This window comes from Cyprinodon tularosa, unplaced genomic scaffold, assembly GCF_016077235.1.
Source record: "Cyprinodon tularosa strain WSP-4 unplaced genomic scaffold, ASM1607723v1 ctg114, whole genome shotgun sequence".
Lineage (NCBI taxonomy): Eukaryota > Metazoa > Chordata > Actinopteri > Cyprinodontiformes > Cyprinodontidae > Cyprinodon > Cyprinodon tularosa.
This window is the reverse complement of record NW_024037937.1, coordinates 62,996-128,488: the sequence shown is the minus strand read 5'-3', so window position 1 is coordinate 128,488 and position 65,493 is coordinate 62,996. Positions and strand designations below refer to the sequence as shown.

The 65,493-nt window shown below is 38.0% G+C and overlaps 2 protein-coding genes across 4 annotated transcripts; one reads left to right on the top strand and one right to left on the bottom strand.

The window, feature by feature from the left end:
- The first annotated feature begins 22,444 nt into the window (after window positions 1-22,444).
- On the top strand, window positions 22,445-33,710 carry cnga3a (cyclic nucleotide gated channel subunit alpha 3a). 2 transcript variants are annotated; one of them, XM_038303861.1, is made up of 9 exons: window positions 22,445-22,781; window positions 24,273-24,397; window positions 24,509-24,598; window positions 28,065-28,190; window positions 30,641-30,694; window positions 31,279-31,473; window positions 31,569-31,670; window positions 31,758-31,864; window positions 31,954-33,710. In XM_038303861.1, the coding sequence occupies exons 2-9, from the start codon at window positions 24,297-24,299 to the stop codon at window positions 33,348-33,350; spliced, it is 2,172 nt and encodes a 723-aa protein (XP_038159789.1). In that variant the 5' UTR covers window positions 22,445-22,781; window positions 24,273-24,296; the 3' UTR covers window positions 33,351-33,710. The 2 variants fall into 2 exon arrangements, with proteins under 2 accessions (XP_038159789.1, XP_038159778.1); XM_038303850.1 differs by having other exon boundaries at window positions 28,020-28,190.
- A 2,527-nt stretch (window positions 33,711-36,237) lies between these two features.
- On the bottom strand, window positions 36,238-57,404 carry LOC119795699 (ubiquitin-protein ligase E3A-like). 2 transcript variants are annotated; one of them, XM_038303836.1, is made up of 11 exons: window positions 57,138-57,404; window positions 53,458-53,504; window positions 48,605-48,861; window positions 47,333-48,528; window positions 47,111-47,255; window positions 46,064-46,269; window positions 44,994-45,158; window positions 43,701-43,856; window positions 39,815-39,888; window positions 37,259-37,402; window positions 36,238-37,177 (listed from the first exon to the last, which is right to left on the bottom strand). In XM_038303836.1, coding segments are annotated over exons 2-11 (2,466 nt in total). In that variant the 5' UTR covers window positions 53,460-53,504; window positions 57,138-57,404; the 3' UTR covers window positions 36,238-37,056. The 2 variants fall into 2 exon arrangements, with proteins under 2 accessions (XP_038159764.1, XP_038159755.1); XM_038303827.1 differs by lacking the exon at window positions 57,138-57,404 and adding an exon at window positions 56,953-57,092 and having other exon boundaries at window positions 37,057-37,177.
- Window positions 57,405-65,493: the final 8,089 nt, after the last annotated feature.

Genomic DNA, 65,493 nt, shown 5'->3' with positions numbered 1-65,493 from the left:
GTAGGAAAGTATAGTTTGTCTTTATTTTGAAAATGTGGATGTTTTGCTCGTGAATTTTCCTGTTGGAACAGTGTAGATTGACCCATGAGTTTTTTTGTTTTTTGTTTTTACAGTGTCCTGTCTGGCAATGAGGCAATAAGAATAATTGTCTTGATGCCAAAAAAAGGGCATGACAGATTTTGCTTTCACAAGTGGAGCAGTACGGCTATCACTATATTGTTCTGCTTGATTTATGCATATAAATAGCTTTATTATAATTCATGAAGAGAATATTACAGGTTATACTGGCATTGCAATGTCAACAGAAAATGGAAGGAAAAACAGGAAAAAGGAAAAAAGATGAAAGAAAGAGGAGATAAAAGGAAGACAATGATAAAACATCGTCTTTCTTCTTCATCACCTACAAGGAGAGATGTAAAAAGAACAACACAACCAACGGATATAGTATAAGAGATACAATGGCCCTGAGGTTCTGGCCCCTATCCACTTTTGGCCACCCCACAGTGTACATTGGTTACTGCCTGGCCACCCTTATAAAAATGTTCTGGCTACACCTCTGGCTTTCTTGCCATCCAAATGTTATGAGTTTCAATTCAAGATATGAAACTCTGTACATACTTAACTCAACTTTATTTATACGGCACAACCAACAGATTGGAATAAAGTGCATTGCAACAATCTAAATGAGTTGCACTGACAGCACGGATTAAATGACAGGTACTATGGGCAGTTGTCTCAGTTGGACCTGACCACTAATTTAATTGATTGATTGATTAACTTTATTGAACTCACAGTGGAGAAATGTACTTGTTATATCAGCTGAAATTGTCAAAAGAGAAAAATAAGGTGCCAAATTAAGAAAAAGGTGCATAGGATATATACAGTTTATACAGTGCGTCCAAATATGACAGCTTTTTTTTTTTTTAGCAGGATTGTTATACAGGCTTATTGCACAGAGTGTTTACATGAGTATTTATATAGATGGATATTTATATTTATTTATATAGTTATTGCACTGGGTGTCAGATATAGAGAAACATGCTGTTGCACAGGGTATTAAATAGTAATGCACATTATACATTGCAAAAGTTATTGCTGTTGTAGTGTCGCATTGTAGAGTCTGGTAGCGGCAGGGATGAATGACCTGCGGTAGCACTCCTTTTCACAAACAGGGTGCAAAAGTCTTTCACTCAGATCAGCTCCTCTACAGTCTGGTGCAGAGGGTGGAAGTTGTTGTCCATGATGGATATAAGCTTGGACAGCACCCTCCTCTCAGCCACTTTCTCTGAGTATCAATGATACTCAGATGCAATGATACAATGACATTCAATCTGAGTATCAATTTTAAGATCAGTTTCCAATATTATTTTTATTATCAAGATTTTCACACTGGTGGCCTTTATTTGAAAGTTAACGGAAAGGAAATGGGTCTAAAGCGTCTAAAATGTATGCCATGATTTAAATGACATTATTTTTGGGCATGGCTGAGCAATCTGAATTTCATATTCCTAGTCAAAACAAGTGTGACTTCATACCTCTGCAGTATTATATGTTGTACATAATTTGCATTGTTCATTTGAAACACTGATTAATACCTGGTGTTATTTCCTGTAAGCTGAATACCTTTGTGTGTCACTGACACATAAGGAAGTGTGGGGCAGTGTGACATCTGATGAGAATGAAAATAGAGTGGAAATGTCTCTTGTTGTACCTATGAAGTTCTTAATAACCAACCGGCATCATATTTAAACATGGTTATCTTTCCAACCTATCAGGTTACAGGATTCTAAAAGAAGATAAATTAGATTTTTCTTTATTGTCAGGGGAATGGTGCAGGTTTTAAATGCGAGGTTATTATAATTTTTTTTCTAATAATCGTGAAAGAAGTCTTCACTGTATTCAGTGATGTCCTAAAAAGGACCTTGGGACTTTTTAATATGTTTGATGATGCCTATTATCAGTGAGCAGGCAAGCTAATGTTGAATTTAAGGCTTATTCGAGCTGCAGTTTTTCAAATTGAAACCCTTGAACAAATGAAAGCAATAATATAGACTTACTCTACATTGAGTTGGCCCATCACAAATTTTTAAACAACCAATTTTTAAATAGCTCTGTGCTTCAAAACTACATAAAGTAGTTCACTACAGCAAGTTGTGAAATACTTAACAGCTTTAAGTTTTGTAATTCTGACTACATTTTCCTTTTTCATCTCAGCTCAACATCCAAACATGCACATACATATTCACACCTAGGTAACCAAATTTAGAGACTTCACCAAATACCCTGCTAGCCATGTAGGGAGGAAGCAGTAGTACTCTAATTTTACCTGTTTTTGTGCTAATTAACACATAAGGAAACGATCGATACTGACTCAAAATGGATCAGCCAATCATCTTGCATTATTAAGGATTAAGGCAGGACATATAGCTGTGACAAAGGCAAGAACTTCCAAGCCGAACCAAAATAGACTTGGCAGTGCAGGAGGGCGTACTGTCAGAATCCAAGATTTCATCTATGAAAGAGAAACAGCAAGAGTGTAAAGGGCCTAGCTGAGAGAACCCGTAGAGAACCAACACATGCGGTTGGTTTTGCTCATCGTTTGGCCTCCAAATATGCAGTGATGGCGTTTTGCACTGTCGCTGCAGCCAGCTGAAACATCTAGGGTTAGAGGACAATATACTTAAAGGTATAGTGGAGGAAATAATTTTTCCGGGTGGATCGTCAAAATAAGTGGTCCTCCCAATTGTCAATCATTCTGGTGATATGTTTACATAAGGAAATCCTACATGCTCAGCCCCATTTTCACTTATGATGCAAACAGCAACTTTTAAACAGAGCGTGCATAAGGATGAATGGGCTCATGCATGCTCTTGCTAGCGTTTAATAGGCACATGGTTGTGCATATGCATTTTTTTATATGGAGAGGGTGGTTCTTTTCTAAAATTTGTGAAAAGCCTCCACTATACCTTTAATAAAGCTTAGATTCTTTGGTATTTGAAGCAAGGTCCTGCATATCTTCCTGTTGTAGAGAGTGTGATCTCTTCTGCCATCATCTGCTGGGCTAAAAGCATCAAAGCAAATGATGTAAAGAAACTCAACAAGCTGATATAGAACTCTCTATAAAGCTTAAATCAATTGCTTTAAACAAGTAACTGAATTAAGTTTGCCCAGCTCAACATATTTAAATAGGCAACTTTTAAACAAAATAAATTAAGTTGGATCAACTTGATTCAATTATTTCTTGCCAATTGAAGCAATTTAGGTTGGAGCGGTGTACTCTTTTTAGAGTGAAAAGATTCTTGAAATGCATCTAGAGCCTCTGGAGGTGATTTTACAAAGAAGAATTCTTCATTAAATGAAGAACGTCATGGAGAACATTGAGCATCCTCTTCATCAGATTATTAAACAACAACAGAGTGTCTTCAGCCGGAGGCTTCTCCTGTCTTCTGGAGCAAGACAGACCTCTACAGAGGATCCTTTTCTACAGCTGTCATTTACAACTTGTTGGAAAAAAAAGCAGTTGAGCTATCAAAACTTTTAATTTCCCTTTGGATTTAAAGTTTATATTTTAAATTTACAATTAAATCCATTTAATTATTTAGTTTAGTTTTATTTTCATATTGCCTAACTTGCAACAAGGACACTAGAATGTTCCTCGATTGCAGGTTGATGTGCTATTGTCATTTTCTAAGTACAGAAACGAGCCCTGAGAATCAGGAAACATATCTGAATACGGACCTGTTAGCTTCACCTTTAACTTTTGACAGTAGTTTTCTGTTCCATCATGGAAATGTTTCAGACGTGGAGACACGTGAGGTCACAGAAGTTCACTGAACTCTTCGACATGTTGACATTTCCAAAATGCTAACAATATCATCTGTCCTGTCCTGCGGACACAATTTAAAACCATGTTTTTAAGATATAATGTTTCATCATTTGTTTTTTTAGTGTTTAAGTTTTTTTTTTTTGTCCACCCACAGACATTTCTGGCTGGTTTGGCGTGTCAAGATATAAAACTGAAAAGAGATTACTTCAGTTTAAAGTTATCATTTTATTCTTTTTTGTCTTTTTCTGTTAATTGTTTTTTCTTTACTGAAACAGCGAAGGACAAAAATAATAATATGATTACTTTAAACTGAAGTTATCTGTTAATTTCACTGAGAAACATAACCTGGCTAAATAGAAAATCTGCTTTTGAAATAAAGACATTTATAAAGAGAAATAAAGCAAACCAACCTGTCTTGCTGCCCCTTTGGCAAACATTTATTGTTGTTCTAGTTAAATAAGCAATTCACAATTCATTTTGGAAAGAAAACAATTCTATTTCACTGGCAATACCAGACTATGATTACTAATGTCAGAATAGTTAAATGAAAATAATCTCATTAAAGGTCTGAGCTACAACTTTTTCATCAACACAAAAGATTGCAGAATAAAAGTACAGTGTCGAAAACAATGAAAAATATAAATAATTACTTACAGCTTTTTCTGAATGCTTAAAGCCTCACTGTGATTTTTATTGCACAATTTCTAAAACTATAACACTGATAGCAAAACCACTCATGGAGCTTGCAAAACTAAAAGCACAAACACTGCTTTGAACTCAGATTGCAATTTTTTAACAAACACTTATCAAAACTGTAGGAACAATCCACTGCACAGCGCTGCACGGCACAACTGCCTGGCACATTGTCACTGCAATCAGCAGAAGCACTATGAATAAGCAACAGGTGAGCTGTCTGTGTGGAGCATAATGAAGGGAGCAAGAAAAGTAAGAATTAGAGGAAGCCGCGGATGTGGAGGTGAAGAACTGGGGGAAAGAGGAATCCAGATAAGTCATTATATGGGGCAATGTTAGTTTCCATAGCGCTACTTTGGTCCACAGCTGGTTTACAGATCCACAGCTCTTCACTGCGCTTAACCTTCCCCTATACTCTGTATTCTTGAATCCCATTGAAGATTTCTTCTCTGCCTGGAGCTGGAGGGTCTATGACTGTCATCCCCATTAATGCACAGCCGTTTTATAGGCAATGGAGGAGGCATGTGGGGGTATTGACCAGGCATCCTGTCAGGCCTGGATACCATATTCCATTAGATATTTCCCCCGGTGCCTTGGTCAAAAGGACAGTGCTTGATGAGGATGAAGTCTTGTGGAGCCGGAGAAAAAGTTGACTGATTTTTTTTTTCACTGTGATTTTGTGTTTTGAATTGGAGAAAAACCCACTTTTGATTTGTCTAAATAAATACCAATACCTGAAGTTTTGATCCCTGTACTTGTTGGACTGACTGACAAGACTGATTTCATACTGGGATCTGTTTTGCTTTCTGAGGACCCAACAGGATATTTAAACAAGCTTTTATCAACTAAAAAGTAAGTTTTTATTAAATGTATGAGTTCACCTTCAGCTGTGACACACATCCAGACCAAGCAGCGGAACAGCCTGGTATAAATAAATAAATCTGTTACTTTACTGCATTTGGTGTTTTCTTAGATCAGCATACCCTGTCAAACTGGCATACCATAGTCAATATGCATGCACAAGAAGTCAGATCTGAATACGCGTAAGCAAGTCCTGATTATCCCTTTAGTTTATCCCCATTTATCCCTTTAATTTTGTATAAAAAATACACTTTGAACTACCTTGATGGGCGTGTATAACTTTAGTCATGTACAAAAAGCTATTTCAGATCAGATTGTACATGACTGAAGGGATACACGCCCACTGAGGGAATTTAAAGTGTATTCGCCAGTGTTTTCATAGGTTTGCCTAAAAAGTCCTTCAGACAGCTGCAGCTGATCCAAAACACAGCTGCCCGTGTTCTCACTAGAGCTAAGAAAGTAGAACACATCAGCCCAAACAGAACACTGGCACAACACGAACACAACTTTAAAATCCTGTTGTTAGTAAATCACTGAATCGATTAGCAAATCAATACATAACAGATCTGTTGTCAGTGGATCAACCTCTCAGACCCCTCAGGTCTTCTAGTTCCACACGGGAAAATGATCTAGAAATAAGTAAAAATGTTTTAAATTAAGTGTTTTTAACTTTGATTTGAGTAAGTAAATGAGATAGTTTTTCAATGGAATGAGTATTTTTACTTTTAAAATAAGATAATTAGATAATATGCACTTAAAATAAGAAAACGCAATTGTGTTTTCTTATTCTAAGTGTAATTGTCTTGTTTAGTTGGCAAAATCTCTATTTTACATCCTCAATCCAAGAACTAATGCACTTTATTTTAAGAAAAAGTGACTTGTCTAGATTTCGATTTTTTCCAGCAGCCTACTCTGTTCACCCAGAACTAGAACCAAACATGGAGAAGCAGCATTTAGCTCCTATGCTCCACTTATCTGAAACAAACTTCCTGAAAACTGTACAAATACTGAAAGACCCATTTAGAGCTGACTTCGACTGTTAAAGTTAAACTGTTAAAAGAGGTATTATTACAAGGTTGTGGTCCAGTTGTTTTATTTGTTTTATAGATGTTGTTTCTTTATCTTTATTTAGTTTTATTCTGCTTTACTTTTTCCTTTTTTTCTTTTCTTTTTATTTTATTGTCTAATTCATGTAAAGCACAAATTGAATTATCCATGTTCTGAATTGTGCTATTGGAGATTTGTAAAAAAAAAAAAAAAAAAAAAAAAAAAATGTTCCTGCTATAACACAAACCTCAGAACATAAATGCTGATACAGGAACTTTATCGTTTTTTTTTCAGCTTATTAACTTTTTTAATTAGTTTTTCAATTTTTCAATGGGTAACATATCATCCACATTGGGCAACATTTGATTACTGGTGGTATTCTATGAATCAGTTACATTCAGCTTTAAGACAGAGGTGGACCTTGCAGACCCTGCAGACCACATCGGATCTCATGCCTTTGCCTTGTGTGTTACAAAGTGCTGCTTTGGTATTATAAATATTAACAACGGTAAACCAAAAATGCAACATGAATATCGTCCAAGTAACCATAAATAGTAACTTGGATGATGAAGGGTTATGGGCAAAATTACACATGCCCAGATCATCTTAATTAACTTCACAAAATAAGGGCAAATAAACTTATAGTAGGACATTTTTTGCTTTTTTTAGATAAGATTAATGCAGTATTGAAAACAGCTTTTCTTTTTTATTGACATTATCTTTGTATGATATTTAATTAATTTGAACAACATATTTTCCTTTAAACATGGTGTAATTGTTGTTGACCTTTCTGTCTCTGCAGCCCATAGTTGTGGCTTTGAGGATAAAACACTTGAGACTTTTTCACATAAACCTGCAAAGAATCTCAGAGCATGTTACTGGATACAGGAATGTGCACATTCTGGTTCAGCTGAGAATGTTCACATTTTAATTTATCATCCTCTGGCTTCTTCTCTGGAACATGTTGTTCTAAATTTACAAAAAGAATGTGCTACTTTTAATTTGCTTTTAAATACTTGGTGTATAGCAAACACTTGACGTGTCTGAGTAAATGTTTGACAGCACAACATCAAACAGGTTCGGTAATCTTTTGAACAGCTTAATTACCACTAAAGCTGATTTCAATTTTAGCTAGATAAGGAATGTTGTCAGAGCAGAGCTCAGAAAAGCTGACACAAGCATTATGCTGTGTTTAGATTGTAAATCCCTTCATAGACAAAATAATTTACAATCACACAGGATAAGAATGGAAAACATCTAACGATAAAAATATAATCTTAATGTTACCATCAATAACATTTACTCTAGTAGATATTACAAATCCCTGTAGTGATACTAGCCCTGAGGTCAAAGGCTAAATGTTACAGGAAATCTGACAGCTCCTCAACAATTGATGTGTGTAGTTCTGTGAGCTTCCTGCAGGGGGCAGACACTCTTACCTTTTATGATAAACACCAACAGTCCTGCTGCCTTCATGTAATTGCTTTAATAATTGCTTCCTTCTACTCAGTATGCAATTATTTCATATAACATGTAGGTCATTTCCCACTTCTTCCTTGCTCAATGGATGATGATGTCACTGCACAGATAGTGGAGTTGATGCAAAAATCTTACACTAAAACTTCTTTATATCTTTCAAAGAAAACCAACATTCTTCTGGCCATTGTGACATCCTGACACCCCCTAGCACATGGCTAACCAATTAAAGGGGACCCAATTAAGAAAATCAACAACCAATAAAGATCAGACAAAGATTAATCCTTATTTATCTTGATATACTGTATATATATTGTTTATTCTTAATGCACCTTTTTCCTCCTTGTTTGCACCTTCTTTAATTACTATGCCAATATGTGACCAGTGAATTTCTCCGCTGTGAGATCAATAAAGCTCATCTGATCTAATCTAATCTAATCAGGGGACATTTTTAATTCTAATTATATATATATATATTTTTTAAATCTTCTGTATCTTTCAGTAGAGAAGAACAATCGTACAGTTTGGCATATGGACAATTTCCTGATTCACATATTTTATAAAAAAAAACATCTGAACTGACCGTTTGTAAAAAAATTTCTTTCTTTTTTCTGTCTTAATGAGAGCAGTGGGCGTTAGGCTTTAAACCTGGGTTTGAATAGAGACAAAGCCATTCTGAAGCACATATCAAGATGCTCATTTTGACCCTGGATCCATATTTATTTTTGATTATGTTAATGGTGGAAAATCCTGCATCACAGCAGCAGGTTGTTCCAAACATAATCAAAATGTGCAGGGTCATCTTTGAGCACCATTTCACTTTTCTTTCACCAGTTCACTGCAGTTCAGACACAGCCCATTGGCTTATTTGTATCATGTATAGCCTGATCCAAGACGCTTTGGAGGGCTTTACCATATTAACAGGAGAAGCGGCGCAATTGAAGTTAGACACCGCCGCCTGACAACATGCGGTAATTTATAAATGTTTGAAATCAGGTTGAGTTCAGATTAGCCAGCAGGTAGAGGTGGGCGATAGCGGGAATTTATTATTTGCTACAATACCAAGTAAATACAGGGTCAGTATCGCCGATATCGATTTGAAACCGATACTTTGTACATTTAAACTTGATGGATCATGGATCTGTTGACTTTTCTGTGTTTTTGTTATTTTTATTTTATTGTTACAATTAATTTATAATATTATTAATAATGTTATGTTCATTGTTTTTTTTATTCCTAATCAACCTCTTACATCTTTCAATCTTTAATTAATCTTTTTTGTATTGTGTGCACTTGCATGTTGCTTTAATTCTATAAATGTCCCAGTCATGGGATAAATAAAGGATTAGTTAATGTTAGCCCACTTAGATAACATGTTTAAAGACTGGTTAATATGCTGTTAGTGCGTGTGGGAGAGAATGAAAAGTATTCATCTTGTTAAACAAATATTGTTCAAAATCAGAATCAGAAATGCTTTAATAATCCCAGAGGGAAATTACCTTTGTTACACCAGTTACAGTTTTATATATATATATATATACACAACCAAACAAGATAATAAAGATAAAAATAAATACCAGTGTTTGCATCGACAGTACTGATCCAAGGATCGATCCGCCCACCTCTACTAGCAGGTGGACCCAGACCCCGGTCCGCTAATCCCCGACCTCTGCTCTTGCCGTTAATTTATAAAGATTTAAACTAAGGAACATGTTTGGAACAACTTTGGAACAAGCAACAACCAACTAAACCAGAGTGTGGCAGCATTGATGCTCTCAGTTGGAATGTCCTGACTTATTGGGCAATGTAATTGTTATGCTATAATTACATCTAATTTGGGGAGCAAAGAAGTGTCTGCTGCTTCATTTTTGAAACTTGTACACATTTATGTCAGATGCACGTCCAAAGCATCCTTGATACTCCTGAAACGCGTCCAGCAAAGTGTGTCCAGATGCGTCTGCTGTTCCTGTGTTCAATGGTAGAAAGCGGCTTCGCTATATATGCTGTGATAAGCTGGTAAAAGTAGTGTTCAAATATTTCTAAACGAGAAAGTACATATAAAAACATCTGTGCAGTCAGTTAATCAAGATTACGATCCGGCCTTAATGAGAGGGGCTCAGATGCATCAAGATGCAGCTCTCCTGCAGCTCTAGACGTGCTGCAGGACCTTTTGATGCACCTTGATGCGCATCAGCCATTGACTTTGCATGTAAACCAGCTGCTTCTACTGCTTGAATCGCGTGTGGTGTGAACATAGCATTAGTGTAGTAACTAAGCTTTTTTTCTCAGTGATATTCTAACATTAAAGACAACAAATACAAAATATATTTTCAGAACTAGCTTTTGTGTTCTATGAGGGAAAAGCAAAGGTATTTTTGTTGTAAGTTATTTAAGAGTATCATGGGTATACTTAACAGCTAAACCTATTTAATATATGTAGTGATGTATGACCATATTAATGTTATGCAGAGCCAAAACTGATTATAAGTAACCACGCATGTGCAAGACAATCTTACCTGCACATTTACCATTGTGTAAGTCTGTGTTTACATTTTTATCACTGCTGCATTTTAAAATAGAAATATCTTGAGAGCTATCTGGAAAAAAATATATTTTTGTATACACTCTGTGTGTAAAAAATAATAATAAAGTCTGTCTAAGTATAAAAGACTCTCCCAAATGAGATAATTCTCTGCTGCCACCTTCTGGTTTAGAGGAGAACTACTCGTTCCAGAGGTGGTGAATTGCATCCACATGGGAACAACAAATGACCTGGTAAGGGTGGCTGATGATTGGCTAGGAGTGGCCATGGCCCCTCTGGCCTCCTTCTAGATCCGCCCCTTTACATCACAAATTTGGGATGTAGGACATCCAATACAAGGCTTCCATGAAGCTGTTTAAAAATGTTGTGTAGTGGTTTTATACACGCACATTTCTAAAGATACCTTAAACACGTGCAGATTTGTATTTACACAAAAACATCTGATATTATCTCTATGTTTTGGGGTTTTTTTTTCATTTATGTGCTTGTTTGAGCCTAAATTAGAAGATTTTGGCTTAAACTAGTATTTCATTTCATTTATGTTATGTAATTGTAAAGCTTGGAGTAAAAATGCTAAAAAAAAAAAAAAAAATAATCATGCAACATCTTTAGAAGAAAGCAGACCAAAGCCTCAGAATGGAGGTCTTCAACAGGGGGTCCGCCACCCCTAGGGGGTCCACAGAGGTACTGCATGGGGGTCACCAAAGTTTTGGTTAATTCCCGCAGTCCCTAAAAACAGCAAATATCAAACACTTCTGAAAAAGAACAGTTTAGACAAACTTCTACTCCAGAACTACAGGCCCATATCAAACCTCCTCTTTATCGGTAAGTTTCAACAATTAAACACTTTCTTAGATATGACCAGCCGCTTTGACGTGTTCCAGTCAGGTTTGCGTGCTCACCACAGTACAGAGACCGCCCTTATTAAGGTGTTTAATGACATCCGTATAAATACAGACTGCGGAAGAACCACAGTGCTGGTACTATTGGACCTCAGTGCAGCATTTGATACTGTAGATCACTCCATCCTGTTAGAGCACCTGGAAACCTGGGTCGGCCTCTCTGGTACAACTCTCAACTGGTTTAAATCCTACTTAAAGGACAGGGACTTTTTTGTGTCAGTAGGCAACTTTACATCAGAGATGACAAAAATCACATGTGGGGTTCCCCAAGGGTCCATCCTAGGTCCCTCCTATTCAATATCTACATGCTCCCTCTTGCTCTGTTAATAAAAAACAACAACATCAGCTACCATAACTATGCAGACGACACACAGCTTTACATCACCATGTCACCAGGTTACTATAAACCAATTCAAGCACTGAGGAAATGCTTAGAAGAAATCAATGCCTGGATGTGCCATAATTTTCTTCAACTGAATAAAAACAAAACTGAAGTAATAATCTTTGGACCAATAGAGGAGAGATCTAAAGTTAGCACACAGCTTCAGTCGCTTCAGCTAGTAACCACTGATCAGGCCTGAAGTCTAGGTGTAGTGCTGGGTTCAGACTTGAACCTCCAAAAGCATTTAAAGACAATTACAAGGTCGGCTTTCTATCACCTGAAGAACATTTCCAGGATTAAAGGACTAATGTCTCAGCGTGATCTGGAAAATCTCCATGCGTTTATTTTTAGTCGAATTGATTACTGCAACAGTGTTTTCACAGGTCTGCCTAAAAAGTGGATCAGACAGCTGCAGCTGATCCAGAACGTTGCTGCCCGTGTCCTCACTAAGACTAAGAAAGTAGAGCACATCACCCCAGTTCTAAAGTCCTTACACTGGCTCCCTGTATCTCAGAGAATAGACTTTAAAATACTTCTGTTAGTCTATAAATCCCTGAATGGCTTAGCACCTAAATACATCACAGACTTGCTATCAGTGTATCAACCCTCCAGACCACTCAGGTCTTCTGGCTCCAGCCTGCTCTGCATATCTAGAACCAGAACTAGACATGGAGAAGCAGCATTTAGTTCCTATGCTCCGCTTATCTGGAACAAACTTCCAGAAAACTGTAAAAGTGCGGAAAGCCTGAGTTCCTTTAAATCAAGACTAAAAACACATTTGTTTAGGATTGCCTTCGACTGTTCTAGTTAAACAGTTCAACTAAAAGATATTTTCTTTAATCCAACTGTTTTTAATATTCTTTTTTTGTTTCTGCATTTTTTATTTTATTTTATTTATTTTTTATTTTTTTAATTTTTCCTACTTGCTTTAATTCTGTTTTATCTTCCTGTATTTTAATCATGTAAAGCACTTTGCATTGTCTTTGTACTGAATTGTGCTATACAAATAAATTTGCCTTGCCTTGTCAAGACTGTTTTTTATATTCCCCCCTGCAATTTTTTCCACTAATTGAAATGTCTTTAAATACACATTAACATGAATTCAACTGACTGTAGTAAACAGATAAATGGATGCAGAAGATGTCTTTCAGTCATCAATGCACGCATTCAGCAACACACAGGAGCTCTTTCAAGCTGGGCACCGTTTCATTCACAACACCTGTCCCATCAACCAGGAATCAGAATCAGTAATACTTTATTAATCCCAGGGACAAAATGACAGTTTGGGGATCCTTTGCCTGGAAAATGTTGAAGACCCCTGCCTCAGAATATAAAACAGAAAATAACAGTTTGTGAATAAAACTCCAGGAATTGCTGGTGACATATTTCTGTATCTGAATAGAGCAGTCAAACTTGAGGTTGCTGTAGTAACCATGTCTGTTTGGTGGGGGATAAATCCTCTCCTCTGTTAGGACATAGCAATAGCTCCTTGTAATCATCTCCAGCATCTGATAACCAACGTCCTCATCAACATAAGAGGATTCTCAGCTGCGCTGAGGACTCTTTAGAAGGCAGTTCCATCTGAGAGCGTATTGTTATCATCACAGGCTTGTTCAGCCTTTTAGAAATGTCTCTTCTTGACTAGTGGATCGTATGTAATCTCTGTTTGAAATATCTGACCTCTACGTGAGAAATATATAAAATCCTAACTCCACTTCCCTGATTTAAGTTGAACAAAACCCCTAAACAAACAAGCAAAAAGTTTTTCCAGGGTTGCAGGAGCATTAAAGGATCAGCAATAAAAACACAACATTGGTGTTTTTATAATTCAGTTAAATTAAAAAAGATCTTCCTTCAAGAAAAAGAAGCCTTTTAATTTGAAGTATCTGTTGTAAATTTGTATATGTTACATAAAGTTTTCTGGAGCATTTTACCACTGTAATTGTTTTTAGGACTAAAAAGGTTTGAGAGATTCTTAAGTATTTGTATGCAGCTTACTATATTGTATCAAGTTGGCATCATTATGTAAGTTTAAATGAGTTCTAAATGTTACTGCCTATGCTTCTTTTGGCACTTATTCAGATCTCCATTGCATGATACTGCCACCACCATGTTTTACCATGGGGTGGTGATTTCATGCAGTTCTTTGTAGTTCTCTTAGTTAGATTTTTTTTTTTTTTTTTTTACAAATGCTAAAATCTTTATTTCAGTCTTGTGTGGCCCTTTGTAGGTTTCTATTAACATCTGCTTGCCCTGTTTATGGACTGCTTATGGTCGTCCCATCCACAAAAAAGGTTTACTGCAGCAGATCGAGGTGGATGGGGCTGAAAACAAGAGCAAGCCTTGAAGGAAAACATGCAGGAATCTGGAAAAGATGTAAAGCTGGGGTAGATGCACGTCTCCAGATTCACAGTCAGTCATTGCTTTGTGTTCCACTTTCAAATTAAATCCCGTTTAAACACTTTGAGCACCACAGCTGTGATTTGATCAAATGTGGAAAAGGTCTATGGATTTTTTACATGGCGCTAGAATTTAGTTTTCAATGTGGTTTTAAATAGTTTTTTTTTCCTGTGCTATGGAGCCAGTCTTGTAGGCATGTTAAAGTTTAGGTCCTTCTAGGTTGTTTCTAAGTGGTTTTAATCATTGAGGAGCATTACAAACAGTGAGCGTTAAATAAAGCTGAAAATGGTGTGATTTCCATCCGGACTGTTGATTAGTTTCTTCCTTTTGGGATTTTTCCTCCATCTTCTGCTGCTTGTCCTTTTGGGCCACTGGGGATTTGGTGCTTATCTGCAGCGGTGTTTAGACGAAAAACAGGATGCAACCTGGTCAGGTCTCCTGTCATACAATCTGTGATTTTACAACACTCATATAAGGCTGTATAATTGTGGTCATTTATTTGTCCCTCATGTCGCCATGTTGTCTCAGTGAAAAACTGGGAAGCTGCTCCATGTGAGGCCAAGAGGCTCTCCAGCCAGATAAACGAATAAATGAATCTAAACAATGGAATGAAAAACAAATAAGCAGATTATTGATATTATCAGATTCATTTCAAAATGCATGCAAAATGTCCTCAGCTGCAGCTGCAGGCTCTAAGTGTTGTTTACTTGGAGCCTGAATGAAGCATAATTTGGGCCTGATGCCTCACAGAGAGCTTTGCCTTAGTGCCTCTTGGTCCTCTACAGCTGCTGCAGAACAGCAGCTCCTTTCCGTGTTGGTTCTTAAATTAATAAAGTAAAATAAAGTTGTAACAATGAAAAAAGATGAAGCAAGATGCAGACTTTTTTTCTTTTTTTAAAGTCCAAAAACCTTGAAACTGGGCAATAACCAAATTCCTCAAATGCGGTGTGCACAAAATGTTATTAAATAATTTAAGAAGCAATGATGATTTTGATAATCATTTGTGTATTTTGGGATCTGCTATTGGTCTATGTAAGGGTTTGGTTGATTGGTTAAAATCGACCCCCTTTTGCTTTGTTTTGCCAAAGAAAGGTAAAAAATGTCATAAAAGTTCCAGTTTTAGGAGGTTGTAATGAGGTTTACTCCAATGAGTTTTACTTTACAAAGGATTCAAATATTGTTTATTATTATTTCAAAATTTTACTTTGAAATATTGAAACTAGAAATGTGGGATGGTTTTACTTGGGGACTCATGCAACTTCACTTATACTTTAGTTTTTTTGCATGTCAGACAAGTTATGTTGCTGTTTTATTTTGTCTTTTAACTTGATTTCAAAATAAAATAATAAAAAATTACATATATATCTTCTATATAGTTGTTATGGTGTGTTGAAAAATTCTTGAGTGGTTAAAATGTAAATGATAAACTGCAGAAAGGGAGAGAACAGAAAAAAAAGCAGGTACATCACTGTGAAACAGGTAAGACTTGACAAATTTAGTGAAATATAGTGAGTCCGGGCACCAACGTTCCACCAAACCACAACGGCGGCTGAATCAAAGATGTTTATCTTCTAAACAAGTTTAACAAACTCTAAGACACTAAATCCAAAATCAAAACAGAGACATGGTGGTCCTCCACCATCTGACCTATCAGCTTCCTGTAAATACTCAGCTCGCACACAACGATAAAGAGGATCAGCCTACAGAGAGCAATAGATTCTGCAAACATCCTGACACGTGTGCTCAGAGCTTGTACTGATTAACTTGCAGAGCATCTTGCAGAGAATCGCTGCACAGTAAGATTATCAGACCTAAAGGCTGATGTAGAGACAGCAAACATGAGGAAAAAAGGAGGAGATGACCATCAACATTCGGAGACGACCTTAGCAAACAACCCTCAGCATCAGTAGAGTGCAGATTCATGATGTCCACACCAGGAGCGCCACCAATAAATCTTTATAAAGAAATTAAAATAAACATGGTTTTCCTGAGAATTTACACACAGACTCTGAAAACATGCATAATTTTCTCTGACCCAAACACACAATTCAAAAAACATAATCTTCATAATCCCAAATTCTCCTGAAAAATCAGCTTTACTTTCCAGTGCTATCCACTGTACTTTACTTAGTACAGTGGATAGCACTGCTGCCTTGCAGCAAGAAGGTTTGATTTCCGGCCCAGGGTTTTTTGCATGTTCTCCCTGAGCATGCATGGGTTCTCTCCAGGTACTCCGGCTTCCTCCCACAGTCTAAATACATGACTATTAGGTTAATTGGCTTCTCTGAATTCTCCTTAGGTGTGAGTGTGTGTGTCAATAGTTGTTTGTCCTGTGTGTCCCTGTGTTGCCCTGCCCTCATGACCCCGGTTGGCATAAGCGTGAAAGAAAATGGATGGATAGATTGATTAGATTTGATTTGAACACATGCGTAATACTTCAATAAGGACAAACAGCATCAACGTACTATAACTTGAGGTGGAAATTGCTTTTTATATGTTGGATGTGTGGTTTTCATGTGGTATATGTGAGAAAAGGGTGCAAATATCTATATTTTTTTAATACTATTTGATCTCCAAACTGCTTGGAATATAACCTGACTTCATTAAAGGCCTCTGTTACTACCTATCTGACTTTAATTAATCTACTTTGCTGTATTTTCATCAACTATATGCCATTTATTGTAAAGTCAAACTCAACAAACATTAAAATGATGTTTAATTTGAAAAAAATTATGATTTTGGCCTTGAGAGCCAACTTGTATTGCTAATCCACACATGGTTATATGGAAACATGTAAGCTAATGTATAATCGTAGCCTGGGAAAGCTAAACTTTAAGATTTTTGAGTCTTTGACATCTCAGGAATGCCAGGATGCTTTCATGAAATCCCTCTAAATCAGGTCTAGTGGTCAATTCACTCCTCTACCTAAACGAAATAATGTATAATCAAAGACACTTCTTTTGAAGTAAGAGTTATCTAAAAATCTATGCTGCAGTCCATATTTCTTTCATTTTGAGATAGTTGTAGATGCAAAATAGTTAAAGCTCTTGAATCTAAATAAAGGACACACAAAGTCTTTTCATGGTGTTTCTCAACATCCCAGGTCAGTTATACATAGCTGAAACCACCAGTCAAACCTAAAATGGGTATCTCAGCGTACTTTATTCAATATTAACACAAAAGGGAAAATGATCTATTGCTTTAAGCGAGGGGGCATAAGCTGGCTGAAATAGGAACTCAGGACTAATCTGGGATTAGCTTCACAGCGCCGTATATTGCCAAGGGATTTCTCTTTAACCTTATGCTTTGGCCGATGAGCAACAGGTGGTTGGGTTGCACGATGGTGCTGAGGTGCTATAATGTGACTGGGGCTGTTTTTTCCTTTCTGATTTACCATGAATATTATTACAATAAATGTGAAATACCTGATTAAGTCGGTTTATATAGCCATTTATTTAAATGGTTTATAATTTCAGCCACGTTTTAGGCTAGCGCCAACTGGAATCTCTTCATAGAAAAAAACTGGAAGTACATATTTCTTAAACCTGAACCTTCAGAGGCACATGAAGGCAGTTACCAGGTCTGCTTTTTCTCACCTGAAGGACATCTCCAGCATTAAAGGACTAATGTCTGAACAGGATCTAGAAAAACTCATGCATTTATCTTCAGTAGAATTGATTACTGCAACAATGTCTTCACAGGTTTGCCTTAAAAGTCCATCAAACTGCTGCAGCTGATCCAAAACGCTGCTGCCAGCGTTCTCACCAGAAATAAGAAAGTAGAACACATCAGCCCGGTTCTGAAGTCCTTCCAATGGCTCCCTATAGTTCAGAGAATAGACTGGACAAAGAGAGCTGGCTCTGTGATTGGCCAAAAGGTGGACTCTCTGGGGTGGTAGAGACACTGATAGACATTATGGACAATGCCAGCCAACGTCTGCACACTGTCCTCACCACTCATAGGAGCCTGATGAGCCGGAAATTACTCCTCCCCAAATGCAGGACCAACAACAACAACAGAATTCCTTTGTTCATCAAGTCATCAAGGTGTACAACTCCTCACTTGGGGGAAGGAGGAGGTCAACGGTCAAGAGGAGGACAAGGGTTGGCAACTCCTTCCTTGGACATCTTGTGCAAAATATTACCTATTGTCACTCATGGCAATATTCTTCTCTCTCACTGTGCAATAACACATGCCAACTACTGTGTAGTTTGTGTCATTTTTACTTATTTATATGGTAAGTACATTCCTGAAGTGCAAGTGCAATAATCCAGGTCAACTACTGTGTAGTCTTTCCTTAGCTCTCTACTGTGCAGATGATTTTATATCTAAAGGAAACAGATTCTAGGACATTACAACTTTTAATTGCTTTTTTGTACTATATATACTCTTTATATTGTATGTTGTACTTCTGTCTTTAATGGCATCATGCTTTAACTCTTTGTACTCTTTGTAAGCACTGGAACCAAAATTTGGGAGTAATCCCAAGGGTTAACTAAAGTTGAGTCGAAGTCTTTAAAATCCTTCTGTTGGTCTATAAATCACTGAATGGATCTAAACCAACATAACAGATTTGTTGTCAGTGTATCAACCTCCTCGACCCCTCAGGTCTTCTAGTTCCAGCCTGTTCAATTAAATTAAATTCAGTTTATTTATATAGCGCTAATTTACAACACACGTCATCTCAAGGCACTTTACAGTTCACCAGATCATACAGTCAAATTGATTCAAAGTTTTTATCTAAGGAAAACCAGTTGATTGCATTGACTCCAGTGCAATCCCTCACACTAAGCATGCTACTAGTGACAGTGGAGAGGAAAAACTCCCTTTTAATAGGAAGAAACCTCCAGCAGAACAAGGCTCAGTGTGAGCTCCACTGATCTGAAACAAATTCCCTGAAGACTGTAAAAATTGGTGAAACCCTGAAATCTTTAAAATCAAAGACACAAAGCAATTTATTCAGAACTACCTTTAACTGTTAAAGTGAACTGTTAAGTGAGGTATCACTTGTTTAGGTTTCTGGTTAAGTGTTTTGTTTGCTTTACTACTTTGCTCAAGTTAGTAAAGCTCAAGGACACAATGACTGAGACAGAAAAAGATGCGATTTGAACAGGCGCGGCCCAGAAGTACACTCAATTTACACAAATAGTGACTGTCTGAAGCTCTCCAAAACATATGAAGGTCTGTACTTTAGCATGAGTCATACAGAGTACATGTGAAGGACTAATATATATGTTTTAAACACTGGGTGGTGGGCTGTGCCTACATGACTTAAGGACCAGATCAGTCAAGGGGTCTCTATGCTAAAAAAAATTATTGGAAAGATCTGGCCTCCTCTTCCTGTCTCCTTCACTGCAAGCTGTGAAGGATGGGGACTGCTGACTTCTGCTTTGCTTATGATACCTTACTGATAAGCAGTTTTCAGATCAAGCTGCTGTCTAGGTTGTTGAGTTGAAAAAATAACTTTATATAATATAACTAATGACTGAATTACCTTTTTCAGCATACCACCATCTTTTGCAAAGGCCTGGTAACAAGCCATTCATTTGATTCAGCTGTGTCAGAGCAGGGATGCATCTAAATCCTGCAGGAGCTGTAGCTCTTAAAGAGTTAAGCATGTACGGGCAAGATGAAAACATAGTAGAAAGGTTTTGCAAGCTGATAATTGAAATAATTTAAGTATAATGCTTGGATAAGTATTTATACCCTGTAAATGTTCTCAGACTTCAGTATATTCTGTGAGGAAGTCACAAGTTTGCAAGTTTGAGTCCTGGCCCTGCTGACCTTTTCCGAATGTCTTTCTCCTCTCTGCTAACCCACTTTTCTGTCTGCATACTAAAAAAGGTAGTGAAATAAAGGCAACTAGAACCTAAAAAAACTCTAAAAAAAGAATTGCCTATTCAAAGTTGAGATTTCAAATGCAAAAAACAAATATTTAAAGCTTTTAAACATTGTTTCAAGGCCCTAGTTTTAAAAAGAAATATCAATTACAAGAGAAATACAACAAATATCTTGGCCTCACACTGTCATTCACTTGGACAGGGTCTATTTATCATAAGAAAGATGCATGATGGATAGACTTGTCATTAAAAAAGACACATGTTCTGGTGCTATCAAATTTAGACTGTTGACCACAGTAGTCTAGTTTAAAAAAAAAAAAGAAGAAGGGGCATGATGGACTTTATTTTTTTTGGAAGCATACATAGCCTAATTCATATAATATATTAACCTAAAGCAATATGCATGGTATAGTTGTTTCATGTCATGTACGCTGGTCATTGCCCTTGACCGACGCACCTCACAGTAGAACTGCAGTCAGTCCCTGGACTGGCATGGCTATCACTGCACCTACATAGTTAGGGACTAATTTCCCACTGTGATCAGCTTCATAGTCATGGTAGGACTTCTTTGATTTCATTTATTTTGCTCAGGATACTCATAAGACCACAAACCACCAAATGTTGAAAGGGCAATATTATTGCCTTTACTGTTAATATATAATATACATTTTACACATTCAGTAATAATATGTCACAGGGGATGGTGTGGGTTTATGATCACTTAAGAAGGGGGTAATTTTTAAGATTTTTTTTAAAGAAAGGGGATACCATCCCCGGTCATCAATTAAATGCTGCAGTTTGGGAGTCAAAGAGGTTACAGACCATACGACCATCGAGCTGCTAATTATGCGACAAACACCAAAGTCATGCTACCAGTACAGGATGGATTACTCAATGTGTTATTGATGTTCCTGAAAAATATCTTAACAGCAAAGCTGCCAGAAAACCTTTAACATAAACTTATATGTAGCACTGATAATCACAATTATATCCTAACAATTATGCCACAAAAGGAGCATTTGTTTATAGCAAAAGCTTAGGTCAAAAAGTGTTAGGAGACATGCCCTTATAGAGATATGCATACATGGAACATTCTCCCAAAATTAATAACTGATGTTATTATAAGTGAATTAATAAGTGATTGAAATCAGTACTGACAAGTTTTATATAATACTAAATGTACTAAAAAGCATTCCCATGGCTGGAGGTGTTGTGTACATTTGATAGCTATAATTTAGATATAATTTCATATCTTATTGTTAAGCTTTTTTGTATGTTTGTTGAATATATTCAAAGAAACCTGCTGTTGGGAGCTGGAGAAATCCCATCTTTCTCCAGCAGAGTCCGCCGTGGATCCTCTGAGGGAGCCCCCTGCACAGCTGCAGCTCGTCAAGATCATCAGAGGATCCACTACTTAAGCTGTCTTTAGACCTTGCCTCAACGCCGCAGTGTTGTTCCAGTTGGTCAGCGCTAAAGCCTAGATCCTCTGAGTATCTCCATGACTTTGAATCCAGTCTGGATTCTAACTATTATCTCTGTCTTCCAGGAAAACCTGTGCCTCCTCTGAGAAAGCTGTGGAAGAGCTAACCTGCCGAGCCGACCCTCTGAGCCAAACCCTGAAGATCCCTCTGAGAAACCTCAAGCAGCTCAGGACTGAGCTGGGACTTCCAAGCCAAGGGTGTTCTAACAAGACGTGAGACGCTGAAGCAGCTAACGGACTCTGCTGATGAACCCTTCTCCAGAACCAGCAGTGACTCTCCCAAAGTTAACCTCAAGAACCCTCAAGGTACAATCAGTGAACTTCTGGAAGTAAAACCCTGCCAACAAACCGCTAACTGTGCTGTCTCTCACGCAGACTCTGGTGAACCAGTATCCAGGCCCCGAACCAGAATCAGTACATTCTGTGTGTTTGTGCTTTAATAAACTGAACTTTTCATCCTTGTGTCCGTCATTGGTGTTCTGCATAACTGGGTCGCCTTCAGTGAACCCATCATGACACCTGCAGGGGCTACATGGTGGAGCAGTTTGCAGCAAGACGGTTCTGGGTTCGATTTCCGGCCCGGGGTCTTTCTGCATGGAGTTTGCATGTTCTCCCTGTGCATATGTGGGTTCTCTCCAGGTACTCTGGCTTCCTTCCATAGACCAAAAAACATGACTGTTAGGTTAATTGGCTTCTTTAATTGTCCTTAGGTGTGAGTGTGTGTGCATGGTTGTGTGTCTTCGTGTTGTGTCTCGCCCCCTGTGACAGACTGGCGACCTGCGCAGGGTGAATCCCGCCTCTCGCCCATAGACTGCCGCAGATAGGCACCGTCCGCACTGCAACCCTGATGGAATGATAGAAAGAAAATGGATGGACAGAGAAAACTGTAAAGAAATAACAATTATATTCTTCTTATAGTTATATTTTTAGGCTACCTTTTCAATCTAGACACTATGTCAACCATGACATTTAGAAACAGACCTGATATATTTTTCTAACCTGTTTCAGAGATGGACTTGATCATAGCAGGTGCAGCGTCTGTCAGGACTCCACCCCCTTTATCTGTTCCTTTGAGTTGTGAGCTCAGTCAACACGGACCTCATGCAGCAGAGCTCCTGGATCTAATTATAGACAGCCTTCAGTTATTTTTGTGCTGACTTTGCACCTGGGACTACTCTACTGGAATATCTTGCTGGATCAACTGAAAACAATTAACAAAACTGACTCTCAAAGGTTCCAGTTTTATTTGTGAAAATGGAAATAAATCAAAGAAATCAGAGGATTACTGCTGAGGTCGACTTGAGAATATCAGAGTGAGAAAGCTTCAAACAAGTGAGTTATAGGTTTATAGTGTGTATGTATTTTTTTACCCTAAAATTAAATATTAATAGCTAAAATATGTGCCTTGTTTACTTAGAACTTATTTCATTCTTAACAGTGCTATTCACAAAAAAAAAACTGTTGCACCATCGTCCATCCCTTTAACAATAGTGCCTTTATAAACCTAAACTAAATTTTTTATATAAATATCAAAAATACATTTTTTGAAGAGCTTTTCTGCATGATACCTTTAAATCATTTAGAAATACACATTTGAATAAGTGTCTGATTATAATTATGTCTGTTTTGTACAGTATAATTTACTAGTTTTATCTATTAAAGTTGTTCTATTTGTTGTCACCCTAAAAGCTATTTTTGTACATTGTCTTTGCAGTAGGAACCAAAAAGTATAAACTTCATGATACTTTCACTGGAAATAGACATCATATTTGTTTATTTTATAACAGAAATACATTAATTCTGCATTTTCTTTCAGGCAAATGATACAGAGATTATGTCCTGTAGAATAGGGTAATAATATGACCTGCCTCAGTTTTAAAGGTGCCCTCGTGTTTTTAAAAGAAAGGGGAAAAAAAGAGTGCATCCTTCTGTGCAGCAAAGCCTTCTATGTTTTATTATTCAGTCTTCAAATTTTGCAAAAAAGTGAAAAATCTGTCAAAATATGTAAATTTAAACTTTTTAACAGGAAATCACACTAGAGCTGAGGCTGCTAACCTTGACAAAAACCCTTTGAAACACTAACTTTGATTTTCCTCTATTTACATCATGCTTGTTCAAACAAACTGATGCTGACTAACATTTTTTAAATGTGCAAGGTTGCTGCTTAGCTTCAAGGTAATGATGCAGCTCATATTCACAGCACAGCCACAGCTGAATTCACCCCTCGTCACCCTTCAAACACTTAGCATCTTGGCAATGCTCTCAGTGTGATTGAATTTGGTGGGGGTAGCTTAACTCCTTGGTATTAGCTCTAATCTACATGACTGCACGTGTTACAACCACTGGTCTTACCCAGAGATCAGTGAATCATTATCGGGACATGGAGAAGAAAATGCATCTTTACAAAAAAGAATATAATAATAATGAAATCTTTATAATTATAGTACATTTGAATATATGTATCTTCTGTTTGATACGTAGAGAGAAAAAGATCAAGGCTTTTCTGATGCTGATCAGACTGTTTCTGCAGACTGTCGCAGCTCTCAGCCACTTACTGTTGTACTTGTGCTCTAAGCTGCGCTCTAATAGACTTAACCAGCTGTATACACAGCTAAACACAGCAACTGCATTCTACCTGTAAGCCATAGCTTATTTTAAAAGCCAGCTGGGGGGATTCTCTAAAAGACGGCGCTGATCCTGTTTGGCGTTCAGGCACATAAGCAGGGTGTATTTTTAGGTGGAAGTCGGGGCCCAGTCAACACATTAACACCTTTTATTAATCATAACGATGTTTCAGTCTGATCCTGTGTTTTTGTTCTGCAGGCCCGCACAGGCGGATACAACAAGATGGCAAAAGTGTGGAGTGAAACGTCTTTTTCAGGGAGAAAACGGCTGTCAACAAACACATCCGACGATGAGCTTGCTGCCATGGAAAATGGGGACAGCAGGTCTGAAACCTGGTTAAAAAGCAGAATTAGGGAATAGATCATTCAGGAATCATTCAGATATTGAAGAACATCATCAGAGTCATTTCTCTCTCCTTACATGCTGTCATTTAGGACTCACTCTGCTTGTGAAGACAGCCCTGAGAGAACCTTGTCTTCTACATCACATAGAGGAACACACAGACGTTCCAGGGTAGTGACCAGGTGAATTTCTACATGCTCTCACATCTTAGACGCTAATTATCTTTAAGTATGCTGTACATCTAGAGAGATACAAAAAAAAGTCTTACTTGAGTTTTTAGCTACAGATTTAGGGGCTCATTACATCAAATCTACTGACTCAGCTCCTTTGATTCAGATTAATGATGGACTCATGAGAAATTAAATACATTTTTGAATGACAGAAATGTAAGCCAAGAGTTTCAGGTCGGTTCTGGGCTGTAGTTATTTCAGATATACCCCAGAATTTAACACAGAGTGAAAAATTTGATGCGTAAGAAATAACTAAAGTAAGCATCTATACTATAGTAGCGAAAAAAATTGACAATAAATTATGCATTTTTACATCATCATCTAGGAATAATTTCCCAAATATATAAAAAAAAAATGGTTTCCGCTATGTAATAACCGTGTAACTGATTTTGATACACATATAGTGGGAAAAAGTTATTCAGCCATGCAATTTGGTTAAATAAAGGATGTAGATGGTAATTCACTAAAGTTGACATTTTATTAACCTTCTTTGCAAAGAGAGAACAAAACATTCATAGGAGCCCTAATAGCTCAACGTTCTGCCCTGTTCTGGTTAGGCTGTGAAGGTTGTCAGTGCAAAGTTAAAGGTTTAGTGGAAGATGTTCTTTTTACGGGTGGATCATCTAAATAAGTGGTCCTACTAATTGTCAATCATTTTGGTGATATGTTTAAGTAAGGCCTTCCTACTTGCACGCCCCTAGGTAGCTATATTTTCTGCTGTTGTGCACTTTCAGGCGTTTTTTTTTTTTTTTTTTTTTTTTTTGTAAGCTACAGTTTCAGCCAGTCATTGAAGCTTATATTTCTCACTGCGGTTCTTAGAAAATGCCAGAGGGTAATTTGAGAAAAAGTGTCTTAGAGGTGTATTAGAAGAAAAGAAAGGCCTCAGAAGAAGCAGATATATCCCAGAATGCCTTCCGTGCAAAGCATGATGGGATTTCCTGTCACAGCGACAACTAATAACAAAGATGGCATGGGCATCGCACGGAGGAGGAGGAGTTACGTTACCAATGGGCAGCAGTAGTGATCATCGGTCAGTTAACTGAGTTCGCTATAAAGTCCACTATATATTCCCCGCTCTATATAGTGATTGTAAGAGAAAAAGTGTCTATGAAGTGTATGAGAAGAAGAGAAAGGCCTCGAAAAAGAGAAAAAAGGAAATTCTTTCACGCCATGTCGTACACTGAAAGCACAGGTCGGGCTTCCCACTGATGAGTCGGTTGCAAAGTTTTTACTCGACAGGTAAAGTTTGGCATAGTATTTGGAGAAATCCATTTAACATCACTGCTAGTAGAGCTAGGAGAAATTGGCTTGTTCACGCTCTCGCACGCGTTTAATAGATGTTCCCTCTCGGTAGTGGGTACAGGGTTGTGTATGTGCTTTTTGTTAAGTGAAGAGGGCGGGTCTTTAGCAAAACTTCTACAAAATACCATAAATTAAAACAATTAGACAGTTTGAGAAAACATTAAAATGTCTGAGAAACAGTAATTATGTAATTATGAGTTGTTATGAGACAATGATTATTTCTATCCCAAACACTCCCTAATAGCATAAACATCTCCTCCCTTAGACACATCATAGCCTTGCAGCTCAGAGGCCTGAATGAATGCTTTTATTCCTTTTTTTTTTTTTTTTATCATTTTATGCTCCTAGAAGTAAAATCAGTTCTCATAAGTCAATATATGTAAAAGGGAATTAACAGGAGATTTTTTAAAACATATTTTTGATTTAGTAAGATTTCATGTAATGCTTTTATTTATTTCAGTTATTTTCAATGTTTCTTATTGCCCTACAGGTTATATTTTCCACAGTATTTTTGAAATTGGAACAAAAAGTATAATAATGATCTTACAGGTCTTACTGCATAATTTATTTGATCATTTTTTTGCATTCAAATAGAAAACTGTAAATGCGTTTATAGTAGGTATGCATATGATCAAATCATTAATCTATTGATTTAAGAAAGAATCTAATATTATGCTTTTAATGATCTAATCAGACAGAGATTGATGGTGTTTCAAAGCATAAAAAAAAAAAAAAAAAAAAGGCTTACAAAATAACATATTCGGACAAAAGACAGACTTTTCCAAATCAGGTTCTTCAACATGGAATTATTGAAAACTTAATAAAACTAATCCTTATAGAGGTCACAGTACCTAATGTTTGCTGTATTTTGACCAGATCTCAGAATGGCTGAAGTTAATCGTTAGGGAAACAGAAATTTTAGTATAAGAGTAGTGATACTCTTATAAGAATATTACTTAAGTAAAAATAAAAAGTAGAGTAAGCTACTCCTAAAAGTACTTCTTATTCTATAAGTTACCCTAGTAAAAAAAACAGAGTATGTAGTTACTACTAAATTTTTTGGCCCCGATACCTGATGCCTGGCTGTGCAGAATTGGCCGATACCATCTGTTTGAAATTGTGTGCATATATAGAGAACTGCATACTACTTGGATGTAAAATAATTGCCATCATGGCTTTGTCAAGCTGCTGCCTACCTTTGTGAAGCAGGAAAAAGACTAATACAAAGTGAATCCAGTAGAACTTTTTATTGCCTACCTGGAATGGGTGACAATAGTTGACTAAACATTTGGCTCTCAAAATGGTATCGGTGCACTATTTGTTGGTACTCACCCACACCGATACCAGCATTTTGGTGCTGGATCGGGGCCCCGCCCCATACTGGTACTGGTATCGGTGCAACACTAGTTTAACCCACCTCTGTGTCTCAGTTATTTATTTGGTCGGGTTTTCTTAAATGGAGGTTTCCATGTGCACCAAAAACTGAGTCAAACGCCTTTAGCAGTGATTTTTACCATTATTTTTTGTACTACTAAATCAAGTCTATGGTTGCAACATTCCAATTTTTCTCTTCAAGTGAGTGAATTTATAATGAAAAACAGCACTGCTGTGCATTTCAATGTGGAAGTGCAGCTAACAAGTCAAAGGTGAAAATACATCCATGTAAAGGACTGTAAATGTGGTTGAGCTGTTTTTAAAGTCCACAGCACATGCTAATTTAATTTATCTATTTATTGGGGCTCAGAAATTGCAAATACTATCATGACTAAAAAAAGCAATAAAAAAAGAACTCAGTGGATATTCAACATATGCATGGATGGAGTTCATGTAAATACTATGAATATGAATAAACTCAAGTCATTTGGAGATATTCTGTATGCAATACATGCTTTCAACTTGGTCAAACTATTTATTATATAAAGATTGAGGATATTTACTTCAGTCATATTTTCATAAATTTTAGTTAATTGCATAACATTTTGCACTAACTCTAAGGCAGCTTGATAACTAATCCATTCCTGGAGTAGATTGATGTCACTTTGAAGTGTTTCACCTCCTGCTGACCTTTTAGGCTGTCTTACCTCTTCCTTATGCTGCGGAACTGGGTTTCTCCCAGGATGAACCCTGTGGAGGAGAGGAAAGACTCTTTCCTGGAGCGCATCAGAGGCCCGACACTTAGACACACAGCCAGTGGAGACATCCCCCAGTATGTTGGTCATAATGAAACACAAAGAAATAAAAAGTAAGTATGGTGCTGTTTTATTAGTCACCATCAGTGACTGTGAGGTGTAGGGTCTTTTGTTCAGTTTTAAAGGAAAAGTCAGGTCAGCAAGGAATGATCAATGGAATATCGTTACCTAAAACTGATACGTTCACGGTGATTTCATGAATTTAGTGTTAATAAGTAAAAAAAATAAAAATAATAGTTTTCGTCGCGATCACTGAGTCTGGGAGCGGCCATTTTTATCCAAATCTAGTAACACCTCACTCCTGACATCTTCCGGCAGTGACGTCACGGTGCCGTAAGCCTAGCACCATTCTCCCCGTTTTACCACCAAAATCAATGGTGACTACTAGACACATCTGCAATCAACAACAATTATTTAATATTTTCAGAGGACTTCACCATTGAAATTTGCAAGACCTATGGTTAAACTGGCAATTCCCACTTGCATGGCAGTTGTGCAATTCATAATCCACCACGGGTTCCTTTTTGGATTGCAAACTTGATGAGGGAGGATTTGCTATCGAACTTCTTGCCAGAGAAAAAACCCACCATATGTAGCCAACATTTCGCAGAAGAATGTTTTCAAGATGACTTGGATAATAGCTTGTTGTGACAAACACCAGATACAGCACTGGGACTTGCTCAACAGCCGATATCGCACTGTGACATCATAAACCGGTAGGTGGCAGTAGTGATCTTTGCCAAACGTGGATGCCTCCAGTAAAGCACGTTGAAATAATAAATTACTCATAATTTATAAACACTTATCATTTATTGAACAGTATGTAATAAATTCATATATAAAACACTTTCAGAAGTTTGAATTCTGAATATGATCTGACTTTTCCTTTAGTAAAGTAAAAAACACCAGACCCATTGTATCAATTAAATCTTTTGATGTGAGAAAACTCCAAACCTTATAAGTCCACTATTGCTAAGAACAAAATGTTAGCAAAAGCTCCCAGCTACACTAGTTTTGATATTTTTGAGGAAAATATGTTTTGCTCCTTTTCTTTTTCTTCTTAATGCAGTCTAAAAACTTCAAATCTGTACTTAAGTACACTTTTTAGGTATCTATACTTTACTTCATTACTATTTTGTTACCTACTGACTTCTAGTCATTACATTTTCACACAAGTATCTGTACTTTCTATTCCTTACATTTTTAAAACAAACGTTGCTCGTTACTCTTGGCTTCGGTTTAATGTTTATAAATATGTATTTTACGTCATGTGCTCCATCCAATGCAGATCATTGGCTCCATCCATATCTAGTGAAAACTAGTGTAATTGGACGAGTCATATAACGCAAACACTCATTGGTTAGCTAAAGGAAATCATCAGAAGCAAGCAGGTGTTCTTCAAACTGCAAACGTGAATTGTCTATGCCATGCTACAATGTCGGATTCAGGAAAAGATGAAAAAATGTTTAAAAGATCGGACACAGGCGAGAGCGTATCAGGAGATGGAGACGGAGACCAACAAGACCTCCCTCATCCTTGGCCCTATCTCAGAGAATTTTTCCAAATAGTCAAAAAATTGAGCTTTCAATTCATATAGTGGCATCTGGCTGTTTTATTTAAAGTTTACTTTATACTTTTATACTTTAAGTAGTTTTCACTTTTACTTGAGTAAAGAGGTCAAGTTGATACTTCAACTTTTACCAGAGTGTTTTTAAAATGCAGTATCTATACTTCTACTTAAGTAACTTAAGCTGTGGCCCCAGTATGGCTCGCCCCCATCAGTGTGTGAATGTATATTCCACCGAGCAAAAAACTGCATGAAAACACATTATAAGGATGACATGATTTTTTCCCAAACATTTGGCTGAAAAGTGAAAAGCTGTAATTTTCAGATTGTTAAAAAGACGTTGAAAACTAGTTTTAAACATCTTTCAACGTCTGTCATTGGATTAAAGTGGAACAAAATCAGCCCAATTTTTAACGATGATTTTTGGACTAAATCAAGACTATGACGGACCGACCAGATTTAGCCTAAAAACTAACGTCTAAATGACATCTGGTGTTTGGGGGAAGCATATAGGTGAATGCAGTGTAAAGAGCTTGAGAGTCCTCTAATTCGAGATGGCCTTTTCCAGCAGTACCCTCTTGTCTGTCTGGACAGGGTCAGAATAGAATTTAAACGAATAACTTTTTTAATCAAGCAGAAAGTGGGTTTAGAAGAAGAAATATGTTCTATGTATATACTAGTACACACAGTCATTCGAGGTATACTATATGTTTTTTCTGGAAATCTTAACTGTGCTCTGTAAAATAAAGGCAAAATAGAGTGCTATTTAAATAAGAAGAAAACTTATTGTTAATTTTTTTAAGTGACAGGTATGATCTCTTTTTCATCTTTCTAGACAAACAATAATTGTATTTTGGTATTTGTATTTAGGTATTAGGAAATATACCCTTGTAAAGTATGACAGGACATTTCTTTCTTTTTTTTTCACTTCTAAAGTCTTAAGTGGCCCCTTGCTGCTTACAACACAAATAACTGCAACAACACAGATGAGTAAGTGCGCACAAATTTTCAGAAGTAGTTGTAGATTTCCTTAGATATATTGATCAGTATTCAGTCATGACAGCAGATACAGCTTCCTGACTATTAGCTACCGTTGTGTGTTAGTCAATAGAATAAACCTTTGTAATTATATTTCCTTTCCTTCTTTTACTTCTACCTGCATTAGGGATACATATATATATATATATATATATATATATATATATATATATATATATATATATATATATATATATATATATATAGATATAACATAATGATAAAAGTTATGATGACAATGATACTATCCCCTAAACGTCTTACTTTTTTGTTGCAAGTGAGGATATGGGTTTGCAAATTTAAACCCGACTAGAAATTAAGCACCATAAGGATTGTATGTATCCTCTGCCATCTGCTGGGAGGATGTATGATCTGCAACAGACTTTCCAAGAAAAAAAAAGGATTCCTATTAGAGTATTCCCAAAGTTCCTCCCCCTTATGTAGACTAGTAGCTTGAGTGCCATCATTAACAACCCCTCCACCCCCACCCTGAGTCCGTTTCCTAAAATCATTCAAATTAATCTTGTGATCTTTAGCAAAAAAGAGGACAAAAAAGATGAGATTAAGAAAGATGAGAAGAAGGAGGAGGAGAAAAAAGAGGAAAAGGACGGAGACAAGAAGGAAGAAAATAAGGATGAGAAAAAAGATGAGAAGAAAGATGAAAAGAACGAAGAAAAGAAAGATGAGAAAAAAGATGATAAGAAAGATGATAAAAAGAAAGAGGAACCTCCGTAAGTATTACATTAGGTACTGGTGATAGATGCTGTTTTAACCTGAAACAGAAAAATGTTTTTCTAGGTATTACAATGTACTGGGTTGTTTTCAGAAAAGAAATATGGATTATGGATCCATCAGCAGACCAGTACTACAGATGGCTGAGTGTCATTGCGGGCCCCGTATTTTATAACCTTATCATGATTGTAACAAGGTATATTCTTAATATCATTAATAATATATAAATAATAATTGTATTGTCTCCTGGTTTCTTCTGAAAAGTTTCCCTTTTATTTTTTAGGGCCTCCTTTAATGAGCTCCAAAATTCTTATACCAAACTCTGGATTGTATTGGACTATACCTCAGACATCATCTACTTCATGGACACGTTTGTCAGGTCAAGAACAGGTCAGAATAATTACAATTTCCAAATGAAAGAAACAGATTTGGTATTTTTTTATCTCTGTGAGTTTTGACCTCCCTCTTCTTTCACTTAGGTTACCTTGAGCAAGGCCTGCTGGTAAAAGATGCCAAAAAACTAAGAGCGAAATACAGAACGACATCTCAGTTTAAGTACGATATGATATCGATGATACCCACAGACCTGCTGTTTCTGAAATATGGATTTGATAATCCGGAGTTCCGTTTCAACCGTCTTTGCAAAATCCAGAGGCTCTTTGAGTTCTTTGAGCGTACCGAGACAAGAACCAGCTTCCCGAACATGTTTCGAATCAGCAATCTAGTGCTTTACATCCTCATCATTATCCACTGGAATGCTTGCATTTTCTATTCCATTTCTAAAAGCATTGGTTTTGGAACTGACACATGGGTCTATCCCAATATCAGCCACCCAGAGCATGGTCGACTGGCACGGAAGTACATCTACTCCCTATACTGGTCTACGCTTACCCTCACCACCATTGGAGAGACACCAGCACCAGTAAGAGATGTTGAATTCCTCTTTGTCATTGGGGACTTCCTCACTGGTGTGCTCATTTTTGCTAGTATTGTCGGTAACGTTGGTGCCATGATCTCCAATATGAATGCCTCTCGCGCAGAGTTTCAGGCAAAGATTGACTCCATAAAGCAGTACATGCAATTTCGAAAGGTCACGAAAGACCTGGAGGCTAGGGTCATCAAGTGGTTCGACTATCTTTGGACCGAGAAGAAGACCTGTGATGAGAAAGAAGTTTTAAAAACACTCCCAGACAAGCTTAAGGCTGAGATTGCCATCAACGTCCACCTGGATACACTAAAGAAAGTCCGAATTTTCCAGGACTGCGAGGCGGGTCTGTTGATCGAACTGGTGCTCAAGCTGCAGCCACAGGTGTTCAGTCCTGGAGATTACATCTGTAAGAAAGGAGATATCGGCAGAGAGATGTACATCATAAAGGAAGGGAAGCTGGCAGTGGTGGCTGACGATGGCGTCACGCAGTTCGTGGTGCTCAGCGACGGAGCTTACTTTGGAGAAATCAGTATCTTAGGAATCAAGGGCAGTAAAGCAGGCAACAGACGAACAGCAAATATCCGAAGCGTAGGATACTCTGATCTCTTTGCCCTCTCTAAGGACGACTTGATGGAGGCTCTCACCGAGTATCCAGATGCTAAGAAAGCTTTGGAAGAAAAGGGAAAAGCCATCCTGATGAAAGACAACCTAATAGATGAGGCGGTTGCGAATGCGGGTGCTGACCCCAAAGACTTGGACGAGAAGATTGTAAAACTGCAGGGCAACCTCGATGTGATGCAGACCAAGTTTGCTCAGCTGTTGGCAGAGTTTACCTCCACGCAGGCGCGGCTGAAGCAGAGGGTCTCCAAAATGGAGGAAAAGGTGAAATCCATACAACCAGAGGACCTTTCTGAAGTGGTTGCTGACAAAGACAAAAAAGTCCAGTGAGAAAACATAAACAAAGAACTATAAAAGTGACTTTCTTTTATTTCATATAAATGCCCACATTTTTAACTGTTTATATATCTTGTCTGTTGTCATCATAATGTGTCAAATTGTGTACAGTGTATGCAGTGGATCATCAATCTTTCTGACTAACTGCTACTTTTGTCTTGTCTTAAAACAGATTGAGATCATTGAGCAGAAGCACTTGTTTAATGCCAAAAATTAGCTTTTTATAGCCTTAGAATGATGACTTTTTTTTCTGATAATAATTCAGATTGTTCAGGTTAATGTGTTGCTCTCTGTTGACTATATTTCTCATTCTGCACTTACAATTTATTGAGTGAAATGTCTACAACTTAAAAAGCCAGTGTTGTTTCTATGTCACTGTCAGCATACTCTTATAATTATGAATGCTATATGCAAATAAAATATTCAAAATAATTTCTTTGTCAATATATGGTTGAAAACAGACATAATATTTAACTAATTTCAGCTGAAGTATTTTTCAATCCACAGAAAAATCCTTGCTGGTTAATACTGTGATTGTAGACTAAAAGCAACGTTTAATGGGATAGTAAAAAGATATTTATTAACAGAATTTCCTTAAGAATCCAATTAGATGTTCTTATTTTATGATTCTTGTCTCTATGAACACCAGCAAAGTTCAATCTAGTACCATTTTAAATAAAAGAAATACATGGAGGGAGGCCCGAACTTATGAAACTAGAGCTCCTTATATGGCCTTATTTGCTGTAATTTCCCTCTGGGATTATTAAAGTATGTCTGATTATATAAAATATCTATTTAATAGAGTATTTTCCAGTTATGGAGGTATACCATTAATTATTGCATAACCTTCTGGGTGAGAGACAAATTTTAAGCATTTTATTTGTGTGCGTTTATGTTCCTCTGGCTTCACAGATCTTCTAGATACATAGTTGACACATTGCCTCCTATCCTGCCTCTTATATTGGCATTAAAAAAACATGCTGCATGGTTCCATACATTGTGGAATGAAGCAATTTTTGTCAAACATCCAATCTTGCACAAGCAATTTCTAAGTCCTCTATGTCATTGCAAACAAAATCAGATTTAAATTGGAGGCAGCAGGACATTTGCTCAGTCTTTTCTGAAGACTTCTAAAACAATGATTCTTCCTATCGTTTCAGTGTCTTCTTTTAACCATCTGTCTGAATCTTAGAAATGGTCAATAAAAGTGTAAAATGTGCTGCTGAGGTGTTAATCTACTGCTGAATCTCGCTCTCCTGTGCGGCACCGTGCATTTATGAGGTTATTATATGGTTTTTCTGGTATAGAAATCCAAATAGTTAAAGAAAATCAGAAAAAATTATTCAGTTTCTCAGAAACCTTCCTTCGTTTTGTTCTATTTCTTTACCCTTTCTAACCTTGAATTGACAATCAAGGGATGTTAAATGCTTAATATGTGCCCCTATGCGGTCAAATAGATAGAAGCTGAATTGATCAGAAAGTAGGTCATGATGTCACCAATTAGATCCACTTCTGGGATAATGAGATGAGTAAAGGGTAAAATGAGATTAAGCAAACCCATTATTAGGTCATAATTTCTGAGACATATGAGCAGGACTAGCTTAAAATATGTAGCAGAGGATCATGTCGTTAAATAGGTCTATGGCTTCCCAGAGTAGCAAATGTTCTCACAGGACAAAACCAAACCACCAAAGCAAAAAAAATGTAAGAAAAGGAACAATTCTCCCTATATATATATATATATATATATATATATATATATATATATATATATATATATATATATATATATATATATATATAAACAAAAATGAAAAGTGTTACCTTGAAATTTAATTTAACCAGGCTGAAACTTATTCTTATAGTTTGAATATGTATTCTGCTTTATTCATTTATTTTTGTTTTGGAAATCTGTATTATCCTCACTTTTAGTTTTGCAATTTAATTTAATTACTTAATTTCAGTTTTGACAACTTTAGTCACATAGCAATCAAACAATCATGAATTAATCCATCCATCCATTTTCCGTCACGCTTATCCCAGCTGGGGTCGTGGTGGGTTGCTGGTGCCTATTTCCAGCTGTCTACGGGCCTGTCCAGTGTGGACCCTGTACAGGTCGCCAGCCCATCGCAGGGCAACAAAGAGACTAACAACCATTCACACACACACCTAAGGAGAATTCAGAGAAGCCAGTCAATCTATCAGTCATGTTTTTGGTCTGTGGGAGGAAGCCGGAGTACCCAGAGAGAACCCACACATGCACAGGGAGAACATGCAAACTCCATGCAGAAAGACCCTGGCCAGGAATTGAACCCAAAACCTTCTGTGCCACTGAGCAGCCCCACCGATTTATCTTCAGGTTTTAATTCCTTTCAGTATTTAGAGTTGAAGTAAGTATGCACACAGCATGGGGCTTACTGATGGAAACAACAAGCACAACATTAGCTATTCAGACGAACAATACTAAATGTCTATGAATAACAAGGATCCAATGAGCTAAAGGTAACAGTTATGTGGTCTACAGCTATTAGCTACAAGCACTATAACCTGCCATCAGTGTTATGTCCTTCTCTGTTCTCCCATTGCTATGCCTAAAATGCTGAATGGCATCTAAGCTTATGTGTGCTCCAGAATAAAAAAAAAAAAATTCAAAGTAAGGAATTAATTTACAAACCATAAAATTTGGTTTCAACCTAGTGATTTTTTTCAAACCATGCAATAAATTTCTAATTAATTGCATTAATTAATGAAAAAACAAAAAAACTGTTCAAATTCAGTTTCTAAAGGTGTAAGTTTCTGCCCATAGCTTGGTTACCTTGTCACCAAACTGAGCAGGCATTTCTATACTTAGTAAATAAATTTAAAAAAATTACAACAAAGCTTGGATTTTTCCCTTTTATTCACCTTGCATATTGGAGTTTACAGAAGCACTTTCTGCAAATTCTTTACATACCTGAGATACATGGCCAAATCTAACCTTTTATTGTGACAGTTTCCCTTAAACAGGCCTTGCACATTTGGCATCTGCACATAGAAGTGTGCAAATCAGTAACTCTTAGGCAACAAGAGAAGGAAACCACCTGTTTCAGATTTGATGCGCTAATACTGTCGCTAAATCGCTTTGAAACAGATTCTGAAACCTTGCAAACTGCAGAAAACAATAATATCACATCAGGTTCACAGCAAACTATGTTCATCTGTTACAGGAGGCACAGCAAAAAAGTTTCAATCATAAACTGAAGATCGCCCTTACTAAGACAGAAAATACGGTTTATAAGTGACGCTATATTTATTAGCAGGTAATACAAAAGGGTTCAACTCTTTGTTTTCATCAGTTGCAGTCAAGGAGCACCATCACGCCCAGTGAGGAGAAAATACTGCTACATGTATAAACTTCAGAGGCATCAGAAGTCAAACTAGTTTAATAAATATACTTTATCTGCTACTATGTGGCAGCTCACTTTCACAGTTTCACAATTCAAATATGGGTTTTATCTTTCAGGAACAGAACTTCTTTGGGATTTCTAATGCCTACATAGGTGTCAAAGTTAAAAAGCAAGTGAAGGCTCAGGATGGAAGGCCAGCGGTGGATTTATCTGTGAGAAATCCATTAGGCACAGAGTTGTTGCAGCATTTTGGTGTTTGTTCAGGTCTCCCTGTGTGTTTCTGTGGTATTCCCTTGTTTTTTTTCTTCACAGCATCACAGCATCCCAAAGCCTTTGGCGTAAGTGATGGCCTTGAGGAGCCTCTCTTTCAGCTTTTCCTTGGAGGAGTATTCAGGGAGCAGCAGGGCGTTAAAGCAGGTGTGAGAGGTCGGTAGTCTGCAATAAAACGCAACAGAAAAGGTTTAATTGAGCCGATTGCATCAAAGGTGGACATACAGCATCCCGGATCGGCCGTACCTGTCAGAGTCAGAGCCGTTCTTGGCGATGATCATCTTTAATTTACCAAGACCTCCCACTGGAGCTCTGTCTGTTCCTGTGGTGAACTGAAGAAAAAGCCGTTTCTGCTCCTCGCCGAAAGAGTGGATAATTTCCCAGAAATCTCTGCAGTCAAAAGTATAGGAATGATATTAATTGAGGAATGTCTAAACATCTTTCATTTAAAAAAAATTTAACATTCTTTCAGGTCGAAGTGTTTTAATATAGTAAAGCTCAACATGGCAGGCTTTAAATATAAAATAACTTAAGAGTGGAAAGAATGAAGGACAGAAAGAAGACAATAAGGTAGGACACAAGGAAGGATGAGAGAAGGCAAGGAAGAAATCAGGTAGGAAATTAAGGAAAAATTCAAACATGACAGGAAGGGGAGGCGGGGAATGACAAAGAAGAAAGACAGGAAGAACACAATGAAAAAAGGAAAGAAAACAGGACAGAAGGAAGAAAGGAAGAACATAATGAAAGGACAACAGATGGAAGGTCACAAGATTTGTGAAACAGAAGGAGTAAAACCTGAAAGTACAAATATTTCTCCATCTTATCCAGATCCGGAAGAGAACCACTGAAAAGTAATTTTCCAGACTGTGTGTGTATCAGATAATCCCTTAAAAAAGATTTGCTTCAAGATAAATATATCAGCTCAGACAGATGAATCTCTTTGAGCATAATCAGAGATGGCAAAGTACTCACTTTCCGTACTTGAGTAAAAGTACAAATACTTGTGTTAAAAAATACTCTCGTAAAAGTGGAAATACTGATTAAACTTCTTTACTCAAGTAAAAGTAACAAAGTACAGGCTTGTAAATTTACTTAAAGTATAAAAGTAAAAGTAGAAACCACTTTTTTCATGCCGTTGCCTACATTTTAAATGGATGTCTGCCAATAGGACTAGATCTCCGTTGTGTTCATTTTCAATCATCTCGTCGTCCATGCTACTATGCTAACGCCACCGCCACCAAGCTGCAATGATTTGCCGCGAATGAATACCACAGAATCTGTCGATTCATCTTGTAGTGGTGCGTCAAATGCAACGTAGATTCCCATCCAATTAGATTGAATTTGGTATTGATGACGTGAAAAATAATAATGGTAACTCCATTGAAATGATTCAAAACTAAAGTAAAATGTAAGGAGTAGAAAGTACAGATATTTGTGTAAAAATGTAAGGAGTAGAAGTAAAAAGTCGCCATAAAAATAAGTAGTAAAGTAAAGTAAAAATATCAGAAAAAAAGTATTTGTAGTTCGTTACTTCCCATCTCTAATACACTGACTTTGAAGAACCTCAGAGTCCTATAGAAGAAGTATGAACCCCTAAGCTAGGAATGGCCAAAATACTGCATTATTTAGCTAACAAGATGTGTACAGCATAAAAACCCTTTTCTTACTGTTTAGTTAAGTTCAGATTTGGGTCATTCTCTGGCTTTATATGCAGAAGGGTCATGATGGTGCCTTTAAGTGCCATTAGTTACCTAGAAGACCACTAGGCTGAAAACAGGGCTAATCAATTAAAAATCAGCGGGGTCTGAATAAAGAAAATCAACAATCAGTAAAGGTCCAGAGACATTTCTAATTATAATCTGCTACTTTTTTTTATCTTTATTTTTATTTAACCTTTATCTAACCAATAGGGAGTCCTGGCCAAGAGGCAGCAAAGTTACATAAGAAACATTAAACATAGATACATGAATATAAATGACAGGTACGTAAAAAAAATAAAAAAACATATCAAGTAAAACAATTAGAGATCATCGAGGCTGCTTCAAATTCTTTCACTTTCAACTTAAAAGCATTTAAAGATAAAAACTCTGTGTTATTTCAGTGTTAAACAGAATTTAACACTGAAATAAAAAGAGGTGTTTATGCATCCATGTTATACATTGAATTTTTGAATAAAAATTATTTATAAAAAAATTTAAAATTTTTCCATTTTAAATCTAAAGTGTTTTTTTGAAGTAGAGAACAACAATCATTCAGTTTGGTATATAAAGAATGATTCACATATTTTATAAAACACCTGAACTGACTGTTTTTTGTTTGTTTTTTTTTTGCATGTTTTTTATGTTTGAATTCTGAATAGTCAATGACTGGATGCAATCAGCTTGGCTTCAGTAGATAAACTGCAAAAACTGATCGAAAAACAAATTAAAATGTCTTAAAACACATGTATTTGCGCTATTTTAGTATGCAAATATGATAATTCGCCCAAGGAATGAGCATTATTCCCCTTAAATAACAAAATATGATATTATGCACTTTAAGTAGGAAGATGGAGCTTTTATTTTTCTGATTTTTAACATAAATTATCTTTTTGCCTTAGAGAAACGTCCCACTTACCTCCGTACATCAAGGGAAAGTAGTTATTTCAAGAAAATTGTCCTTAATTTGATATATTTTGCCATGTAGAAAACTTTGAAGCAGTCCTTCTGCATGATTTGTGTTGTGTTAAACTGTTTGAGATGACGTGTGTTGTTATCAGGAGCTATATAAACAAACTGAACTGCATGCAGTCAATGGACTTACTTGATAATTTGGCTGTCCTTGTTATAACCTCCATCATATTCTGTTGTCTTTTCAAGAGCTTCAAAATCAAGTTTCTGTGGAATAAAGAAAGAATTGATAGAATCTGTCATTTCAATAAGCACAAACGGCTAAAGATCCATGAACTACTTTAAAATAGGATGAAAATCTATAAACTTTACATATTTATAAAAAATTAATTAAAGAAGTAGAAATAAAAGCATTCATAAATTAACTCTTCTTTATTTTCCGAATATGAACAGATCTAGAATTTAATCAATAACAGGAGTGAGACATACAGTGGGGCAAAAAAGTATTTAGTCAGCCACCAATAGTGCAAGTTCTCCCACTCAAAAAGATGAGAGAGGCCGGTAATTTTCATCATAGATATACCTCAACTATGAGAGACAAAAGGAGAAAAAAAAATACAGAAAATCACATTGTCCGATTTTTAAAGAATTTATTTGCAAAATATGGTGGAACATAAGTATTTGGTCAGTTACAAACAAAGAAAGATTTCTGGCTCTCACAGACCTGTAACTTCTTCTGTAAGAGGCTCCTCTGTCCTCCACTCGTTACCTTCATTAATGGCCCCTGTTTGAACCCGTTATCAGTATAAAAGACACCTGTCCACAACCTCACACAGTCACACTCTAAACTCCACCATGGCCAAAACTAGAGAGCTGTCAAAGGACACCCGAATCAAAATTATAGACCTGCACCAGGCTGGGAAGTCTGAATCTGCAATAGGTAAACAGCTTGGTGTGAAGAAATCAACTGTGGGATCAATTATTAGAAAATGGAAAACATACAAGACCACTGATAATCTTCCTCGATCTGGGGCTCCACGCAAGATCTCACCCTGTGGGGTCAAAATGATCACAAGAACGGTGAGTAAAAATCCCAGAACCACACGGGGGGACCTAGTGAATGACCTGCAGAGAGCTGGGACCAAAGTAACGAAAGGCTACCATCAGTAACACACTACGCCACCAGGGACTCAAATCCTGCAGTGCCAGACTGTCCCCCTGCTTAAGCCAGTACATGTCAAGGCCCGTCTCAAGTTTGCTAGAGAGCATTTGGATGATCCAGACGATGACTGGGAGAATATCATATGGTCAGATGAAACCAAAATAGAACTTTTTGGTAAAAACTCTACTCGTCGTGTTTGGAGGAGAGAGAATGCTGAGTTTTATACTGATAACGGGTTCAAACAGGTGCCATTAATGAAGGTGACGAGTGGAGGGCAGAGGAGCCTCTTACAGAAGAAGTTACAGGTCTGTGAGAGCCAGGAATCTTGCTTGTTTGTAACTGACCAAATACTTATTTTCCACCATATTTTGCAAATAAATTCTTTAAAAATCAGACAATGTGATTTTCTGGATTTTTTTTTCTCATTTTGTCTCTCATAGTTGAGGTATATCTATGATGAAAATTACCGGCCTCTCTCATCTTTTTAAGTGGGAGAACATGCACTATTGGTGGCTGACTAAATACTTTTTTGCCCCACTATAGTAGCTATTGTAACATCCCTTCTCTTTTCAATGAAATTCATTATTAAGTCAACTGAGGAGATAAAAAGATGGAGAATTGCAAGAGGAATGTCTGCATATTATCACGAAACAAAAGACCTTTTAGAGAGTTAATAAATAACTTTACTCTTACATAAAGCTCTCTATGGTGACCTTTCTAGGTGCACAAGCCTTAAGGCTGATTTATACTCAGAAACCAGGTCGTCTGCGTGTGTCGCAATGAACGCAAATGTGCCCCGCCCCTTCCTCAGACATTCTGCTGCACCTCTCCAAAATTGTAGGTGACCGCAGACAGGAGGCCTCTGATTGGTCAAATCTACATCCGTATTTCCTGTTTGGTACTTTACCAGCTTGTTTTGTATGATCCCCATTGTAGAAAATGACTCATGAAGATGGACCAGCTAGAAGAGCGAGGTGCGGAGAACGCTGGGACCCTTTTTCCACCTGGATCCCCGCTCTTTTTTACCCTCAAGTCCCTCCGTTGTCGCACAAACTTGCCCCTACTTCCTCACCGCCTCGGCCGTATCTAGACCCACAGCTAGTTTGTGACTGTCCCTCTTGTGTTGCGGCGTGGAATAACCTAGAGCAGACCACGCTTCAAAATTAGGCATAAATCAAAAATATCTGCAACAAGCTCACTGTGACACACTGCTGCAGGAGTATAACCAGCCCTTTACTGGCTTTCCTCATCACAGAGAAGTTTACACCTCCTTTAAACGTTTCAGTATTTGATTAAACCATTGCCTCAGACTTTAAGGAACCTTACAGCAAAACTGCAAACTTACCAAGATGCAGCTATTAGGGATGATCTGTTGAAAATGTCTGTAACTCATTGGTAACTCATTGGTTAATTTTACAGAGATGAGTTGTTTTTTTTTCAGTTGTTAACTTTTGTTCCCTGTTTTAGTTATAGAAGCTGGTATGATTCATACTAATATCGCATTGGGTCAATATTGGTATCGGCCAATATTCACAGCTGCAATATCAGTATCGTATCGGAAATGAAAAAGTTGTATCAGCACACCCCTAACAGCTATGCATCTAAACTGACTGGACCATGTGAATAGAGAAACAGTCAAGAGGCCAAAGGTACTATTGAAGGATCTGCAGAGGTCTCTGCTCAGCAAGGGAGGTACAAGAAAAGCTGTCAGAGGCTGCAAGAAACATGGGGCTTAAACAGTAGTGTTCCCACTGGGTCTTCTTCCATTCCCACTAAACTAGAACTGGCAAGGAAGATAAAACTTTGAATTCTCTAGATATACAAAGCTGACAGGGACTTAAAACTTACAACCTGCAGCTAAAGTATCGACTTAATACGCATGGTAAACATCATGTGGAAAATAATTGTAGTGTTTAATTAGTCCTTCATCAGACATAAACCTTGATGTACGCTGCCGCCACCTGCTGGCAGCATTTACTGACGCGTTTATCAAAATACCAGCTTCAGCTGCGAGTGCTGCTGGTCTCTCATTACTCCAGGCTGCCAATATTTATTGTGCTTTTGCATACTTAAGACTTTTCCTTTTTTCTTTTCACTGGGAGTTGCATTTTTTTCTTGTTTATTCATTGTTAAATATTGTACCTTTGGTGATGGGTTTAGGCAAATATGGAAAATAGATACAGTGGAAAGTCTTTGTATGCAAACTGCAAAAACTAAAATATAATTAAGTCCAATTTTCTTTTAAGAGTTTTTTCCCTTGATTTGAGTGATTAGTCAAAAATTTGCCAATGGACAATTTATGCTTAAACAGGAAAACAAAAAACATTATCCTGTTTCAAGAGCATAAGATCTAATTTTCTTACTTTAAAGGCAAAATTATTAATTCCATTGGCAAATCATCTTATCTACCTGCTTAAATTAAGCGAAAATACCCATTTCCCAAGACAATTTTACTTATTTTTATATCTGTTTTTGCAATATAATCAGATTGCATTGCACTGTTGAACTGTAAAGTGCCTTGAGATGACTTGTATTGTGAATTGGCGCTATATAAATAAACTGAATTGAATTGAATTGTCATATCAAATTTATAATGAGGTGGCAAGATGAAGACCATGAAGTTAGAAATACTTTTGCTAAAACTAGTTGATGAAATCTAGTTAAATGGAATAAAGAGTTATTTCAAAACCTAATCTGCAGATCAGAAAAGACCAACAAATGAAGCAAGTTGTCCTAAATAGGATTCCTTTAACCCTAAAAAGTAGTGCTGTTCAAATTCCTGCCATTTGGCTTTCTTTCTTTAAACACCATAAAAGGATTTTGCCAGTTATTACAACTTCCCTTGATGTACAGCATAGATTAATTATATATTTGATAAAACGAAGTCACTGTTTAAAGCTGAGCTGATTTTCCTCACCCTGCTCCCACAGATCAGAAGCTCTACCTCCTCTGGTCTGAACAAGTATTTCAGCGGGGACTCATTTGTGACCATCAGGAAACCCTTCTTAAAAGCGTTGAACTGGCTTTCCACGCTTTTGTTCAGGATGTAGTCTGCATACAGGTGAACAAATTCCTGTGAATCACAGACACACAAAGAAAGGCATGTTCAAAAAGTTACAGCCAGTTTTCTTTCTTGCAATGTCAAAATCAGTGTGTGGGGAGTTGTCAAGGGTGAGCCAATTTTCAAAGTTATGTTCAGGAAATTAAGCAACATTTGGGACTTGATTCAAATTAGGCCATCTTCGCTATGTTCCCCTTTTTCAACTTGTGAAACACACACTGGAGGAACCAGGAGCAACATGACTTCTAATCATTTATTTGAATTAGAGAATTTGTGGGGTTGAGGAGGAGATTAAAAAACATTAAATTTAGAAGGATTTAGAGACAAAAAAAGTTGTATTTTTTGCCATCATTCTAAAAGCTGGAGTTCTAAATCAGGATTTAGAGACTGGAGTGATGTTACTACAGAATTTGTTGGATTGGTGAAGTTTGATTGATACAAAGATGTAAAAATAGAACAGAAATCCATTGAAATGACATCATTTTAAGCATAAAAATAAAGAGAAATAAATCTTTCATTTTCATTAATGTAAGACTAAATACTTAGAATATTGGGTGGAACGGTTCACAAAATCCACGGTTCGGTTCGGTTCACGGTTTCGTGGTCACGGTTTTCGGTTGGGTTCGGTATATGTTTATTGTTAGCCTGACATGTTGGTCGTGTTGCTGTTAGCATAAACACAACGTGTTGCACAATGCTTGCACACTGTTGCACTTTTATCCACCACTTTCTTTCCGCCGTCATCATAGGTCACTCTAAATGCAAAGTGGTCCCATACAGCAGACCTATAAAGTGCTGCTGGCGCGTCTTCCATCTCCTGTTCTTTCCCACTCGCCATACCCACACAATTCTCCACAACAACTGATTTTTTTCTGCTACACCCGGCTACGCTGCTTCGCTTCTTCTTCTTGTTTACCACTGGTGGTTGGCTTTGGTCGCAGTACCGCCACCTTCTGCTCTGGGGTGTAAACGCTTCGCCTATGAGAAAAAGGAGCAGTGCATGAACCGAACGCAACACACGCGAATCCAACCGAGACAGTAGAACCGAACGGTTCGGACGGTTTTCATAAACCGTTCCATCCCTATTAGAATATATGATATAAATCTGTTCCACATCCCCACAGTAAGATACAACTAAAAAAAGCTCACCTGTCTGTTCTCCTCAGTAACAGGGATCTTGTCTCCGTTCTCCTTCAAGTTATACAGCATGGGGTTTCCAAAAAGGTCTGTGTGGGATATTTGGAAGGTGAGCATCATATCCTCCTCCAGGCTTCCACTGTACTCCAGTACTTCCTTCAAACTTTGATAGAGAACCTGCCACAGGAGAAAGTAGTGACCTGAAGTGCTACTGTAGCTCTAAAGTAAGAAAAGAAGAAGAATCTTAAAGCTATTTCAATTTAATCCTATGTCCTTTACACAAACTATTCAATACCTTGTGTAATAACCTGTGTGATAATCCTGTTAAATATGTAAATATGCACCTTTTCCTCCCTTTGGCACCTTCTTTTGACTATTGAGACGATGCGACAAGTTAATTTCTTCACTGTGAGATCAATAAAGTCGTAACTTATTGTAACTCTGGCAGATATTGTTAAATAATAAGCCAGACTTAAAAGGTTGCCTGTTGTCTTCTTTTTGCTATTTTGTTCTCTGCTTTCTGTTCCTCTCATCTCACACAGGTGTTTAAGCAGAGTTACTGTTTATCTTCTGTGCCTATTTTTGCTGTTTTGTTTTATTTTCTCTCCTTTCATGCATCTTTCCTGTCTCTATCACCTTCTCTCTTCCCTTTGTTCTTATACCCTCTTTCTTTCTCACCACCCTTTACTTCTCCATGTTTGTTGCATAAGATTTTACTCCCTTAATAACTTTCAATAAGGTTTAATGTACAAGTATCACGCAGAAACCTTTGGCAACAGTCATAATGGTCTCCTTGTGAAAAAAGCTGTTGGGCTATCAGCTACTTCTGGGCATCAATCCCCACAGCCATGTTGCCAAAAGAGGATGAAAAAACAAACAACAAAACAACCCCTTTATAAACCACAAAGCAAGAAAGAACAGGAAGGAATAAAGGAAGGAGCAAAGGATGGGAGGAAAAAGGAAAAAATAAAAGTAGAAAACAAGGGAGGTAAGGTAGAGAGGACTCTACAAGAACTCTATGAGACTAATTTCAATTCATACACCTAAACACTGCAACAGATTATCAGAAAAAGATACCGTACTGGGTGTGAGTCTGACAGGTCCAGGAAGGTCCCTTTCTTCCCCATCAGCTTCCTGTAGACAACCATGGGGAAATGAACATCCAGGATGCAGTTGTTGTAAATCGCCAGCCCCAGGACGATTCCAATAAGGGTGTACTGTGCTTCGTTCTCCAGGGAGGATGAATTAAACCAGAACAGTTTGGTGTCGTTGTCATAGGTAAACATCCCTGTGTACACAGTCATTTGAAAGGAAGCGAGTGTAAGAATTGACCCTTATGTTAAACACGCCCAACTATTCTAAGTGAATTTTTAAAACAGAGGTACACTAAAGCAGGAACTAAAGGTTATCTGTCAATGGGATCATAGGCCAGCATGAACAGTCAATTTCCATATGCCATTTTCTTTTATAATTGGTCAAATCTACATCCGCTCTACACTATGCATATTTCCTATTTGGAACCTTACCGGCTTTTTCTGTTTGTATGACCGCCATTGGAAAATGACTTGTGTAAAGGACCAGCCAGAAGAGCGAGGTGCACTAGTTCGCTGGGACCCTTTTTCCACCTGGATCCCCGCTCTTTTTCGCCCTCATGTCCCTCCGTTGTCGTACAAACTTGCCCCCACTTCCTCACCGCCTCGGCCGTATCTAGACCCACAGCTAGTTTGTGATTGCCCCTCTTGTATTGTGGCGTGGAATAACATAGCGCAGACCACACAAAATTGGGCATAAATCAAAAATATCTGCAAAAAGCTCACTGCGACACACTGCTGCGGGAGTATACCCACCCTTAAGTCCTTTCTAACAGCCACCACTATTTTGATTGCACTTAACATGGCAACCACTGATGCACTTCTGCCACGGCTGAAGTGTCCTTACCAATTTGAGGTACTGGACAGACTGAGGCTGACTATGTTAGTTGGACTTTTACAGGTTTGATGTTTTTATGCTAAGCTAGCAATATCCAGGACATAGTGTTTTGATAAGTGAACAGATCACAGATGTAAAAAAACCTCCTTTAAACTTTTAGCACACAACAGAAGCTGTAAATGTGGTGTTTCGAGTCTAACCTATGTCCAGATTAAAGATCTCCTCCAATACGAGCTGAAAGAACTCCTTTGAAACTCCTCCCTCATCTACGCCTTGCTCCCCCTCGAACTCCACATACAGCTGCTTCTTCAGGTCAGAAGGGTTCTCCATAGAGATCATTTCCAACTGCAGGAAAAAACAGAGTTCAACGATTAAAGGTGCAGCGATAATGGAAGCAATGCAGACAATCTATTTAGACTCACTCTGACGAGGGCATCGTCAATGATGTGGTCTCGGCGTACTTTGAGTTTCAGATAGGGGTTTGGCTGCTGGCCCTGTACCATGCTGTAGAGAGCCGTCAGGCGTCTTTCGCTGTACATCCGGATCCTGTTGTCATAATACAGGCCCTGGCTCTTGGTAATGACGCTAAGAATGAAGGGGCAGCTCTGGAAGGAAAACTTTGTTTCTGCGTTGACTTTGAAGAAGGTAAAATCTTTGTCCATTTCAATCACTTCGTTCACAGATTCATTGATAAAATCCTCAAATGGTATGAGGGGCTTTATGCTGTCTATGGCGCGTACACCAAGCTCTCTCTCCAAAGGGTCGACCCGCGGGCCCTTCTTAAAGAGCCGCTCTTCACCCAGCAGTTCGTGCAGCGTCAGCTCATCTGACTCGGAGTCCTCATCATCCTCTTCGTTGTGCTCTACATCCACCTCTCCTCCGAGGATGTTTGCATAGAAGACTACCTTTAAGCAGTTGGTTGCAGCCACCACTGTCTCGTCGTCATTCACCAGATTTTCTGCACCGTATTCATTTCTAACAACAGTGAACGTAATCAGCTGCTGGAAGGTCTCCATCATCCGCCGAACGTGAGGGAGGCCGTACGACGACCAGAGCTTGGTCAGCCGAGCTAAGGCAGTCAGTGGCAGCTTGCTCATCGCCTTGCAAAATTGAGGTAATGCCACTTCCAGGTACTCTGGGCTATGAAGGTTGCTGTTCTCCATCACAATAATGAAGATGTTCAGGTAATCAGGGTTTGTTTCGTACACGTCTAGATATTCCAGGTCAAGTTCCACGTTTGGAGTGAGGTAAATGAGGGCATTTACCAAGGCAGACTCCACCTGGTCGATGGAAAGAAGTTTATCGTAGACCCTCCGTACGGCATCAATGTCTACGGTGGGCTCGTAAGAGTTGGGGTTTCCATTTGGAGTTTCCTCTGATGAGGAGGCGGAGGAGGAGGCCTTCTTGCCTGAGGACTGGTCGCTCTCTTTCTCTTCTCTCAATTTAAGAGAATCCAGGTTCTTGGTGGCACCTGGTTCTTCCTTCCGGAAACTCTTCATGAGAGCTTCCGCATTAGAGAATATCCTGCCAATGATGCGGACAAGAGTAGAATAATTCCCTTCTTCCTCGCAGACACTCAGGATCCTACACACCGTGTGCTCTGTGAGGTAGTGAACATCTGTAATTGGAGATAAAACCATTACAACAGAGCTAAACTCTGCATCCATGGGAGTCAATAGTCCACTTTAAAATACCTGAGAATTTTTCAGTGTTCGTCTCGCTCTCCATCCAAGAGTTTTCGTCAGACTTGGACTCCACTGAAGGGTAATAATCGCACAGTTTGGCATTAACCTTAAATAGGTCCAGCGCTTTAGCAGCAGCTGCGTTGTTATCCAGAGGTTGACAGTTAGAGCTAGAGGCACAAAACTCATTGGTGCAGTTGCCATTTCCACAGCCTTCAGTTAACTGTCGAAAGTAGCGTTCGATTAACCGCTTTGCAGTCGCTCTGTTCCTGTGAAAAACAAACAAGAACACAGGCTGATCATTTACAATATATACACTCACATCTGTTGGGCTGTGGCGGTTAAGAATTGGCGGGGTGCATCTGCTTTGCAGAGACTGAGGTACTCCAATCATGATGACCAATGAAATCAAAGTATTTCCTCTTACTGATCTCTTTGGTCCTACCACTATCCAATCCGTACTGGAAGCACCATCAGCACATGTGCAAGCAGATATATTTATCTAAGTCACCATAAATACTGTAATAATGGTACTAAAAGTTCGTATTTTTATCCTTAAATAAACAAAGAATGCTTAACTACATATTTCTAAACATATTTTATGACTTTTCTGAGCCTATTGGATACTTTTTACATTCGATCTCTTAAACTGCTTGTCTGACCTCATCATCTGGCATGCTCAGATATATATGATTATACTGTTTACATCTGCTTTTTAGTTGCTCCTTTCTTTAGATTATGCATTATATACCATGAGTTTGAAACAGCGGCTGTATGGTGGTGCAGTGTGTAGCACTGTTGCCTTGCAACAAGAAGGTTCTGGGTTTGATTCCTATCCCGGGGTCTTTCTGCCATGTGTGGGTTTCTCTCTGGGTACTCCAGCTTCCTCCTACAGTCCCAAAACTGTTAGGTTAATTGGCTTCTCTAAATTGTCCTTAGGTGTGTGTGTTTGCATGGTTGTGCCTCTTTATGTGTCTCTGTGTTGCCCTGCAACAGACAGGCCACCTGTCAAGAAAAGTGGCAACCTACTCATGGCTTCTGAGCCCCTTTGCAATAGACTTTATATTAGAAATACGCATGTACAGTAAAAGTACTTTAACCTGTTTAGTTTTAGAAAATCTAAATAAAATATTGTCACATAGCAAAGCCATGTTCTTTACCCTGCAGTACATTCTGAGTAAATTCTGAATCTTATAGCGCCACTGCCATTTAGCAATAAAAGCATGGAATAATGTTAAACCTTTTCAGTTTGAACTAGAGCGCATTGAAATCTGTAAGAATGTAGAAATCACAAGAGGGAGTAAAGAAAGACCAAAGGGAGAGAGAGGGGAGTGTAGGCTGAAGAAGCTTGGGTTTATATGCCTCTGTTACTAGGAGATAGGGGTGTAAATAATAATCGTTTTGTATCGATGCATTGATCCAACAGCTGACAATCTGATGCATCGATATGTCTGCAAGAGTATCGATTCATGTTTTTTTTTTCCTCTGGTCTATTTTTATCCACTTTGACGTATTTCTGACTCCCGTGCTGCAGTGGCACTAAACCTATTTTTCCCTCCTACCTCGCTTCCTTTAGCCACTACCCTCTTTCCGCATGCGCACACACGTGTAAACAGTAGGCAAGACAGACATGGCGGAGATAGCGGAAGTAAAAAAAAGAGGTAGGCAAGGAGGAAAAAGAAGATGATATATTCTTGAGTATCGAAAATAATCGAATCGTTGGGTCAGGAAATCGATACTGAATTGAATCGTCATGATGGGTGTGATTTACACCCCTACAAGGAAATGCCAACCAATATGGAAAGCCATACTACACTAAGCTCCTAACTTCTAGGCTGTTTAGAGTTACTATCAGGATCAAAGATTGCGTTAGATATATAATAATGCAAACGATGTGTATATATATAAAAGGATGTGTTACAATGTTATCCGGACTGAATGATGCTTTGTCACTTTAAACAGTTTGTTATCTTCTGATTGTTTTTTTTACTTATTTTGTACTTTTTAGAAAGACTATGACATGGACTGAAAATCTTCACCTGCTTCCTGTGTGAAACATATACAAAGTAAATATAATTTGAATTATCTTATGTGTTTCTACATATCACGATTTTTAAGTTAATAGTTACAACATTTTTAGACCAACTTGTTCAACTAGTTGTGGATCTCTTTAAGTCAGCACCAACCCTCATGGATAAACCCTCTTTTTGCTTCTTTTTTGTTTGTTTTTTATTTAATCTAATACACCTAACGCAGAAAAGAAGCTTTTATTTCATTTTTATCACATAACTACTGGGATTTATCAACACCTAAACTCACATGACTTCAACCGACTATTCCTATTGGTGCAAAATCCTTTCATGCTGACAGTGGCATCATAACCAGAAGTAAATATTTATATATTCTAAACTATTTAAAATGTATTTTTTAAAAAGTATGTATTAAGTATAGTACACTCTAAACATTCCGTGGATGTATTATTTTTGAAAAATGTATAGTTTTGATGAAAAATTGAAGCTATGACCTTTCAGAAAATCTTTTCCCTAGCAAGATGCTGCCACCACCATGCTACATGCTGGGGTGATCAGAAGCGAACATTTTTTGCATTATCTACGGTTTACTGTGTTCCCAGCATGAACTGTGGTAAAGTGGGAGTTGTTTTTTTTTAACACTAACTTTTCTTCTTGCCAGTTTTCCATAAAGAATATCTACGACACACCTGCATATACATTAAGTTTGCTTGTGTTGGGATCCTCAGGCTTGCCCACCAGAGGGCGCCGAGGATCCTCTTCTGCTCTCTTTGTCTTTCCCTTAGGGCTGGAGTCACTGTCAAGGTTCTGGAGATTACCCTCTGCCTCCAGCAGAGTGCGCCGTGGGTCCTCCTGAGCTGAACCTCCCACACACCTGTGGCTGATCTACTAATCAGGAGGACCACAGTATATAAGCTGACTTCAGACCTTGATTCCACGCCGCAGTGTTGATCTTAGTTGGAATCCTGTCTCCTCGTGAAAGCTCTGGATGAGCTTAACCTCCTGACTCCTCGTGAAAGCTCTGGATGAGCTTAACCTCCTGTCTCCTCGTGAAAGCTCTGGATGAGCTTAACCTCCTGTCCCTTCGTGAAAGCTCTGGATGAGCTTAACCTCCTGTCTCCTCGTGAAAGCTCTGGATGAGCTTAACCTCCTGTCTCCTCGTGAAAGCTCTGGATGAGCTTAACCTCCTGTCTCCTCGTGAAAGCTCTGGATGAGCTTAACCTCCTGTCTCCTCGTGAAAGCTCTGGATGAGCTTAACCTCCTGTCTCCTCGTGAAAGCTCTGGATGAGCTTAACCTCCTGTCTCCTCGTGAAGCTTTGGAAGAACTGTCTCTGGCCTGCAGCTCTGGGAGAGTTGCATCACAGGGAACCAGTTTCAAGCCTAAAGCTCTAGGAGAGCTAGCCAGCTAATCAGCCCTGGTGAGCCACCCGAAGACCCCTACGTGGTTTAACCTGAAGACTTCTTCGTGGAGTTTCCTAGAGGTTCCCATGTGGATTATCTCCTGTTTTTCTCAGTCATCCAGCCATCCCCCGCTCCTTGCACAGACTCCAGTGAACCAGCCCCAGACCCATTCTAGTCCCAGTGTTATTCTGTGTGTATTTGAACTTTAATAAACATTTGGAACTTTTCCCCTGCCTCCTCCGTGTGTGTTCTGCATCTTGGGCTTAACACTAAGAGAACCCATCATGACAGCTTGAGTTTTATGCCTCTAATAAATCCAGTGCTACCAATGGTCTTTAGAGGTAATCTGATTAATAATAAAGTGGAATTTATGAAGATTAGTTTTGAAACAAAATAACCTACTTAGAATTAGCACCTACTGGGTCATGAAAACACTGTGGATCTCTGCAGCTCCTCCAGTGTAACCAGTGTCTTGGTACATTATCAGTTATGTGAATTTCTACAGAAGTGTATCTCAATCTGTCCGCTCTGCTGTGATCTTATGTCTTCATGATGCTCTTTGCTTTCTCATGTTTTTCTAACAAACCTGTCAGGTTTTCGCAGAACAGCTGGATTTATATTGAATTTATACTAAACACAGATGGCCTCCATTAACTATTTCGGGGAGCACTAAAGCAGGCATCCCCAAACTCGGTCCTCAAGGCCCCCTGTCCTGCAGGTTTTAGAGGTTTCCTTGCTCCAGCACAGCTGATTTTAATTGAAAGCTGATTAACAGGCTTTTGGTCTACTGCAATCATAATAACCAGCTGTGCTTAAGCAGGAAAACCTCTAAAACCTGCAGGACAGGGGGCCTTGAGGACCGAGTTTGGGGATGCCTGCACTAAAGGAAATCAGAGTAAGAAAAGGCTGACCTGTCTTGAATTATTTTTCTTTTGCCTGACAATAATCCATTAATGAATGATATTATGGAGGATGCCAGTCATCCTCTAAACATCATCATCAGCAAACAGATTAGCCTGATGGCACATCATATAAAGACTGTTAGCAAGGGAAAAACCTGTCTGATAATGGTCTTAGAGTATTTGCATGAGTTCTCAACCTTAAACCTGCAGGTTTAACGGAGATTGCGCTCATAGACCTTCAGTTTGCCGCACTATGACCAGAACCTTTTCTAAATTTATCTTTCTTTTCACACCCTACCCAGCAACAGGCCAGGAGGGGCGACAGTATGTTAGCATGTGCTCCATATCGTGAGCATAGACCAATGTACAATAACCTCACTGCACTTTCTCTGATGTTTTTTTTTTTTACCCTGTTAAACCCAGACTGTAAAAGATATTTTTAAAAACAGATTTTTTTGTGTTTGAATAAAATAAAATACAAATCAATACACTATGCATTTGGTATCAAACTTAAAAGTGTGGGTTGACTTACATTCGGCTGGATTCAGTCACCCGTCTTCAGGCCTGGAGGACAGTCAGCTAAAAGAGTGATTGGACAAAAAAACGTAAGATTAATATTTGTTACACATAAAAAAAAGATCTATTAATTTTTTTTTCCCGTACACAATTTATAGACCAGCTCCTGGTGACCGGTTTTATCCACGGAAACCCCAATTTGGTATCGACTAATTAATTCATGGCTCTGAAGCATCACAGTCGTATTTACAGAAGATGCATAAACCTTTATAATCATATTTAGATTGCAGACATAACTATAGACGCAGACAAAAAGACTGTTTCACTGCCAAGGAGGACAGAAATATAAATTCCTAAGGCAATGGAATGCAGTTCCTAGAATCTTATAGAGAAAGCAGCAGCCAAGCATTATCCTTCAAATGCATTTGATGGTTTTGATCCTTTGCAAGTCTCAGCAACTCATAAAAAGCAGGAATAATTTGGCAGTTTGTTGGTCTAGAACATGCAGGTATGTGTTAACACAATGCCAATAAGAACAGGCATCAGCGATGACTTTATTGGATTATTACAAAAACATCTGAGGAACCTGGCAGTCCTCTTAACAGCAGGTGAAAAAGAACCATCATCACATTTTAAATAAACAGCTACATGAAGAATAAACAAATATTGATGGATTCAATTACAAAGGTAAACAACATATGTTTGCATGGGTGTGTATTATAAATAACCTGAAACCCTTCAGGAACGAACACCTCAGGTTCCCTGCCAGGCACAGCAGAAGGGGAGGAATGATTTGGGCTTGTTGTAAAGCAACAGGACCTTTGGACTTGCAATTACTTTGCACCATTACTTAAAGTCCAATGTAAAATGAATGAACATGGATGCGCTTTTTTTCTTTTCTTCACAGAACAAAGACAGTAGCAAACCCCTGAAGGCAAAGGCAATGCAAAAGTTCTGTTTAAGTCCAAACCTCAACTTGAAATTCTACATCCGGACCCTAAGGGTACAGGTTCCCAAAGCTCGGGTCATGGCTCAGTGTGGGGAATAAAGAATATCTCTAGGAATTCATCTAAATAAAATTATAATGTTGAAGCATTTTTTTTTTCAATTTCTTTGAGCATCAATAGAAGCAAGATTTACACTGAGATGTTAAGACATTTCACTAGAGCTCAAAAGACGTAGGGAGAAGTTCAACAACTTGTATGAACTTGAACTTAATGATATCTAAGAAAAAACTGAACTTCATGTCTACATGCTTTTGTATTGTTATCATTACATACATGGTTGATTCATTTTTGAAGAAATATTTAAAAACGAAACCATTTCGGGTCATAACTTAATAATATTTAAAGGCCCAGCAGCTGAAAGGTTTGGGCCCCTCTGCCCAACATATGCTCAAAATACGACATAATGGCAACAAATGTTCTTGAAAACAATGTCTGCCACCTATGAAACTGATTGGATATTTAGTCTGTAAACAGTGTTTATTATATCAGCAGTGGCAGTTGTAGATGAAATTCACAAGGAGGGGCAGTGATTTGTCTTTGGGGCAAAGAACAAAAGAATAAAAGAAAAAAACATTTTAGTTAAATGACCCACAAAAGGGTAATTTCTGTAATTTTTAAATAATGTGCAAGTGTATATATAATTGGTCTGAGGGAAAAAATCAATTACGGCCTCATTTGTCAGCACTTATCATAAGAAACTGATTTAGTACAGCATTACACTGCAAAAGAAAAGTTAAAGTTTCTTAAAATCTGTTTATTTGCCCTTAATTTGAGCAGGAAGATCAGATGATCTGTCAAAAAAAGGAGGATTCATACCTTTAAAACAAGATATTTAGATACTATACACTTGAAATAAGATAATAGATTTTTTTTAACACAAAATCCTATCAACCTGTTCCAAAAAAAACAAAAAAACAATTAAAAGCAATCCACTGGATTTTGTTTTCAAGTTTGAAGATGTTTAGCTTCCCATCCAGAAAGCTTTTTCAATTCAAAATGTCAGGAATAGTTCTGAGTTCGAGGTTTTATACAGCAGACCAAAAAAAAAGCTTTGTTTTTGTTTTGAAAACATGGAAATTGAAACGGACAAAGATAGAAAGAAAGAAAAACCAATATTAAAAAGAGGGGGTAGACTTAGGTTTCGGCTGTCAAAAACCTACAGTGCAGCAATTGAGTTGATCCCTTCCCGCTATCATTGCAGCCCCTTTGCAATAGAGCAGAAGACCTCGCCTATTATTTGAACCATTATTTATCCTGCACTTGCTGCTATCGCACTTCTGCTTAGACCTAAACTGCATTCCGTTGCCTTGTACCTGTGTAATGACAATAAAGTTTAATCTAATCAAATCTAATCTATTCAGCCAGGCCCTTTAACGACCTCCCTTTCAGAGACATAAGGCTGATTTATACTCAGAAAAAAAGGTTGTCTGTGTCGCAGTGAATGCAGATATGCCTCCGCCCCTTCTGCAGACACTCTGCTGCACCTTTCCAAAATTGTAGGTGACCGCAAACAGTGCCGCAGCCAGGAGGCTTCTGATTTGTCAAATCTACATCCGCTCTACACTATGCATACTTCCTGTTTGGTACCTTACCGGCTTGTTTTGTTTGTATAATCACTATTGTGGAAAACTCGTGAAGATGGACCAGCTAGTAGAGCAAAGTGCGGCAGAACGCTGGGAACCTTTTTCCACCTGGATCCCTGCTCTTTTTCGCCCTCATGTCCCTCCGTTCTCGCACAAACTTGCCCCCACTTCCTCACCGCCTCAGCCGTACCTAGACCCACAGCTAGTTGGTTGTTGTCCGTTGTGGCGTGGAATAACATAGCGCAGACCACGCTTTAATATTGGGCATAAATCAAAAATAACTGTAACAATCTCACGGCGACACACTGCTGTGGGATAATAACCAGCCCTTTAGACGGGTAGGGGCATTGCAGGCTAACAAAAGAAGCCAAACGACCCCCATTCCAAAGGAGTGGACCCCTTCGTCTGTTTCAATTTACATCTTTTCCAAACAAAAACAAGGATTTCGTGGGCTACTATATAAAACCTCAAACTCAACTCTATTCCTGGCATTTTAAATTGAAAAAGCTTCCTGGATGGGAAGTGAAACGTCTTCAAGCATGGAAACAAAATCCAGTGGATTGTTTTTAACTTTTTTTCCCTAAAGTTCTACAGGGGCATCGGCCCCCCGATGGCCCCCATTTAGAACTGCCCATGTCTATCAGCAGTACAGAATATCTCGCTGAGCTGCAGTGATTTAATTGGCTAAGAAACATTGGTGTGATTAAAAAGAAAAACTTTCAGCTGGAGGATTATATTCTAATACCGAGAATAACCCCCCTAGTTAATGAGCTAAATGGGACATAAAAGGTTAAACCTGCCACATTTATTACCTGCTTATAAATGAACTGTTAACCTTTAGACCAGTATAAAGCCTGATTATACCTAAAGGTAGACTGGGAAACCTGGAGGAACAAAGTGGAGACAGACAAAGTTTCTTACCAAACACTTTAAAAGGAAGTAAGGCTGAGTTCCTATTACTGGCAGCTCTGTTCTAGTAGTGTCAGCCTATAAAAATGAAACAGCTGATAGCTAATCACGCTCCCACGGCTCCACCAGCTCCCACTCCACGGTCCTGTCCCTCTTCTACTATGGAATAACTGTAATAACCAAGCAGAGGTACTGACCTGAGATTAGACTGAAAGCACAGCGTGTGTCAGTGACGATGCAGAAAAAAAAAATCACTCGTGTAAGAGTGACAGCTCCGTGTGCGTGGGTTGCCGTGGCTCAGTTTAAAGAAAGCAATCTGTTTTTACACGCGTGTCAACGGTTCGGGTGTGCCAGCGTCAGAAAGAGGAAATATGTTCCGTGTTTCAGTCAAAGCGGGGTTCTCTGTCAATTTGTAAACAAGAGGCGAGTTATATCCCGGCATGCAGCGCGAGGCTATCGAACGTCATGTAGACTCGCTCCTCTCACCTTCACGCGCCACTATTACAGGCACGCAGCTGCGGGGAGTGACGAAAACCACCAGAACACCGCCGGTTAAAATATTCTGCAGGGGGGTCAGGAGATCCTGGGAGTGGGGGGGGGGGTCGACATTATATTTACTATTACTTTGATGTGGTCTCTGGGGTATATGGAGGGCCACAATTCACATGTTAATGTACCAGGTAATGAATAGAATAGAATAGAATAGAATAGAATAGAATAGAATAGAATAGAATACTATTGGATAGAATAGTATAGAATAGAATACAATAGAATAGAAAAGAACAGAACAGGATAGAAACAAAACCCAAGAACTAAAATGCAGAAAACCACAAACCAGGAGACATCAGGGGAAAAGACTCATGGGGATCCAAGTAGGGGTGCAAGGGCGCAGATAGCGTGTACGTCAGGGGTGTTCTGACGTACACAGATTCGAATGACCCTCAATCCGTCCCCCCCACTTTTATATAAAAAAAAAAAAAAACATATGGCGAAACTCACAGAAAATCAAAAAGCTTTTTCTAATTTACTGCTTTGCAACAACAACATAAAACAGTCAGATCATAGACGGGCAATCGTTTTGTTTAACTGCAGGCTGCCTGCGTCGTAGAGATTCAAATCTAAAAGTTATCCTGTCTCTGGCATTTACGTCTCGAGCCTGGTTTCCATGGTTACTCAGACAGACAGTAGTGGCGGGACAGTTCCCAATTCCGGAGTCCGGACATCAACATGAGGCCAGCCAAACCGAAAAAACAGAAAACAATTGCATCCTTTTTTCGAAAAGCACCAACTGTAAGTAAACTGTTCATTGCGGTATCATATCACCTTGCATTTTTTTGGTTGTCTGTTCGATGTCGCCGTGGAAAAAAGAGTGGAGACGTCAGTGAGAATAGCGTGAAGAGAGGTGCCAATGTCATAAGGCGGGAGGCAGGGGGAATCGACTGGCATTTATTTATTTATAATTAAATCGACTGTTCCGACTTTTTCTGGAGTTGTTGGGGGTCTTTCAGAAATATGTAGGCTACTTGAATCCGTATTTATGCCAAGCCAAATGGTTTAGGTTGTTACAGGTTGAATCATGAGAAAAACGAACTTCAAAGCTAGACAAATTCCACTACACAGGGGCGGATTTTGGAAATTTTGGGCCCTAGGCAAAGACAGGCATGGGGCCTTCTGAATTGAGAAGACAACATATAGAACAGACCCATTATACAGATACAGAAATTTTAATAGAATAGAAATTTGAGGATGTCATGTATCTTCAAGTTTGTCTATGTCACTGTAACTCGGAGGAAAGAATCTCTCTCTCATATATATATATATATATATATATATATATATATATATATATATATATATATATATATATATATATATATATATATATATATATATATATATATATATATATATATAATGTGTGTGTGTGTATATATAAATAAATAAAAGGTGCATGTCACAGGAAAGACTAGTGATGTTACAAATATGACAATTGCTTAAACTACAGAACAGAAAATTCTTTAATCTATAATTAACATGGCCCTTAAAGTCCCCAGCTGTACACAATAACACACATTAAAGCAATGTTAATACAAAGCTGTAAAGTAGAGTGAGACGTTGATAATAACTTCCTTATGTTTTTTGAATGTATAAATTTAATTGTAAAGGACTAAAACACCTAAAACTTATGGGTGATTTTACAACATTTAAAAGCCTGAGATTTTACTGAAATTGGGGCTACTGGGGCTCACTGGCCTTAGATGTAATGAGCGAACTGGAAGTGCTGAATACATCGCTCCAAAAAAGCACCCAGACATTGGAGGGCATGGTCTCTGCAGTCTCAGTTGTCCAAGAGAGATTACGGGACAAAAGAAAGCCAGCCCACTTTGAGGCAGTCTTTAAGGAAGCAGTGGATATGGCTGAGAAGCTGTCTCTAACACATAGGCCCCCAAAGAGATATTCTGGGCCAGCACCTGCACACAGGCCAGAATCTGCTGTGGAGTACCACAAAGTGGAGTTCTACAGAGTTCTTGACAAAGTAGACACACAACTTTCTTCATTTGAGGCCATTTATTGAAAAGCCATGTAAAGTACTTATTTACAAATTTGTTTTTGTATATATGTAGGCTTTGCTGTTCGTGTTTCTGTGTGTTTACAGCCTGCACTTAAAGTCAGTCCATGTTTAAATAAAACCTTTTTTTTTTCACACGTCATGTGGCATGTTTGGTGAGTACTTGGTACCAATACATGTTATTTTCTTGCAATGATGGGCAATTAAGATTGATGGGTTGTCATAGCTGAGTAATAGCCAGTAATAGGGCTCAGGATCCACGTTGCATTGTGGGACGTCGCAGCCATATTGACTGCTACGCAAACGTAAGCATAGCTCTGACACAACGTTGTTGTTGAAAGAAGAGACAGAAGTAGAGAGAAAAAAGATGTTAAAATCCCGAAAAGGATCTGGAATTTACCGGGACACATTAAATAGAGAAGCCAGGGACCGGTATGGTGACAAAATCAGCATTGTTAATCATTTGGATCCATATAAAGTTCCAAACAATGAGTGGAGCACCAATGAGTGAGCGCCTATACTTCAAAACAGTTCCCAAGCTACAAGTCCCTGGAGTCTCATGTGCAGTTCATGAATGGATGGGTTCAGGAGCTGCAGATCATAAAGCCAGCAAACAGTGGGAACACAGTAATCCGTACGAAGGTAAGCTGTGATCAGAGGGGCTCTGGAACCTGCTAGTTTAGCAACTGCTAACCGCTAAGGCTAACAACCACTCACGCATGTAATGTACTTTTAACTAGCTGCTATGTGTTTCAAAGGTGTATTTAGTAACGTTAACTGCCAACCCTCCGGGTTTCTCGCGTATTTGAGCCTTTTCCCCGCTGCCGTTTTTATTATTTTCCCGTAAAAGATCCCAACTTTGAAGGAAAGAAAGGCTATAAAATAAAACCGTGCATCTTTAACTTACCAGAATGAAAATGCAGGGAACACACTCTCATTGACATCGGAATACTGTGGAAAGTTATGTTCGGTCGTCTTACAGCCGCGATCCAAGCTAGCCGACGACTCTTTATCTCTGACGCTTGGTCTCCATGGTTACGCCTCCAGTCAGGAAAGCGGTGGAAAGTTAACCCATTTTCTATGTTTCCATGGCGATCATGTGTTGAGCTGTTACAGCCCACAATACAGCAACGGTTTACCATGGTTGAAATCAAGTTAAGGTGAAATTAATCAAATTAAAACACGGCTGAGAGGGAGTACAGTACGCGGTAGTCATAGGCAGTAGTCTGAGCTGCTGTAAAAGACGCATTCAACATGGCGGCGACGCGAAGTGCTTACGTCACGATGACCAAGCCCTATAGTAACTGTCCCCCACAGTTTCAAAAACCTATCTGCGCCCCTGTAGGGGTGTACATAATGATTGTTTTGTATCAATGCAGCAATCCAATATCCGACGATCCGATGCATCGACTCGTCAGCAAGAATATCAATTCATGTTTATTTTTTCCTCCGGACTATTTTTATCCATTTGCTCCTGGACATAATTCTGACTCCAGTGCTGCGGTGGCGCTACACCTTTTCTGTCCTCCTACCTCGCTTCCTTTAGCCACCACCTTCTTTCCACTTGCAGTAATTTTTGATGCAAGGCCTTTCAGAATCTGTAACACAGAGGCATTATTATTTCTCAGTGAATGAGGTTTTCATTGGCCTAGGTGGAGTACAACTTTGCTACTATACCTGGTTGTATTTCTCTTTTGTTGTAATAAAAAAAATGTTTTTTATTTGGTTAAAATCTGACTTGTTTTAACTGTGTTACTTTAAGGGTTGATGCCCTCTTTTTTATTTCTTCTCCTGTAGTGTTGTGTTTAAATTGTTTGCACCCTTTAGACCCTCCCCCTTTCATCATGTTGTCCTGTGGGAGAGGACTTGGAGCAGGCGGCCTATAACACGGTTGTTTTCTTGTGTGTTGTTCTTGTCAGGTACAATAAATTGAGAACTCGCCCCTTTGAAGACAAACTAATTACTTAGTAAAACCAGCACAACGCAGAAAGGATCCGGTTACACCACTTCTGTTATTTGCTGTTGTTTCTCAAATAAAATGCATAACAATATTACAGCTTTCATTGATTTATTTCAAATTTGAAACAATAATCGAATTGTTGGGTCAGAAATTGATACTGAATCGAATCGCCATGATGGGTTTGATTTACACTCCTAGAGCCAAGTAACAACAAGAAACCAGCAAACAGTAACTGAACAGGAGGTGTATGGCTGTATGTGTACAGGTGCTGGTCATAAAATTAGAATATCATGAAAAAGTAGATTGATTTCAGTAATTCCATTTAAAAAGTGAAACTTGTATATTATATTCATACATTACATACAAACTCATATATTTCAGATGTTTATTTTGTTTAATTTTGATGATTACAAATGACAACAAATAAAAATCTCAAATTCATCATATCAGAAAATTAGAATATTGTGAAAAGGTTCAAAATTGATGGCCCCTGGTGCCACACTCTAATCAGCTAATTAACTCAAACCACCTGCAAAAGCCTTTAAATGGTCTTTCAGTCTAGTTCTATAGGCTACACAATCATGGGGAAGACTGCTGACTTGACAGTTGTCCAAAAGACGACCATCGACACCTTGCACAAGGAGGGCAAGACACAAAAGGTCATCGCTAAAGAGGCTGGCTGTTCACAGAGCTCAGTGTCCAAGCACATTAATAGAGAGGCGAAGGGAAGGAAAAGATGTGGTCGAAAAAAGTGTACAAGCAAGAGAGATAACCGCACCCTGGAGAGGATTGTGAAACAAAACCCATTCAAAAATGTGGGGGAGATTCACAAAGAGTGGACTGCAGCTGGAGTGAGTGCTTCAAGAACCACCACACACAGATGTATGAAAGACATGGGTTTCTGCTGTCGCATTCCTTGTGTCAAGCCACTCTTGAACCACAGACAGCGTCAGAAGCGTCTTGCCTGGGCTAAAGAGAAACAGGACTGGACTGCTGGTGAGTGGTCCAAAGTCATGTTCTCTGATGAAAGTAAATTTTGCATTTCCTTTGGAAATCAAGGTCCCAGAGTCTGGAGGAAAAGAAGAGAGGCACTTCATCCACGTTGCTTGAAGTCCAGTGTAAAGTTTCCACAGTCAGTGATGGTTTGGGGTGCCATGTCATCTGCTGGTGTTGGTCCATTGTGTTTTCTGAGGTCCAGGGTCAACGCAGCCACATACCAGGAAGTTTTAGAGCACTTCATGCTTCCTGCAGCTGACCAACTTTTTGGAGATGCAGATTTCATTTTCCAACAGGACTTGGCACCTGCACACAGTGCCAAAGCTACCAGTACCTGGTTGAAGGACCATGGTATCCCTGTTCTTAATTGGCCAGCAAACTCTCCTGACCTTAACCCCATAGAAAATCTATGGGGTATTGTGAAGAAGAAGATGCAATACACCAGACCCAACAATTCAGAAGAGCTAAAAGCCACTATTAGAGCAACCTGGGCTATCATAACACCTGAGCAGTGCCACAGACTGATCGACTCCATGCCACGCCGCATTGCTGCAGTAATACAGGCCAAAGGAGGCCCAACTAAATACTGAGTGCTGTACATGCTCATACTTTTCATGTTCATACTTTTCAGTTGGCCAACATTTCTATAAATCCTTTGTTTTTATTGGTCTTCAGTAATATTCTAATTTTCTGATATGATGAATTTGAGATTTTCATTTGTTGTCATTTGTAATCATCAAAATTAAACAAAATAAACATCTGAAATATATGAGTTTGTATGTAATGTATGAATATAATATACAAGTTTCACTTTTTAAATGGAATTACTGAAATCAATCTATTTTTTCATGATATTCTAATTGTATGACCAGCACCTGTATGTATGTATAAAGAATATATCTGCAAAATTTCTTATATTCAACTACAAAAAATACTTAACAAACACATTTAAGAAAATTGTGCAAAATAGCAATTAGAAAATAAAAATCCTATCAGATTTATAGTCCCCACACTGCAGAGATATTAGAAGATTTTTTGCAGCTCATGACCATATTGTAAGAATTTTACATTTTTGTCAAGTGATTGACACTCTTAATTGTTTTTGAATTATAAGCTGTAACCTGAATATTTTAGGCTGACTGAGTCTGTACAGAGAAATGATGGTTATAGAGAGGCCTGTAACAGGTTAAAGAAGGAAGGACCTGTGACAATGCTCCTTTGTGCACCCAGGATGCAACAGACTGTCACTGAACACACTCCTCAGATGTGCACCACTTTCCTGCAATTTCATGGCAAAATGAAACACCTCAACTAAATAATAGTTGTTTCCTGAAGAGTGACTCATACTGTATCTTGTTTTTTTATGAAAAACCCTGAAATATTAAAGTAAAAGTAAAATGAAAAAAGTAAAAGGATGCCATTCTATGACTGATGTTGACGCTCTACGGAATCCTTTTGTATTAAAATAAGAATACTCGGTTCCTTTCATTTATTATGTGTCATCAGTTTTGCTGTCGAGTTGGAAGACAAGATAACATTCATTGAATGAATAGTTTTGGCATTTAGCACATCTTTTGCCTGTTTTCAACGTAAAAATTTTGGCCGCCTGTAAAAATATTTGACACGGCTGCCTTAGAAGAAAGTAATTCACAAAAATAGCTCCGCTGGTCTATTTTAAGTGATAAAATACATCTATTTTTAGAGAGGAGCCCTGACTGCCCTCTAACATTACCTTGCATGTTGTGTGATAGGAAAGCTTCTATAAACTCGCAAAGAGGTTGACCCCCCCTCCCCCCCCCCCTCCCCCCCCCAAAAAAAAAGAGAGAAAATCTTCTTTTGGTTTATTGACAGAGGATCATTCTACAGTTTGTTTGTTTTTTTATGCTGGTGTACTTTTCTTCACAAAGCATAATAGGCATCCACCTTCTTCCAGGGTGAGTCAAGGTAAACGAAACACTGAGGCTGTTTATGGAAGTTTATGGATGCTTTAAAAAAAAGCAATTTTTTAAGAAGTTATATGTAAACATTTGTATCTAGTGTGGCAATATGTTCAATGTATGCATAAGAGTGATAAAAAATGGCAAGGTTTGAAAAAGCTCAGGAATATTATCTGCTTTGATTTTGCCTACACAGAAAAAAAAAATTGCCTGTAATTTTCATTAGAAACACCAGAGGTCATTGTAGAATCAGATGAGCATGTTTCTCCTTTATTTTACTTTTAAAATAAATCTAAATAATACCCTAGTAGTCACTCTGCCTTTTCTGACCTACTATACACATATCTTGAAAGCATTAGAGTGCATTTTTTCCCCCTTAAAGCTGTTCAGTTATTTTTTGGTAAAGTATGGATTAGCAGAGTCAGTGAATATAACAGATACAATGCCTCCTGTGATCAGGGTGAACAAACCATTTCCTCCACTGACCCCAAAAATAGCAATGCAACAAACTGGGGAACCCTAAAATATATATTCAGTTGTACTTAAATATATAAATCACATATATATAAAGCATAAATATATAAATATTATATATATATATATATATATATATATATATATATATATATATATATATATATATATATATATATATATACATATATATATATATATATATACATACATATATATATATATATACATACATACATACATACATATATAAATACACACATATATATGTATATATAGATATACATATATACATATATGTATATAATATTTTTACCCTATGCAACAAGCCTAAACATTTTTATTTTTCATACATCTGTAGCTGCTTTCAGATGGAGGCCTGCAATGCAATCCAAGAGTTCTTGGATTCTTTCCTTTATATTTCCTTTTCTTTTGCTTGTTTCTAATGTAAATCCCGTTAACTTTATTTCTCTATCTACATGCTGCATTAGAGTCAGTGTTGGTTCATGCATTTTATTTGTATAATTAGCTTCCAGCTAATAATATAAATATAAAGGCTTCTGATCCAAGGCATTATTTCAGTGAAGTCGGCATCATGCTGCTGTTTTCTCCAGCTG

Excerpts from the sequence above, each read along its gene's own strand:
- cnga3a (XM_038303850.1), top strand. The coding sequence starts at position 24,297 with ATGGCAAAAGTGTGGAGTGAAACGTCTTTTTCAGGGAGAAAACGGCTG. Across the intron at positions 24,599-28,019 it reads CGTTCCAGGGTAGTGACCAG|GCTGTCTTACCTCTTCCTTA; the intron begins GTGAATTTCTAC and ends CTGACCTTTTAG. Across the intron at positions 28,191-30,640 it reads GAAACACAAAGAAATAAAAA|TCTTAAGTGGCCCCTTGCTG; the intron begins GTAAGTATGGTG and ends TCACTTCTAAAG.
- LOC119795699 (XM_038303836.1), bottom strand. Across the intron at positions 45,159-46,063 it reads ACCTGTCAGACTCACACCCA|GTTCTCTATCAAAGTTTGAA; the intron begins GTACGGTATCTT and ends CTCCTGTGGCAG. Across the intron at positions 37,178-37,258 it reads AACGGCTCTGACTCTGACAG|ACTACCGACCTCTCACACCT; the intron begins GTACGGCCGATC and ends GTTTTATTGCAG.